Source organism: Pelodiscus sinensis, chromosome 1, assembly GCF_052426305.1.
Source record: "Pelodiscus sinensis isolate ZL-2025 chromosome 1, ASM5242630v1, whole genome shotgun sequence".
In the NCBI taxonomy this organism is placed as follows: Eukaryota; Metazoa; Chordata; order Testudines; family Trionychidae; genus Pelodiscus; species Pelodiscus sinensis.
This window is the reverse complement of record NC_143052.1, coordinates 17,633,405-17,705,493: the sequence shown is the minus strand read 5'-3', so window position 1 is coordinate 17,705,493 and position 72,089 is coordinate 17,633,405. Positions and strand designations below refer to the sequence as shown.

The 72,089-nt window shown below is 44.4% G+C and overlaps 1 long non-coding RNA gene across 1 annotated transcript; it reads right to left on the bottom strand.

Moving 5' to 3' along the window:
* Positions 1-36,790: 36,790 nt before the first annotated feature.
* Positions 36,791-44,745, bottom strand: LOC112544805 (uncharacterized). Its single transcript, XR_016349616.1, has 4 exons — positions 42,406-44,745; positions 41,609-41,770; positions 39,211-39,447; positions 36,791-38,649 (listed from the first exon to the last, which is right to left on the bottom strand). It is a non-coding gene; the product is annotated as an uncharacterized LOC112544805 (long non-coding RNA).
* Positions 44,746-72,089: the final 27,344 nt, after the last annotated feature.

Here is a 72,089-nt window from a genome sequence, read left to right as displayed (position 1 = left end):
ACCGCCCACACATTCTCCTTCCCTCTCTTGGAGACTGAGGGCGGAGGGTCACAAAGAATACGGAGGTAAGCTTTGCAACCCAGCAGTCGCACTGCAGTCCCGCTTCACATGTTGGGAGGAAAGAACACTTTAAAAACCTCTGGCTCTGCAGTTTGTCTTTTTAACAGCACCAACAAACCAAACCACAAAGGAAGAACGGAGGCATCACATTTACCTTTTGCTGCTGATTAAATATTAGCTTATTAGCAGGGAGCATTTATTTTGTGACGGAGTTTGTTGCCCTTTAATAAGCAGAAGGACAGCAGTGTTTTTCCATTAGTGACTTATTCCTTATTTTTAACATTTCCATCTTATATAATTTTCTTGTGAAATGGCATGGATCTCCTAAGGAAATGCAATCTGCATTTAGGCATGAGCCGTGCAATCTCTTTGCAGTATATTGATCCAACAGATGGTAAAAACTAGGGCTAAATTGGGGCTTTAACCCACAGTCTTGGGAATAAAACTGATCATGAATGCTCTTGGGAGCTTTATTGCTTAGACAGAAGCAGTGTGTGCAGAATGGGAAGCATAGCACGGCTATGCCTTTTGCTGCGGACAAACACACAAGTACTAAGTAAAATACCCACAGACAGGGAGCTGGGACTACACCACTAATCCTTCTTTTTACAAACAAACAAACAAACAAACAAACAGATATTTACCACATGAACCAATGGAAAATGCTCGGCCCTAGCCCTAACAGGGTACCCTTTATCTGTACTGTGAGCCATCTTCTAGAGGCAGCAAGGCCAATAGAATTGCCGGGTCCCTGGGCAAAGTTGTTGGGGGGGAAGCTCACTCTGTCCTCCCAAAGGGGCAGGCAGGGCCTTGGGCAGAAGGGGTGGGGCCGAGGGCAGCCAGTCTTTAGCACCGCCCAGAGTGTGCCGCCCAGACTCCAGTGGCAATTTAAAGGGCCAGGAGTCCTGGGCTCTTTTGAATCACAGGACCACAGAGCAACTGTTGCCTTTGCCCCTGCCCCCATTGGCCGGCCTGGCTAGAGGGCTCTGTCAGTCACACATACTTACAAAAAGAAAGTAAGTAGAGCTAACACTGTCCACAGCCAACAGGATTACTGGGCCCCTGGGCAATGTGGGGGGGGGGAGGGAGGAGGGAGTTCCATGCTTCTGAAAAGGGCAGGGCCTTGGGTGCAAGGTGTGGGGTTGGGGCATCAACACCTCCCAGAGCATGCTGCACTGAGCCCCCTGCCCCCAGACTCCCCTCAGAGCTGCCCTGAGTACACTGCCTGGGGCTCCAGCAGTGATTTTAAGGACAGCAGCAGCCAGGAGCACGAGTCCCCTTTGAATTGCTGAGCCGGGGGCAATTGCCTTCTTTGCCCCCTCTATCAGCAGGCCTGTCCATGGCCAGCTTAGCTACAGCCTCTCGTTACTCCCTGGTTTCTCCCAACTGTCATGGAACCTCCTATAATAGTTCAACAGGTTTTGCACACTTTGTGTGCAGGATTCCCACTTCCCACACTTCCCACTTATCTCAGAAATATCAAAACACTATTGGCAGACCAAAAGCTGTTTGCAGTTAAGATTGAGAGGATACATCAGTGATTTAGGGTTAAAAGCAATCCAAAAAATGTAGAGTCTCAATAGTCTATGCCACAGTCAAGATCATTCATGACTAAAGAAGGTAGCTGAAAGCTGCAATTAACTCCCCCCTCCCCCCCCCCGCCACACACACACACTATTCTCTCCGGGTATGTCTACACTACCCCGCTAGTTCGAACTAGCGGGGTAATGTAGGCATACCGCACTTGCAAATGAAGCCCGGGATTTGAATTTCCCGGGCTTCATTTGCATAAGCGGGGCGCCGCCATTTTTAAAACTCCGCTGGTTCGAACCCCGTGCAGCGCGGCTACATGGGGCACGAACTAGGTAGTTCGAACTAGGCTTCCTAGTTCGAACTACCGTTACTCCTCGTGGAATGAGGGCTTCATTTGCAAGTGCGGTATGCCTACATTACCCTCCTAGTTCGAACTAGGAGGGTAGTGTAGACATACCCTCCTTCAGACGAAACAAGGCCAGTTCCCTCAGCTTCTTCTCATATGCTGTATGCTCCAGCCCCTTCATCATTTTCATTGCCCTGCACTGGACTTTCTTCAATTTTTCCACATCCTTTCCACAGTGGGGGGACCAAAACTGGATGCAATACTCCAGATCTGGGCTCACCCACATGGAGGGAAATAATCACTCACCTCAGTCTGCTGGTAATGCTTCTACTAATGCAGCCCAATATGCCATTAGCCTTCTTGGCTACAAGGGCGCACTGTTGACCAGTATCCAGCTTCTCATCTACCATAATCCCTGGGTCCTTTTCTGCAGGACTGCCACTTAGTCAGTTGTTCCCAGCCTTTATCAGTGCTTGGGTTTCTTCCATCCTAACTGTCCTTGTCTGCACTTGTCCTTGTTGAAACTCATCAGATTTCTTTTGGCCCAGTCCTCCAATTTGTCTAGGTTACTCTGGATCTTATCCCTAGCCTCCAGCACATCTACCTCTTCCCCCATCTTAGTGTCATCCATGAACTTGCTGAGCATTCAATCCATCCCATCATGCAGATCATTAATGAAGAATTTGAACAAAACAGGCCCCAGGACCGACCCCTGCAGATCTCTGCTTGATACCAGCTGCTAACTAGACATTGAACCATTGATTGCTACCTGTTGAACCTAACAATCTAGCCAGCTTTCTATCCAATCTTGGGAGGATCCCTTGCATTCTTTTAAATGAATAATTGGGATTTTTTTTCCACATGTGCTTTGCTTTGCATTTATTATATTTAATCTGCCATTTTGTTGTCCACTCACTGACTTTTATGAGATCCCTTTATTACTCTCCACAATCCACTTTGGACTTACCTTTCTTAATTTTGTATTGTCTGCCAGTTTTGTTACTTTATTGTTCATCCCCTTTTTCAGATCATGTCTGAATATGTGAAACAGCAGAGTCCTAAGATCTGTAGTAGGATCAGTGCTATTTACTTCTGTCCATTGTGAGAACTGACCATTTATCCCTACCCTTTGTTTAACTGCCCATGAGAAGATCATGAGCCTGGCCTCATGACTGCTTTTCTCACTGAAACTGGACCTCACCTAAAAAATGTTCTGCTGGTTAAAGGTGCCTATTGTATCTTGCATGACATCAGTCATGCCAAGTGGAAAAGCTGATGTCTGGGTGGATAGCTGAGGTACAATGCTCATATAATGGCAAACCTTGGCTTTGGCCAGCATAGCTTATTGTAGCCCCATCCAAATGAACCAAAGCACAGGATTAGCTGTATCTATATTATGGCCTTTTAACAGCACAAATGTGTTGGTTAAGGATCACATCTCTTCACTCCCCTGACTGGGATAGCTATGCTGGCAGAAACCAGTCATATAGACCTGGCTTATGTGGATTCATGGGGTGCATGAGTAATATTACCATTCAGTGCCAGGGGCAGCAAAGAAAGCCACATAATCTGATCTGTAAGAACCACCACAGGGTTATGTGTAGCGGCAACAGACTGTATTTGTATAATAAAAGGTACATAATTTGGTCCATGTATGTGTTATATGCACCCTCTGAGTCCCATCCACAGATGATAACATTTTACCAGTTGCAGAGGCTGGTAGGAAAAATACAGGAATTTCCTACACTACCTTTGGAAATCTTGTTTAGTTAACTTTAAGTAACTTTATAGTCCATTGTGTTATAAATGCAAACTGTGTGTTTTATGGTGGGATTGTGTGTACCAATGTAAACCCTGGAATACTTTAAGAGCTTCATTGGACTATTTTAAATAATGTGCCAGACAAGAAGGAACTTTTGGGACAAAGCTGAGTGGATTTCCTAAGAAATACTTGGGAGGATGTGAATGCAAATGCCCACTTTTGAACTCAACCATTTGAAGCTATGCGCTGAGGAAAAACCCATTGTCTACTGATTCCCACGTATGCAAGATATGACCTCGCAGTATGTGCAAGGCCATGCTCTTCAGAGGATGGCATTTGGTAGCTACAACATGGAGCCCCCACGTGCATTTGAATGCTGGACGGAATCATCCTGTTGGCACAACCAGTCCTGGGGCATTCAATGCATTCATTTCATATACAGATGTCACAACTCTGTCTCCAGTAAGTTTATTAGCATGAATGGATATTATTTTATTGTTTTTAATATGTTTTCTCTGTAATGCTTTCACCTTAAAAATAAATGTGCTTGCTTAAGAAAGACAGTGTGGTTACTTATGGGCAATTAAGTTCTTTAGAGTCATCTCTTAGAACAAGTACAGCAGTCCAGCTCAGGCAAGCTGATTTACCAGTAACTCACACTGTAGTCAGGGAAGTGTGCATCCTGGAAAACCCCCAGCCAGGAGGGAGAGAAACACAGGTCTCACCTCAAGAAAGGAGACAGCTTAGTAGCCAAGAGCCAAGGTTGTGTGCCCTTGCTGGACCATGAGTGAGAAATACACATGTAGTTGCCCTGAACTGTGACAACTGTCTCTTTAGTTTGTGCTATAGTAGTTCAAGTCTTCAGCTCTGGAGGTTCTTGGTACAATCCCTACTGTTAGACTTTTTAAAAATGCACATAAATGACAATCACCATCTTTTCTATTTCAAATACATGTCCCTCTGTATCAGATGTGCATGCTAATGTCTGCTGATATTTACATGGCTTAGCTGATTGTATATTTGTGCCAATTTGGAGCCACTTTATACATTTGCCTGGAATTTAGAAAATCCTATTTCCTTCGTTGACAAGAGTATCTGACCTTATTTTGTTCCTTGGTGTGTAAAATAGCAGCAGGTTACAAAATAGCTTGCTCCTGGGCATTACTCTTCAAGGAAAAAGGAAAGCAGTTTTTGTGAGTAGGCTGCTAAATGTGAAAGAAAAATTTTCAAGGTTTGAATAATCATTGAAAATCTATCACTTTACAATTGATATTTTGACTGCATTGCTTAATTAAATTCCTTCAAAAACCTACTTTGAAAATAAATTCGAGCCACAAAGGAAATTTCCAAACCAAGCTAATAAATTTTGAGCCACTTTTTCTGATGTCCCTTTTTCAAAAATAAATTCCCACAAGCTGAACAGTGACAAACCTGCCCATTCAGATAAATGAATTTATCATCCCATACCAGCATTATCATCCTGGAGGCTGAACAGAGTTAAATTAAGTGTGAATATTTTTAAATACAAGCTACTAAATAACTGATTTATATCTACAGAATGTAATGTTCTACTCAGAAAATTCTCCTCCCTACCCCAAACCCTACTCTGTTGCCCCCCCCACACCATAAAAATATTTTGCTATTTAGACTGCACTGACAAAGTGTGGTAATACATTTCCATGTTTCTGATAGCAAAAAAAAATGTGCGTTCTGCAAGGGGATTTTAGCATCTGCAGATTTTGTGCACGTATTTCTATAATGAAAATCACTCCAGGTTTTATGGCTCCTATCCAAAATTAAGGGATGGGTTAGAAACTGAGCACAATAATATTTCCATTTACTCCCCTTCTCTGCGCTCTCCCAAACACCACCACTTGATTTGTCAGAAAGAACAGATGGTTAAGTAATCAACTCCGTGTAAAAATATGCAACAACGTTGTTTCACACATCTGATAGCAGTGAAAGCCCTGTTAGAAATATCTCTTGGAAGAAAAGGAAGATGATACTTTTTTTAATTGGATTTATTTTATTGGGAAATATTTGTGGTTTGGATCCATAAGTAATTGGAAATAACCTAATTTATTAATTGTTTCACTGGACTGTCCAAGATAAGTGACCTCATTGTGGTAGGAGCTAGACAAACACATGAAGACATGTGTGCCCTTAAGATTTGATAATTTAAATAGGCAAAGGAAATATTATTATCCTCATTTTGCAGATAAGAAACTGAACCACAGAAATATTAAAGACCACAATTTTTTGGCACTTAGGCCTCTAGTTCCCATAGATTTAGGCACATCAGTACTTTTACAAGTCTGGCTCCCTTATGCCTCATGAAACGAGGTTTACAAGAGCGGTCGACAAAGGCATTCCCTGTCGACCGATCTGCATCTCGACTGCCGCACTGTGCCGATGATCAGCTGAGCCAGCACAGCGCGGCAGCCATTTTTATTTTAATGAAGCCGGGGATATTTAAACCCCGGCTTCATTGACTATGTCGGGTAGTCTAATTTACATGCCTCTGTCAGCAGAGGCATGTAGTCTAGACATACCCTAAAACAAGTAGAAAGATCACTTTGATGCTTAGTAACTTAGGCCAGCTCTACCCTAAAAGGGAAGATCAAATCAATATACGCAACTCCAGCTACCTAATTAATGTAGCTGGAGTTGACGTACTTTGTTTCAAGTTCCCCCATCATACCCACAGCAGGAGGCAGATGGGAACAAAAGCTCCCGGTCAGCTTCCCTTACTCCTTGCAGAAGTAAGAGTACTGGCCACCAGCAGAAGCACACTGTGAGTTTAATTTAGTGAGTCTTAACTAGACTCACTAAATCGAACTCCGAAAGATCGATCTCAGCAGCATCCATTTAGAGAAGACATGGCCTTAGGTGTAAACCCTGCCCCTTAGCTTTGAAAGCCCAGCATATGTTATTGCCCTGGACCTGGTCGTCACTGGGGTTTAAACTGGGTTGCCACCATTCTAATGGCTGGTAACCAGACCCACATCCTGCCCCCTGCTCTACCTCTTTCCCAAATCCCCCCTCCCACTCCACCTCTTCCCCCAAATCCACACCCCTAATCTGTCACTTCCTTCCATATAAAAAAATGGACATCAGGACTTGTCAAATGGCCAATCAGCCACACAAGCCAAAGCTTGGACAATCTAGGTTAAAATCAGATGGGAGGCAGCCTTCATTGCCACAGTTCAGAACGCCACCTTTTGAACTAAAGTAACAGCTGAATGAATGCTTGCATGGTTGGTGAACAAAGTAGGCTGATTTGTCTATGTGGGATAGCTGCTGGAGGGGATGCCATTCACAGTGTCAGCATAGTTACAGATGTATTTGGTTGGCCTGGTAGGGACCTGCAGCTTGAAAGGCTAAGGAATAAATGCCATGAATCTATCCAAAGGGTACATGGTATATAGCTGGGGTGGGCAATAAAACAGTCCTTGGTATATAGCTGGGGTGGGCAATAAAAGCAGTTCACCACGGTTAGCCCCTGGTGGGCCACTGCCACTATATTTACCTGCACCTCCACAGGTAATGTGGAATGGCAAGCCGTGGCCAACAGGAGCTGTGATCCGCCATACTAGTGAAGGCGCAGGTAAATACAGTATTGTGGGGCCCACCAGGGGCTAACCCTGACACACCGGATCCAGTCCACGGGATGGTATTTGTCCTGCCCATCCCTGGTATATACGTAGCTCCACAGAGGCTATTTCTGCACCATTGTGGAGGAGGGATTTTTTGCTGGGGAAGGGTAAACTGGGTGTGTTTCTCTTTTTTCATCCTATCCACGCTGGAGAGTGCAGGCACTACAGTTTTGAGGCTCAGTTAGCAGCCTCAGCTGCCACTCTCATCCAGGAGAGAGGGTGACCTCTCCCTGACCCTAGCTGACTGCTTACATCTTGCAGCCTCCTCCCACCTTCTCTGATATACCAATGGTGCTTAGGGCACCATCTAGCCCACAGTTTTTACTCACTCTGGGTACGTCTACACTAGCTCATTAGTTCGAGCTAGGTAGGGTAATTAGGGTAAGAGGAGTTGCTAATGAGCTAGTGTAGACGTACCCTCTTTCCTCTGACAAAACCACAAGTGATTTGAATAAGGACAGTGAGATGGCCCCTTGTAGCCCGGTGGAGGGGCGGGGGAGCGGGGGGATGGGGGAAAGGATTTGTGTGCCATAAAATAAGATGTATGCTGCATCAGTTCATATAGCCCATGGGAATTAGAGCCGGTATTAATTGTAGACTAGTAGCTGTCTGATACTTTGTAGGAAACCCTTTCCGTTACGAAGAATGCTTTTAGTCCTACACTCCAAGCTCTCATTTCCATCACAGTAAATTTAGTTCCTTGCTATACCCCGCCAGACAACCCATTGAGGAAATTAGGATGGGAGGTTTCCTTTGAGAAACAGAAGGCCAGCCAAGCTTCTTTGTCAAGTAATAACCAGCTAATTGGTAACCCCCAGGTTGTTTTAAAACAGACATGGTTTTTGCGTTCCGACAGAAGTGTTTGTAGGAAGTAGGGAGGAGAAGAAGTGGCTCTGCCATTGGCCAGCCAGGTGTCTGTGGGCAATTTTTGTCACTTCTCTGTGCCTCAGTTTTCCCACCTGTAGAATGAGAATAATTACTTCTTTAGCACAATTTCTATAGAGTCTTAGGGTACGTCTAGACTACATGCCTCTGTCGCCAGAGGCATGTAGATTAGGCTAAGAAGACAATCTGAGGGAAATGGGAGAGGGGTCTGAGAGCCAGCTGCAGGGAAGAACACTGAGATTGGATGATTAGCCAGCAAGAGGGTCAGATTATAAATCAGGCTGGATTTACACTTGAACTGTTAACTTGAGTTAAAAGCTGAGTTGTTGCATCTCACCTGCCATTTTAACATGTTAGCTAATGTGGATTAGCAAATCCAAGCAAGGACCACATCCCTTTCTTCTGAGTAAACGTACCCATATATAATGCTAAGTGCTACACCATGCTAGGTAGGTTGTTGGTATTTTTAATCAGGTCCTCACGTGTTTGGCTACCGAAGTTAGTAAAGTGGTAGAAATGTAGCCGTGTTAATCTGGTGCAGCTGAAACAAAAAATAGGACTGTGTAGCACTTTAAAGACTAACAAGATGGTTTAATAGGTGATGAGCTTTCGTGGGCCAGACCCACTTCCTCAGATCAAATAGTGGAAGAAAATTGTCACAACCATATATACCGAAGGATACAAATAAAAAAAATGAACACATATGAAAAGGACAAATCAATTTCAGAATAGAAGGGGGATGGAAGGGGGGAAAGCGGAGGAGGTAAATGTCTGTGAGCTAATGATATTAGAGGTGATAATTGGGGAACCTACAGGATCTCCTCTCCAGATCCAGGAATGGGGGCATAGATGGCCAGATGGCCAACAGCCTGGCTACAAATGGCCAGACCAGGACCCTGGAGCAGGTCAGCAGTAAAGTTAAGAAGCTGCGGGAGGCCTACACCAAGGTGGGGGTGCAGCCCCTTCCCCATCCCTCGTGGTGGACTCGGGGCTGGAAGGTCTGGGACAATGCACAGTGGCAGGCACAGATGTGGACTGAGCTGCTGCAGCAGGGATACAACATGTGTGTAACTATCTGGAAGATGATGACATAAATGACACCGGTCCCTGCTCCAGCCCCCACTCCCTCTCCCATGACAATCCCTGACCCCCTCCCATGCCTGACCCTGCTCTAGGCTCCCCTCCTGCATATCCCCCTATCTTCCCAGGACCCCTCCACCGCCAAGGTCCCCAAGGTCTATGGACATGAGGCAGATGAAGCACCTGAATCATGCAGCAGTCTCAACCCCAGCTCTGAGCCTCTCCTCCCTCCTCCAAGGTTCTCAGCCCGCCTCCTACCCAGTTACTTCAATCCCAAATAAAAAACCAGTTTTTTCCCCAAACAAAACAGTTGTTTTTATTGTGTCTGTAGTGAAGGGGGGGTGAAGGGTGGGGCTGTTGTGGGAAAGGAAGAGAGGGGCAAGGTACAGGCCCATAATGCAGAGGCCCTGGGGAGAGTTACCGGGGTCCTTCAGAGAAACTCTCCCTCAGGGCCTTTCAGATGCGCACCATCGCTTGATGGGTCTGGTGAATGGCAGCTGTGCATGGATTCTCAAAGTCCTGTCTCTCCCGGACGGTCTCTGCCCCCCACCCCGGAAGGAAGGCCACCCACTATCTCTCCACAGTGTTGTGGAGAACACAACAAGCGGAGATCACCTGAGGGATGCTCTGCTCCCCCACATTGAGCCGGGTCAGGAGGGACCTGAACCACACCTTCAAGTGCCCGAAGGCACATTTGGCCTGGATGAGGGCCCTTCCCAGGTGGCCATTGAAGCAGTCTTTGGGCTGGTCCAGCTGGCCGGTGTATGATTTCATCAGACATGGCATGAATGGGTAAGCTGAGTCCCCCACGATGCACAGTGGCATCTCAACATCCCCAACCCTGATATTGTACTCTGGGAAGAATATGCCAGCCTCCAGCTTCTGGTATAGGCTGGAGTTGCGGCATACGCAGGCGTCATGTGCCTTCCCTGACCAGCCAACGAAAATATCTGGGAACTATCCATGGTGGTCGACCAGGGCCTGCACGACCATAGAAAAGAATTCCTTTCAATTAATATAACTGTGCTGCCTGGTGGTCAGGGTATGGATGGGGATATGGGTTCCATCAATAGCCCCCTGCAATTGGAATAAAAACTTATTCTGAAAGAATCTTGCAGTGTAAACGTACCCTTACTCTTTTCATGCCTCAGCTCCCCACCTGTAAAATGGGGATAATCTCACCCCCCTAGCTTTACAGGGGGGTTGTGAAAATAAATTAATTAATGTTTGTGCAGCACTCAGAAGCTGTAGTTTTGAGATCCACAGACTAGCTAATGAAGACATTAAGAATTCTGTCTTCAGAGCAGGATTTGAATAGTGAACAGTAAATAAGGCCTGAGGCCACACACTGAGCCATGATGAGAAAACAAGCTATTGAATAGCTGCTTATTAATTGAGCACCATCCATTCTGACCACTAACTGTGACAGGGGGCCTGTGAAAAAAAAACAACATGGTATTGAAACTAAAGCTTGTATCATAATGCATACACAAAGGGGGCTGTCATTTTGTAAATTGTGAGGCCTTGACATTGCAGTCTTACTAATATTACTCGAAAGTAGCTTTTCTATTCATAATGCATATTATGATAGAGTCCTCAATATATAGGCATTATCCAAACATACAGGCCATTGTTCAGGTTGAACCTCTCTGGTCTGGGACTCTCTGCTCTGGCAACATCTGTGGTTGCTGAGGGCTGGGAGCAGGACCATGGATATTGCTGGATGAGAGAACTCTGAGCCAGAGAGCCCCAGCTGCTGTTGGCTGGGAATCTGGCAAGAGGCCAGCAGTGGAGCCCAGCTGCCAGTTGCTAGGAGCTGGCAGGCTCCGGGGACTGGGAGCAGAACCTGGCCAGCCACCAGGGGACAGGAGCAGGGTGGCAGCCAGGAGGGTAGCCAGCCGGTGGGGGCCGGGGGGGGAGAGGGGAGTAGCACTCCTGGAAGAGCCCTAACCTCCCCTGGTCTGGCAAACTCCCTTATCCGGGAACCCATCAGGTCCCGAGCGCATAGGACCAGGGAGGTCCAACCTATATTCTATGGAACTGCAATAAAAACCTATTATATTCCTGTAGAACCCTGTAGCTTTCATCTCCACTTCATTTGCTAGGACTTTTCTATTAGGGTTTGAGGTAGTTCCTTCAGATCAGGATTGAGGCACGTTATGAATTGCCGTGTGGGGGAGAGCTTGCTTGGTCATTGCCAGCTTTGCTCTTCTTTGTATAAACAGAGGTTATCTTATCCAGAGCTTTCAATCTACTGTCTGTCAAATGGAAGACAGTAGATTGACTGGCAATATATGACTCTCAGCTTGGATGCAGTATAAAGCTGTGGCGTGGCCACTACATTACTCCTTTTGAATATGACACGTGTTCTCTTTTTCCTTATCTTACTCTGTTGACAGCTTTTCAGTGGATGGTGCTGTCAAGAAAGACGTCACTTGCTTTGCTTGAGAGAAACAATGTCAACCTGATACAGGATAAAGCAGACAGCAGAGGGCAGAATAACAGCTGAGGAAGTTAAACCTCCTTACACACACACACACACACACACACACACACACACACACACACACACACACACACACACACTTGTTGTCTGTCCATGTCTTTATCTTCCCGGGGGACTTCATTTTAAATAGAATATTAGAATATTACAGCTCCAGGAAGGGAATAGGTGCAGTAATACTGACAGCAGGCAGGTAGTCATGGTGAAAGGCAAAGCTCTGCTTTTCCCTAGGAGAGAGAAGTATTTTTATCCTGTCTTTGAAAACAAAGAGGGTATAAGCAGAAGGACAAGTGAGAAAAATGTTTTCTAAGGCAGCGTTCCTCGAAGTGGACTGTGGGCTGGCTTTGGGAAAGCTGCTAGTGAGCCCGCACTGCTTTGTTTACCTAAAGGCTCCATTACCAAGGAGCTTTGTGGCTCCCATTGGCTCTGATTCACCATTTCCAGCCAATGGGAGCCATGAGGCTCCATGACTATGGACCCTTTAGATAAACAAAGCAGCGCAGGCTTGCTAGCCACTTTCCCAAAGCTGGCCTGCAGCCCACTTTGAGAAACACTGTTCTATGTTGGCTGACCTCCTGTATGACACAGGCCAGAGGACTGCCCCAGAATCAGGGCTGGCCTTACCATGAGGCAAACTGAGGTGGTCACCTCAAGTGCCAGACTGTAGGGGGCGCCACTAGGATCCAGAGTATAGAAAATTGTGTCCGCTGCTGGTGCACATGTATTCTCTCTGCTCTAGATGCACAGAGATAGTGGAGTGCTGTGCTGGAGGAAGGAGGGCACAAGACACATAACAGTCAGGCAGGAGAAAAGAGGGCATGGGGGCGTCATTTGAGCTCCCCGCCTCAAGTGCCAAAACATTGTGGGCTAGCCCTGCCCAGAATGATTCTTAGATCAGATCCTATTTTGATTTTAAAATGGGCAGTGATGGAAAATCCATCATAACCTTTGATACAGCGTTTCAATGGTTAAGTACAGTATGTACTCTTTACTTCCAGTCTGAATTTGCTTAGTTTCAATTTCCAGGCATTGGATCGTCTTATATCTTCTGCTAGACTGAAGAGCCCATTATTAAATATTTGTTCCCTCTGTAGATGCTTATAGACTGTAATAAAGTCACCTTTTAAATGCTTTCTTAGTAGAGACATATGAATCAAAAACTAATGTCTCTGAATTGACTTAATGCGTGCCCTTAGGCAAGCCATTTAACTTCTTGCTTGTGAGACATAGTTAATGTTTGCCCAGGTATTTTCAGAGGTAAAGTGCTCTGTAAGCATTAAGCAGTGTTGCCAATTCAGCAGGGATGGCCGCTCACTGACCCTGAGGGGGAAGAACCCCTCTTTAAGCCTGGGTGGGCCCTGAGCTCCCAAGCCAGGAGGGCCCTGCGGACCTTACTCAGGCTGAGGACTGGCCTGGACTGCCGGGCCCCTGCTCCAAAGAGGAGACCTTACCCAAGGGTTCAGACTACGATGACCCCCAAGAACTGGCAGCCAGTGAGGAGTCAGGCAGAGGCCAAGGGGAAGTTAAGCAGTAGCCCAGGGGAAGCTGGCAGTGATCAGGCTGATCTTATAACACGTCAGAGCAGGTCAGTGTGTTGCAGGTTGGATCCCCACGGACCCTAGTTGCAGCCAGGGCTGCCACTGATAGGGCCCTGGGCTAGAACGTGGTAGAATAGGGAGGGCCCATGTTCCCCCTGCCACACTACATACTGGGGTGGCAGTCTCCTCCCCACATCCCCTCTTGCCTGTGGAACTGCATTTGTGTTGCTGCCCCACTTTGAACCAGGGCCTAAGCCTTACTGACTGCGGGACTGTGCTTGTGCTGCTGCCTGCTCTTTAACCCCCTGGGACCTGCAGTAAAGGGAGCTGCTGGACATTTAGTTCCAGGTCTGAGCATAAGTCAGGGACCCAGGACCCAAGTGGCCGGCTTACACCAACTATCACAATTTTCTCACAAACTCGTGATATTTGATGGTTTTTTTTAAAGCTTCAGCTCCTAGAGTCATGTGATTAAGTGAGAATTCAGATTTTATTTTTTCTATAAAATAAATGTCTATTCCTCCTTGTTTGAGAGAAAAGCTTGTAAACTTGACTCCAAAGGCAGAAACCACAAAAAAGAACTTAGGGTAATTAGGGCAAATGGAGTTGCAAATGAAGCCCGGGATTTAAATATCCCGGGCTTCATTTGCATGTTCCCGGGCGCTGCCATTTTTAATTCCCCTTTAGTCTGAACTCTGTGTCCGCGGCTAAGGGGGATTTAAAAATGGTGGCGCACAGGAACATGCAAATGAAGCCTGGGATATTTAAATCCCGGGCTTCATTTGCAACTCCGCTTGCCCTAATTACCCTAACTAGCTCGAACTAGCGAGCTAGTGTAGACGTACCCTTACTTTTTAAACCAGGGTCAGATTGTGGGGGGCCTGGTTCACAATGTGATCTATCTTAATTCATTTGAACAATTTATTTTATTTAAACAAAACTTTATTGCTTTTGAACTTTATAACAAGGCAATACAACTGTCAACCATCTACAGATGAGGGTCGTAATTCAGAATCAGTAATTCTGTGAGAATGTAAGCCCTTTTTCTTCTTGTTCAAAAATTATCCATAAACAAAGTGCAAATCTGTCTGCTTTGTTCAGACAAGTGTCAGGGGACTGCGACCTCTCTCCTTTTCTTATTGTTCTTGGTATTGAATGGGGTGAGAACCTCTACCTTAATGGGTGCGAAAATAACATTCTAGAAATTAGCCAATTCTCTGGTTTAAAATGATTTTGGAATTCAGCTTAGTATGGTTGGCTCTCTACCTCTGTGCTGAATTTAGGAAGATAATAGCCAAGAACATTGTAGTACAGGCAGTCCCCGGGTTACGTACAAAATAGGGACTGTAGGTTTGTTCTTAAGTTGAATTTGTATGTAAGTCGGAACTGGTACATATTGTAGGGGAAACTCTAGCCAAACATTTCTCCAGAGCTCAGTTTTATTCTCCCACACCTCACTTCCCTCAGTCCTTTATTCTCAAGCTGAGGTGTCTGCTGAGAAAAGCCGCTCCGCGTCTCCATGGTCTGCTGGGGGGCGCTAGCTTCGCGTCTCCCTGGTCTGCTGAGGGGAAGCAGCTAGTGCGGGGTTGCCTCACCCCATTTGTAAGTAGGGATCCGATGTAAGTCAGATCCATGTAACCCGGGGACTGCTGCCTGTACATAGGAATAGAATAATATTCCTTTAAATAATTTGTGAGCCCTCTAGTGGCTGTCACTGCATTCTCAGACTTAAAAACAACCAAAACCAGTCAGAGTGGCATTATGCATGCAGCTAAGTTTGATGTGGGTGTCTACAGTTTGTAAACAGTTTGTTTGTGACCCAATTGTGCGCAGGTGGTTTCTTCATACAATGAATAAAGAGCCATCATTGCATGGAACATATTAACTTTAAACCAGCTACACTTTACCAAATGGTTCCTTAAGGTTTCAAGCTGATTTTCCTTTTCTCCCATGCTATTTAGAGAACATGCATATGGCACATCCTTGGAGCAGACACTTTTAATAAGGTATTTTGCACAAAGTGCCACTTCAGCAGGAGAATGGCTTTTGCTCAGTGAGTTCAGGCCAAAATGTTTTTACTTTCCTTTGTTCAGTAAAAACTTTTAAGTTAAAAAAATGTGCAGAGAATTTTCCTGGAAAAAATGCTTCATCAGCGCTGATGTCCTCATGTATCTGCTTGGCCTCATTCAAGGGTTTGGAAGGCAAGCACAGAGATAATAGAATTTTGCCCTCATGCTTGAATGTCAGGCTTCCTCCTTTTCCAAGTATTGGCAGCTGAATTCCAACATTGGATGAGAAACCATCAGCCAGATGCAATTAACAGACATTCACAAGCAAAGGTGTATCTTTGTGTGATATCCTTGCCAGTGTTTCTGTCTATGCTATTATCTAGAGAGGCTGTAGGACAAAGAGCTATAAAGCTGTTCCAAGACCTCATAGATTGTAATTTTGTATCCAACCTGCAGACATTGTCACCTTGCTTTGAAGGATGTCACTCGCAGGTGTTGGGTCCCTTTTTATTCCTTTAAACTAAGACAGTATGCTAATGATTGATGAGGTGGCAGAGGAAGGAGCATGTGAGAAGACCAGATATACAATGCTTCCTGCAGGGGAGGCATGTAATGCTAAGGATAAAACAATGCTTTCTAGCTCAGTCTCTAGCACAGCACACGGCAGCTCTGCATGGGAAACAAATGTCTGGGTGTCTCACACCTAATGGTGTAGAGGGAAGAGTGAGAGCAAGGTATAAATCATCAATGAGCAACTTAGGCAAGAGTGTGGGCCACATGACTGGCCCTCCTTCATCTCAGCGAGCCGCAAGATTGTTGTAACCAAGATGGTCTCCTGGAATAGGATAGTTTTGCTAACTGCACTTCCGTACCTAGAATTTCCAATTGAACTCTAACAGCACTTTGGCTATGTCTAGACTGCAGGCTTCTTTCGAAAGAGGCTCTTTCGAAAGCATCTTTCGAAAGAGCCTCTTTAAAAAGATCACGTCTAGACTGCAGGCGGATCTTTCGAAAGAGAAATCCGCTTTTTCGAAAGAGAGCACCCAGCGAGTCTGGATGCTCTCTTTCGAAGACGGCCTCTTTACATTGAAGAACGCCTTCTTTCGAAAGAGGAACTTTCGAAAGAAGGCGTTCTTCCTCGTGAAACGAGGTTTACCGCCATCGAAAGAAAAGCCGCGTTCTTTCAAAATAATTTCGAAAGAACGCGGCTTGAGTCTGGACGCAGGGGAAGTTTTTTCAGGAAAAGGCTACTTTTCCCGAAAAAACCCCTGAGTCTGGACACGGCCTTTGATTGGATGCAGAGGGAGCACTTGGCTGTCACCCTCAGTGTGGGCAATCAGCGTGCACCCAGGGGCGGCCCGGGAGCCTAGGTGAACTAGGCAGTTGTCTAGAGCACTGCTGGCCCGGGCGCCCGGTGATGACATCTTGGCCACTGATGGCCATGCAGGTGGGGGCGCCGAGGGGGCTCTGATTGCACCACCTGCGTGGGGCGCCAGCTGCTGCAGCCAGCCTCAGGCCGCTCCTGCATGCACCTCACTTCACGTGCCCTTGCTTTACACGCATGTCACTTCCGCAATCCCCGTTGGAAAAAAATGACATGAATGGAAGCCAGTGAAATCGGGCAATCCTACATGTGAGCAATGGTAAACCAAATGTCTCATGGGCCATCCATAGAACCCCGAGGGGCTGCATGTGGCTTTCAGGCCAGAGGTTGCCCACCATGGATATAAATTATTCCCAGAGATGATAGGAAGCTGACTCACCCCTCCCAAGTGGTACTCAACCCTCCATGCTCAAAACTAGTTTAAAATAAAAACACAATACAAATATTTTACTGTCAGCCATTACAATCTGCTCCCCTTCCTTGTCCCCAGCACATGCTGTGGGCCAAATTCAGTCATACTCACATGTAGTACCTTACGCCACCCTTAGCCATGTTTTCTTTAATGGGACTGCTCTGCAAATTTGAGGCTTCTCAACTTGTTAGTTGAATGTAAATGTCTCCCCGGGGTGGAAATGGTTCTGCTCTTAGATTCAGGAGTCACATTTATTTAATGAGGAGAGACTGCACATCTAGTTTCAATATTTGCTGCTTTGCCATTTTCATGCACCAGCATATTTATTAAGTGCTTGATTTGCAGCTCCTTCTCTTACCTCTCACAGAAAACCACTAGGAGATTTTCTGCAGGGGATGAAACCAGTCCTACTTTTTGCTTTCTCTCCATCGTGCAAAGAGATGAGATAAAGGAGAGGTTACTGCTGGTGAGGCCACTTGTGAATAGCCGTCACTGGAACTCATGAAAATAAAGCATTGTGCTGCATACAATGCTCCTCCTTGCCCTGGTGGCTGCACTCCTCTCTCTAGTCAGCTTGGTTACCTTTGAACCCCCACAGCAGGTGGTTCACCCGACCCTTAAAACAAAAGAGCAAAATTCTGCCCTGGTTCAGATTCCCAGGGAGCCCTGGAGGAGCTGGCAGGGCAGAACTCAGCTCAAGATTTACAGGCACAATAAAAACAGAATAAATCTAGCGAGCAATGGCTGGCCTCCGTGGTGGTTTCTGCATGAGCAATCTGTAAAGAAAGAAGTACCGCCATCACTAAACGTAGTGGGAGGGGCTAACTTGATTTCTTGTCATCAGCAATGGGCCACATTGCATTATTAAGTCTATACCAATGTAGTTTCATACACTACCAAGGTAATTCAGATTGGTCCCTGGCCAATGCAGCCATTGTTCATCCCCCAGAAAAGTGCAGTATTGGGGCCACCTTCCTCAAGCTCTGTGAGTGGTTCACCCCTGTCCTCGGGTGACAGGACACCCGTACGAGACCTGCCGCCCCCTTGCAGAAGCAGGTCACCATTGCCCTGTGGAGCTTGCCATGCTGGACAGCCACTACTCCATCAGGAACTAGTTCAGTGTGGAGAAATCCACAGTAGGGACCATACTCCTGCATGTAGCCAAGGCCATCAACCAGATGCTGCTACAGAGGGTCATCACTCTGGGCAACATGGACACCATTGTTGATGGCTTTGCTGCCATGGGCTTCCCTAATTGCAGGGGGGCACAGACAGCACACACCTCTCCTTCCTGGGTCCCCGACCACTGTGCCTCAGACTACATAAACGGAAAGGGATATTTCTTCATGGTACTGCAGGCACTCATGGATCACAAAGGACGCTTCACTAACATCAGCTGCTTGGAGAAGGCGCACGACTCCTGCATCTTCTGGAACTCGTTCCTGTTCTGAAAGATGCTCGCTAGCACTTTTTTCCCCAACTGCACCAACAGAGCTGGAGGTGGACATGCCCTTTGTAATCCTACACCGGCAGCCTGGACCCCAGCAAGGAGCATTTCAACAGGCTCAGCAGGTGCAGCTGAGCATGGGGTAAATGTGAATGAAGGGACCTCTCCGTATGTGGCGATGGGAGGAGGATGCAGGCCAATGGGAGGATGTGTTGTCACCACTGAGCTGATCACCTTAGGGCTGGAGAGTGTTCAGAATCCAGACCTGAATGTTGTGGCTTGATCTCATCTCTATATAGAACAAGGCTGGGCGAAATACGGCCTGGGGGCTGGATCTGGCCCACCAAGATACCGGATGTGGCCTGCAGATTACCCCGCTGGGCCCTTCAGGAATGCAGCTGCCATGGTTTAAAGAGCAGTCTGTGCGGCTCTCTGCTCTGCAGGCAGGGGGAGGCTTTGTGTGATCTCCCTGCCTCCAGCCCACTTTCATGGTACTGTCCCTGCCCCTTGACTCTACAGAGGGTGTCCCGTGGCTGTCACAGAGCTGCAGAGCGAGGGGGCAGTTTTATCTCACCCCAAATGTCCTGTCCTGAGCTTCAACCCAGGATGGTTTTGACTCTCTTTTCATCAATGTAACTGCACTGCATTTCTACTACTTCGGTGCATCATATGGGTGTGTCCTTTTTGCCTGTGCCTTATACCCCGCCAAGTTTATAGTCTCTACTCAGGGGCAGTATCACCCTCATCTCCTCGCTTTTTTTCACCCCTTTGTGCTCTTCCCTATTGTATTCACAAGTCTGACTTTGTACAAAGATGCGCGCAAATTGTGTTGATGACCATGCATAATTTACATTGATAGACAGGTGAATAAACCTCTGGAAGAATTCCCTTTTTGTCAACTCTACTTTCTGCAGACTTTAAAACATATGTTCAGTATATAATATATATGCTTACCTCCCTACATATAATCTGTACATACATTTCACAATGATAGGAATGACCCAAGTGACTGGCTTTTATGGTGAACAAGAATGTACATAGCAGGATCAAGATATTCAAGTAACTCCCTTGCTATTTGGCTCCAAGGTCTTCTTACATCACACACCATTAGAACTTTGTGGTAAGAACTCCAGGACTGGATCCTCAGGAATATTTTTTCTGGGTTTTCCCCCTTCTCCCCTCCCCCCCACCGCATATAGCAGGAGATGATTTGGGTCATTATAAATGCAGTGTAAAGTGAGAAGTCATCCCTGAACTAGAACTTGAATAAGCCACATGTGTTGATGAATCACTGTTGTAGTAGGATTCGGTCAATTCACAAGCCTTGCAGGAGAAACAGCAGCTTGGAGTTCAGCATCAGAATGTGCCTGTTATAATGCAGAAGGCACAATGCATCAGTGAAAATTCAGCACTTTCTAGTTAGTACTCTGTCATGGTGAAAAACATAGCTAATACACTTAGTACCCTCCTTGATGATGTAGAATTTGCCTGCACAGCTATAAGCATAAGCTTTTGAGAATATGAGTGTATTTTAATCACTAAGGGTATGTCTACACTGCAGCCTTATTTCAGAATAACTGACGTTATTTTGAAATAACGTAGTGCACGTCTACACTACAAGCCTTTATTTCGAAATAATGCTGGGCTGGAGGACTTCTTACTCTGACTCATGGTAACCTCATTTCATGACAAACAAGGGAAGTCGAAGGAAGAGTGTTCTTCCTTTGCCTTCCTGCTGTGTAGACAGCTCCAAAAGCTAAGTTAAGCTATTTTGACTTAAACTATACAATTTCAGCTACATCAATTGCGTAGCTTAATTAAACTTTAGCCCTGCTGTGTAGACGTACCCTGAATGAATAATTCACTACTTTTCATACCTTAGCAAAGAGTATTAATATAGTAAAAGGTGAATAATGATGTGCATTAACCTGTCCAAAGTGCTTTGAGACCTATGTAAGAAAAGCTTTGTAAGTTTAGTGTTGATGACAATGCAATAATAATAAAAGAATAAAAAAGGGAGAAGGACATTTTATAAAACATCCAAGTCACACTTTCTTTCTTTTCCTGCCCCAAGTATTATTGCTTTATAGCCAGAGCCAGCAAATCACTTAAGCACATACTCATCAAATTAAGTCTATGCGTGTTCAGCAAGTCACTGAACCATATGCTTAACTTTAAGATGTAGTTTGCTGAAATAAGGCTGTAATACACAGAGAGAAACAGCAGGGACTAGTTGCTGGTGTAAACTGGCACTGCTCCACTGACCTCCCTGAGGCTCTGGATCCATATTCTTTGGCATCCTGGCCAAAGCATTGTTTCAAATTGTTTAAATGTCCTTACATTGTCTTCTGAAAATGACACACTGCTTCTTTTTAGAGTTTCATCACTAAGAACTGCAACCTTATAACTATACAGTTAGCCAATATGTCTAAAAATTAACTTGCATGTTATCATAATATGCTTCTGTCACACTTCATCAGTCCTTATTATATGAAACATCAACTGCTGCCTTAATGGTTTTATAATAGTTCCTCTTGTACAAAGTGTGTCTTTGGCTGGATAGAAATCATTGTAATATGAGTTTTACATAAAAACCCTTTGTTGAGTAGAAAAATACAAAAGGAAGATGCAGGAGTCTTCTCCTATTTACAACAGTTAAAATGAACCTGTTTCATTCAATCATTCACCTCTTTTCTGTTCTTCATTGTTCTACAATAGACATGTGTCACATTCACAAATGTAGGTAGGAATAGTTCTTTGAGCCTGATTCATTTTAATCATTCATAAACCTGGTTCCTTTTCATGTATATATTTAACTCTTCCTCTTCTCAATAGAAATGCCACGTGCTTTTTGAAGCAATAATTAATCTTTAGGGGAGTGTGCAAATTCTTTAAGTGGTACTGCTGCATTATTAGTTGCAATTTCCACAGACTTTTTACAGACTCTGAAGTTTTGGATGTAGAACATGCCGAGAAAACCAGATTGTGTGTTATTTCTGTCCCAGAAATAGAGTTATGAGCCAATATTGCCCAGTCAAAACACAAGTCTAAATACAAATACTAAGATATTTGTGTTTTCCCACTATCTGATATATTCAAGTTGCTACAAAGGAACAAACTAATGTGTTTCCCATTACATTTAACAAATATAGCCAACTTTGTTCTTGGAATTATTTTGGGGAAATTGTGTGGCCCATGTTAGACACAAGGTCAGACTAGATAATCACAGTGGTCTCTTCTGGCCTTGGAACCTCTGAGTGATGCTTCTATAGTGCCTGCTTTAAGGTTCACAATTAGCACTTGCACCACCCTACCAAATGCCACATGTATCTGCTATTTTCCTCCCAAGGTATGCTATTCCCATGATATTTGCAGTATGTGCTGTAATAACTTTTTACCAATGAAGTCTCTCTACTTTGAGCTACCCATAAAGCATTGTTTTCACAAGATGCAGAAGTTACACTAAAACAACAAGGAGTCCTGTGGCACCTTAAAGACAGACAAATTTATTTGGGCGTAAGATTTCATGGGGGGAAAAATCACTTCATCAAATGCATCCCACAAAACCTTATGCCCAAATAAATCTGTTAATTTTTATGGTGCCACAGGACTCCTCATTTTTCGGATACAGACTAAGACAGCTACTCCTCTGACAGAAGTTACACAATTCACTTCTGAGACATTTGGCTGTAGCATTCTGTCACTGAAGAAGGGTAAATTATCATAATAATGAGTCCTTTTCATCAGTATATCTCAAAGTGCTTCATAAGGGAGGGAAGAATCTTTATCCCCATTTTACAGGTGGAGAACTGAGGCATCAGGAGGGGTTGTGACTTGTTCAAGGTCATTCAGCAGGCCAGTGTCCGAGAATAAAAAGTAGGCAGCATAAGTGCCATTCCCAGTCTCTATCTACTAGGCAAGGGCTACTCAACTTTGGAAGCCCTGGGGGCCACAATGATACTCACAGTGCATGCCGAGGGCCGCAACTTAAGTGGGGTGGAATATACATGCAAATAGCTTCTTTCACACTGACTGGCATGAATACAAAGATTAAGCCTTAAGCCACAGCTCCAGACCTAAACATAGCCAGTGTGAGCTAGTCAGAACCTTACAGGCTCTGCAGCCAGCAATTTCCACAATGCCCCAGTGCTCCCAGCATCTCCTCTCTGCGGGCTAGAAATGCTGACATCCTGTACCCATCTGTTCCAGCTACCCCATCCGCTTGTGTCTTTCAGTTCTCACCCCACCTGGGAGACACCTCTTTATTGTGGAGCATGTTGAGCCCCGCATAAACCCAAACTGCACCATGTGCTGCAAACAAACAGGCCGTGGGCCTCATTCGGCCTGCGGGCCATGTGTTGAGTAGCCCTGCACTAGGCCTTACTATCCCATCTTGATTTTACTTCAGCATAGACTTAAGAGAAGAACATTTTGGTTAAGAGATTCAAAGTCACCAAGGAGGTTTAGATACCTGGTTTATATTAATTGTAATAGGAATTAGATGACCAAATCCCTTGGGTAGCTTTCAAATTTTCAACCTTTCCATGTGTGGAACACTTGGGACATAGATCTGAAGATATGTTGTTGCTTCTATCTTAGACTCTTAGTTGGAAGAACTGATCCTGATACTACAGAACTATCAAATATAAACTGTACTTGCATGTGTTCCTATTTCCATAATTATTGTCAGCTGGAACATGCATTTTAAGGCAGTTATGCTGCTTCACCAAACCACAAAACCAATGGTCTTTTCATTATTTTGTCTTCTGCATTATACATTCCTGCTTGGATTAGCTATTTTGGGATACCTTTGGTATCCCGAAATAGCGCTGCAGTGTAGATGTAGACAGAATGTGGATATGCTACTTTGACATAGAGCCTCAGGAAGCGCTGGGGAGTAATTACTTTGAATGACTCTGGGGAGTAGTTATTTCAAAATAGCAGCAGGGGAGTGTCCACACTACTGCTATTTTGAAATAACTATTTCAAAACGAGCCTTATTCCTCGTGGAAATCAGGAGTACAGATTTTGAAATAACCAGTCCCTTATTTTGAAATAACAGTCTTGGTAGTGTGGACACTCCACTTATTATTTCGAAATAAGAGGAGTTATTTTGAAATAACTCCCTAGTGTAGACCAGGGCAAGGTGAGAAAAGTTTGAACTGAAAACAATTATTCCCACCCTGAGCAAAATCTACATAAAGGCATGAAACCAAACAATGGGGGTTACTGCCAGATGCCCGGACACCCCTAGTTACCACCTAAGATGACTGCTGGAAACATCTAAGACTGAAGAGGGTGAAAAATGTAACCCAAGCTAAGAGGCTGCCTACCTTGTGAAAAAAGATGATTAGAACTACTTTTAGGGTAAGAAATTATACGTAACATGTATGCGGAATAGCTATTTTTGGATACTCCAAGATCCCGAAACAGTGTTGCAGTGTAGACATAGCCTAAAAGTGCTATGACAGGGTGCAGTCACAGAAGACCCCTTGGGCATGCTTCCTGGAGTGCTGACAAGACCTCTGCCACTCACCTTCCTACTCTCTGAGGTTTCTCACTACCCTGTCCTGATGAGCCAGCTCCCTGGTCTCCCCCAGCCAAGGCACAGAGCTGAGATCACTGTCTCTTCACTGAAACTCTTCGGGGTGTATTAAACTACATGACTCCATCGACGGAGCCATGTAAAGTAGTTTACTCGAGATAGTCAAAGAGCAGGGATTTACATAATCCCTCCTTCATTAAAATAAAAATGGCCACCGTGCTGTGCCGACAATCAGCTGATCCAGCACAGCGCAGCAGTCTAGACGCGGAGTGGTCGACAAGGGTCGCCTTTGTTGACTGCTCCTGTAAGCCTTGTTTCACGTTTCACGAGGCTTACAGGAGACGTTGACAAAGGTTTCCCTTATTGACCGCGCCACGTCTAGACTGCCACGCTGTGCCAGATCAGCTGATTGTCGGCACCACATGACGGCCATTTTTATTGTAATGAAGTGGGGATTATTTAAATCCCTGCTTCATTGACTATGTCAAGTAAACTACTTTAAATGGCTCCATCGACGGAGCCATGTAGTCTCGACACACCCTTCAGATCCAAGGAAAATGGAGTTTTGGGCCCAGCTTCTTGGGATACCACTCCCCAAATGAATTCTTTAGGTAAGCCCCCTTTAACAATGAAAGGTGAATGTACACACTGATTGCTCTCCCAGGTAACTTACACTGGGTTTGATAGTAAATAAAAGTGATTTTATTAAATACAAGCAGTAGGATTTAAGTGGTTATGAACAGGCAGAGCAAAGTAGGTTACCAATTTAAAACAGAAAATGCTTAGCTAATTCTAAAACTAAAACCTCAGTACAAACTTATTACAAACTCACTCTAAAATTGATTTTATTCCATCTAAGCCTCCAAAACCAGGGAAATCTCCTTTTCCCTGGAGCCTTTAGGTATCCTCCTGAGTGTACCACACCAGATAAAGACAAAAACGCCTAGCTTCCTAGGTATGTCTACACTACAGGGTTTTGTCGACAAAAGTGGACTACAACCCTGCGTCTAAAAGATCGCTGAGTTCTGTCGACATAATGTCAACAGAACTCAGCAGTTTTGTCGATGGTGGATTTAAATAAACATGTCTGCCGCTTTTTTTCCGGCTTGGGGAAAAGCCGGAAAAAAGCGTCTAGACTGGCGCGATCCTCCGGAATAAAGCCCCTTTCCGGAAGATCTCTTATTCCTACCTGAAGGAATAAGGAATAAGAGATCCTCCGGAAAAGGGCTTTATTCCGGAGGATCGCGCCAGTCTAGACGCTTTATTCCGGCTTTTCCCCAAGCCGGAAAAAAAGCGGCGGACATGTTTATTTAAATCCCCCGCGGATTTCCCTATTCCAAAGTGAGAAATTAGCATGCCTCTTCCGGAGAAGGGGCCAGTCTAGACGTAGCCTCTTTGTCCACCGAAGCTTTGTTGACAGTATCTGTCGACAAAGCCTCTGTCAACAAAAGCCTGTAGTCTAGATGTACCCCTACTGTTTTATAGATACCACCTTTCCATGGACAATTACTTGGTCCACCCCTACCAGTTGTGATGGATATGTGACTTCCTTAAACCAGCCACTGCTAAGACTTTACAATCAAACTGTTTACAGGTGATTACCCAGACATTGAGGTGTCCCAGCATTGGAAACAACCTTGGTGGCTCTCATTTGCACATTTGGAACCATAAAGCATTCCATACTCAATATGTCTAATTTTACACACAAGAATTATACGTATGCCAAAATAAGATATACAAACCAAGCAGATGATGACATTAAGATCGATAGGTTACATGAGGCAATTTGTCCCAAATATCTTTGAGTTATTCATATTTGTGTCCGTAAATCCATTTTGTAAAACATGAGGTGGTTCCGTCACAGTGCTGCCCCTCTGCAGATTGAATTATAATTTTTAAAAGGGCAAAAAAGCCAAGATTTCTCAGATGCTTTCAGATCCCTCATTCTCAGAACTGACTCTCAGACTGCAGACTTCTTGTCAGAAAAGCCTCATAAACTGGCAACCTAGCAAAGTGCTCTAAGAAGATTTCATTCTGTCTTCAACACAGAAAGCCAAGCAATACATCTCTGCCTCTCATCCTCCTGATGCCTCCAACACTGCACCCCAAATTATTCTTGACTCTCTTCAACATTGTGGAAAATATTTTATAAGTTGAAAAAACATGACAGATTTTCAAAAGTAACTGTTCAACTTTTTATTTTAACCAAAACCTGATAAAAGTGAGTGTGCATGAAGGAAGCTAAAAACAAATTTCTATATAGAAAAGTTAGCCAATATCTCATACTTTTCTTTATAATGGGGACTCTAAAGACTGACACTGCTATGCTAAACAACCATAGGTTTTGCTAATCTTCACTGGACTAAAATGCTCAGTGCTCTAACCTTCCATGGCAATGGGGCATGTTGACTGCTCCATCTATTCAATTACTGAATGACCTTCCACAGCATTTAGCCAGAATGTTGCTCTGACAGCTTTAACCAAACATAAAATGTTAGACAGAAGATACGCTAAAACTTTCAGATAATTTTGCACAAGCATTTAGTCTTGTCATAAACAATATATATTGTGTTCACAGCTCATTATTCATTCATCTAAAAGTAGCCTTAGTGGTGGGGGAAGCAGGATCTCTCAAATTAAACTGAGCTTCAACAAAGGCTGCTGGAATATGATTAATTAAACCTTTTATCTCAAAACAAAGGGAACTTGTAATACAGAGGGAAAGAACTGGAGAAAAAACATCCTATAACACAAATTAGGTTGGAAAACTATCTCAATGAGAAAAAAAATATGCTCCAGGTGCCAACTGTGCCTACCAGATAGGAACACTTATATACAATACACAGGCACTAGACCAAGACAAGTGCAATCATAATGTTTCTCTTTGCTCTGATAAGGTTTGTCAGCAAGCATGCTTAACTTTATTATTCCTTTCCTCTCTAATATCTCCTCCTCTTTAACCAAGGGAAGGCACTGTCAGGGGGGTTAGATCATTGCTAAAGGACAATGTCAGTTTCTTATAAAATTAGCCTACAGAAATTTGTGCCAGAACTCAAATCTCATGAAAACATGGACTTTAAAGCCAGAAAAAACAATAATGATCTTCTAATCTGACGTCCTGCATATCAAATGTCATAGTTCTACAGGAACATTCTGAAATTGCATTCTGGCACTTTTTTTTTGGAGGGGGGGAGCCAGAATAGTCTGGTGCAGTGTGGTGTCCCAGTTTGCCTTTGTCTTTCCTCATGACAGGAGTACAACAAAAGCAGGTGCACAGGGGGGAAGAACTATTCCAGAAGGACACAGAGGGTACATCTAGACTACAGGCTTTTGTCGACAGAAGTTTTGTCGACAGATACTGTCAACAAAGCTTCTGTCAACAAAGAGCATCTAGACTACATCCAATTCTGTCGACAAAGCAAGCCGCTACAGGACAGTGTAGATGCAATTACACCTTCTGTCAACAGAGCTTTGTCGACAAAAGGCGTTATTCCTCGTAAAATGAGGTTTACAGCCGTCGACAAAACTGCTGAGTTCTGTCGACATTATGCGGCAGTGTAGAAGCAGGTATAGTTTTGTCGACAAAAGTCCACTTTTGTCGACAAAACCCTGTAGTCTAGACACACTCAGACACACCTGGGCTGGGTCTAGGAGCAGAAGAGGTAGAGGAGGCTCTGTGAGGAGATGGTGTCGCTGCCTTACTGGATGCATAACTGGTCCCTCCATGGAAGCTCTGGCCAATGGCTTGTACAGCTAGTCAGTCTGACTGGACATGAATGAATAATTGATATTTGTTTCTGTGGGTGAAGCAGCTATAAGCGACAAAGTACACAGGGATTTTGTCCTATTTTTCTGTTGCTTGCAAGAAAACCAAACTTGATATTCAAAGATAAATTTGGTATTTTAGATGGTTTCTTCCATGACTACTTGGAAACCATCCTTTTGATTTCTGGTTGGGTACCAGTATTTACTATTTTATTTTATGTCAAAGCTGCATACACCATTAGGTTAAAAAAAATTGCAAAAGAGTGGGGAAAGGCCACATAGAAAAACTCCAGAGACTTGAAATGGGGAGAATTTTCAAAGTGGTTCCAGGGGTAGAGGCCATATTACATGGCATTCAATATGTATCATTGAGTGACGTCAATCTACTTAGTTGTAGTTATGAAGTCTTAAAGGGGGGATACAAAAGTAGTTCTGGAGGATGTTACATATCATTTGATTTGTCCCATCAAATTTTGAATGAGCATGTGGTGTATTTAGCATCTTTCATGTATGCAATAAAAAAAAGTTTGTTACAACTATCATTGTGGTTGAAATTGTGACTTCCAGGGCTTATTTTTTTAAGACTTGAGCTTTCTCCCCTGTCTGGGCACAAGGCAAGTCCTATTAACTGAGACCAGCTCCAAAAATCCAATAGGAGTGCTGTTCTTCTGTCCCTTATGGCATGCCATGTGAATCTCTCTGACAATCATTGTATGACACTTGACAGCTTTGGATCTGGTACTCTCATTGTAGAGGCAATCTAACAAAATTCTGCATGTCTCAGGATGTGTTCAAGTTGCTGCAGATGAATTTGCATCCAAGTTAAACAGAAGGGATCATATTCATAAGATTAGAACCTGCCCAGAGGAATAGATTCTTCACAATCTCCTGCCCAGAAGTGTAGAGATTTAGTTTGAAGGTTGCCTGCAATGGAAAAAATAAAACAGGATTTTTATACTTGACATTGCATCTTTATGTGTAAAGAACCTCTGAAAGGATATTTGCTGTTTTTTAAAGTTTTTTTTTCTGTTGAGATGATATTGGAAGTTACGATCTAATATTTTTCCTGGAAGACTCTGTGGATGGTTGCAAAACTTATAGCATTATGACATCAAAAGCACTGTGAAGTGAAAGAGGAAGTGATTTTTAAATAGAGTACAGGCAATCCCCGGGTTACGTACAAGATAGGGACTGTAGGTTTGTTCTTAAGTTGAATTTGTATGTAAGTCGGAACTGGTACATATTGTAGGGGAAACTCTAGCCAAACATTTCTCCAGAGCTCAGTTTTATTCTCCCACACCTCACTTCCCTCTGTCCTTTATTCTCAAGCTGAGGTGTCTGCTGAGAGAAGTCACTCCGCGTCTCCCTGGTCTGCTGGAGGGGGTGCTAGCTTCGCGTCTCCCTGGTCTGCTGGGGGAAAGCAGCTAGTGCGGGATTGCCTCACCCCGTTTGTAAGTAGGGATCCGATGTAAGTCGGATCCATGTAACCCGGGGACTGCCTGTACATGAATCTATAGGGCACAGTTCACCATTCCTGGCCAATGGAAGCTGTGGGAAGTAGCAACCAGCCCACACCACTTTCCACAGTTTTCATTGGCTGGGAACACAGAACTGCAGATATTGGGAGCTTGGTGAGGGCATACCTGCTGGCAGTCAATATAAACAGTGCCTTGCAACCTAGGAGCAGATTACTCTGGTGGGGTGCAGTGTGTAGGTTGCTGACATATGCTCTGTCATTACCTGAATAATTGATGAAGATATTGAAGCGAACCAAACCCAGAACAGATTGCTGTGGGACCACTCTCATTATGGCCTTCCAATATGGCTGTGAACCACCCATATCTACTCTCATGGAATGGTTGTCCAACTAGTTTTGCATCCACTATTAGTAGCTTCATTTAGGTTGCATTTCTCTTGTATGTTTAGGTTATGCAAGACGGTATCAAAATCTTTACTAAAGTCAGGCCCGCCAACAGGGAAGCAATTCAAAGGGGCCTGGGGCCCAACAATTCAAAGGGCACTGGGGTTCCCAGCCACCACTCTTGCTATTGTGGCAGCTGAAGCCCCAAGCCCTTTTAATCGTTGCCTCGATACCATACCGCATACTGTGGGCATCACTGAGGGCGGGGGTTGGGCATGCGCCTGGTGGCATGGAGGGCTGGCACCCTCGCCTTGCCCCTTCTGCCTGAGGCCTCGCACCTTCTGGGAGCACAGAACTGCCTTCCCACCTTGTTCAGAGGCCCACAAATTCTGCCAGCAACCCTGACTAAAGTCAGCATATACCATGTCTACTGCTCCACTCCTCCGTCCCCCATCCACAAGGCTTGTTATCCTGTCAAAGAAAGCTATCAAGCTGGTTTGACATGACTTGTTCTTGACAAATCCATGCTGACTATTTCTTATCGCCTTGTTATTGTTTATATGCTTGCAAATGAATTGCTTAATTGTTTGCTCCATTATGTTTCCAGGTTACAGGAGTTAAGATGATTTGTCTGTAATGCTGCAAGTTAAACTTCTTTCTTTTATTGATTGTTCTATATTTGCCCTTTTCCAGTCTTCTGGAATCTCTTTCGTCTCCCATGACTTTTCAAAGAAAATTGCTAATGGCTCAGATATCTCCTCCGTCAGCTCCTTGACTACCCTACAATGCATTTCAATAGGCCCTTGTGACTTGAAGACATCTAATTGGTCTAAGTAATTTTTAACTTGTTCTTTCTTTACCAGCTAATTAGCCCGTCATAAGACGGGATTTTCAGGTCTCTCCTCCACATCGGTCTTCTCTCCTGAGCCTCTGTCTCTCGCTCTGTCTGTCTGTCTCTCTCTTTCTCTTCTCCACTCCCTCCTGCCTCTCACTCGGGGGACCGCAGAGCTCAAACGGTTGCTTGGGCCATTTGGGCTCCCCACGGCTGCTTGGTTGAGCGTCACAGAAGTCAGCCGAGCGCCACTGCAGGAGGCGAAGGGGGGCGGAGCAGTGATGTTCACAGCCAGGGGCGGGACCTGGAGCCTCTGTCACGCCGCACGTCACAGCCCCGCCCCGCCCCCCTTTGCCTCCCACTGTGGTGCTCGGCTGACTTTTGTGACGCTCAGCCAGGCCACCGCAGGGGAGCAAGCAGAGCAAGCGGCCATTTGGGCTCCCCCACAGCGGCCCGTTTGAGAGGTGCAGAAGTCAGCCGAGCACCACAGTGGGAGGCAAAGGGGGGTGGGGCAGTGCCGTACATGGCCAGGCCCCACCCACTGGCAATGTATGTCACCACACCGCCCCCTTCCCTTCCCGCCGTGGTTTTCGGCTGACTTCTGCACCGCTCAGCTGGGCTGCCGCCGGGGAGCAAGTGGCACGGGGGTGCTGCATAGGGACTGCAGTGCCCAAACGGCCGCTTGTGCTGCTTGCTCCCCCGTGGTGGCCCGGCTGAGCGGCGCAGAAGTCAGCCAAGCGTCACGGTGGGAGTGCCGCCCAGAGGGAACAGCCAGCGTTTCAGCGTTACAGAGTCACAGACATTGGGCTACTATATATATGATTTTATGCTCTGGTCCTACACTGTTTTCACTGGCATTCCCTGTGTTGGATGTCCAATCACAACCAACCTTCTTGATAAAAACTGAAACAAAGATGTCATTAAGCACCTCAGCTATTTTCACATTTTCTATTATTGCCTTCCCCTATTCAGTAGTGGGCCTGCTCTGTCCTTGGTCTTCCTCTTGCTTCTAATGTATTTGTGGAATGTTTTCTTGTTACTCTTTATGTTTCTAGCTCGTTTGAGCTCATTTTCTAGTTTGGCCTTCCTAATTTTGTCCCTACATGCTTGTGCTATTTTTTTGTATTTATTCTTTGTAATTTGATCCAGTTTCTAGTTTTGTAGGACTCTTTTTTATTTTATTATTATTATTATTATTATTTTTAGATCATTGAAGATTTCTTGGTTAAGCCAGGATGGTTTCTTGCCATTCTTCCTATCTTTCCTACACATTGCATATAAAAAGAGTGGGAAATTGTTCATCAACTTTTTGAATTTTTTTTAAATGTTGGCCAGTCTATAAGCTGGTCCAATAAACACACAGACAGGCAGCTACACTTCTGAAAAAAAATTGAAATATTGTTAACATTTTTAAAATATCTTTTATTAATTAGTAAACTGATTACCAGTAGGGTTGCCAGGTATCCGGTATTTTCGCCTCCTGTCTGGTAAAAAAAATCAGAAAATACGGGACACCTAAAATGTCCGGTATTTTCTGATTTTTTCCTGGCCAGGAGGAGAAAATCCCAGGTGCTTACCTGGTTCCTCAGGGGAACTGTGTGACCAGGAGCAGGGACGGAGATGGCCGCCGGCAGCTTGTTAGGGCCAAAAAGCCTCACAAGTGTTTCTTAAAGGGGCCACGCTGTTTTTTTAAATTTTTTAATTTTGCTTAACAACTCTTGGGGGTCCTTTTTTTATCAGCTTTGGTCTCCCCCTTTTTTCTCAACAGAATTTATTCCCTGGTGTGGGTTTTTGGGGGGAGAGGGTCAGTATTTTTGATTAAATCATCTGACAACCCTAATTACCAGGGCTAAGGCCTGATTCAAAGTTCACTGAAGTCAACACGAGTTTTTCCATTGCTGCAATATGTTTTAGATCAGAGCCCAGGAAAGTAACTATATGCAGCAAAGTCTGGAATTGTAAAGACCCCACTATACCAAAAAATATATATTTTTGCTGGAATTAATATTATTGATAGATGAGTAAATCCCATCTATTGTCAAATATGTGTCAGTATCTTGTGTCAGAATGGCTGTAACAGTAATCAGTAGAGTCATTAGACCTTTGAACTCTGAGCCCAGTCAGGTGATCTTGGCCAGGATACTGTGTTCAGTTGTGTTTTCCCAGCACTCCAGTATGTCACACTGTTATCATGTTGGCTTTGAGCATATGCTGCCATTAGCTGCCAGTGCTGCTTGGCAGAAGATCAGACTCACATTATTCTGCTCAAAGAAGTGGCAATGTATCACAACAGTCTACACTGCCACAGCAGAATGTTTCCTACACCAGACACACAAGAGGCAGCACTGCTCCCCCGGCTGCACTGGCTCTCTTCAATCAAGCCAAAATTTAATCCAAAGGCAATACAGAAATATTTCTATGCCCTTGTGTGATGGATTTGGAGTTGACAGTCACTGCTTATGAATGCTACATCTAATATATATCTGTCTGCACATTGTAAATGTGTTTACTGACTACAGTTGTTGAGTTAATTCAGTATAGCACTGTAAGGGAATATGCCCTTATGTAACCTCCCTTTTCCTCCCCGGGTTACTGGGGAGGAGGTCACACTCACAGGTGTGCCTGGGCGCCTGATGTTTTAACCCAAAAGAGATCCTGAGCACCCCAGTAGTGATGGTGTTTAGTTGGGGAAAGCCCTATCCACTCCCTTGCTGGTAATGAATGTAAAATGGCGGTGCCTCCACCTGGCTGGCCTTGTACACACTCACTGATGTGCCTTGAAAGCCTCCAGGAACATACTCATTCCAACATAAATCTGGATCTAATTCCAGAACAACTACAACTCATATACATCTAATAGAATACTTTAAAATAAACAATCTTTACTTAACTTAAATAAACAGGGATAAACAGATTTAGCAATGAATAGCATTAACAAAACACATAACAATAATTGAAGCTTACACAGCTAACATTTGTACTACCAGGGTACGTCTAGACTACAGGCTTCTGTCGACAGAAGTTTTGTCAACAGATACTGTCAACAAAACTTCTGTCGACAAAGAGCGTCTAGACTACATTGAGTTCTGTTGACAAAGCAAGCTGCTTTGTCGACATGGTAGTGTGGACGCAAAGGACAGTTTACATGCAATAACACCTTCTGTCGACAGAACTCTGTCGACAGAAGGTGTTATGCCTCGTAAAATGAGGTTTACCAGCATCAACAAAACTGCTGAGTTCTGTCGACGTTATGTCGACAGAACTCAGCGGTAGTGTGGACGCAGGTATAGTTTTGTTGACAAAAGTCCACTTTTGTCGACAAAACTCTGTAGTCTAGACACACCCCCAGTGACCCCACCCCAGAGTGTGCACGCCCCTGGACTGATAGTCCCAGACTTTTGCTTGCGTTGGCGCGCTGATGTTGCAGCTGTAGTGGAGATTGGGTCCAGGCTAGACAGCACCTCTGTCCCAGGTAGCACTTTCCCAACAAGGCCCAAAACTTACTGCCTCATGCTGTGCCTATCGGAAGCAGCCTGCTAAATCCCAGTTCCAACAAGAACTCTTGTGCAAAACAGTTATTGCTCAAGAAGACTGCAGTGTAGATGTAGCCCTATTGTTTTAAAAAGACAGTTCTTGAAGCAAGAGGTAGACAGGTTTTGTTGTGGCCTCTCAGGAAGGAAAGAAAGCTGAAGAGAATGGAAACTGAGGCTTAGAGTCCAGAACTCTCTGTAGTTTCTGAAGAAGTGGGTCTGCCTAGGTTATCTACATTAGTAGGACATGTCAAATTAGATCAGCCTCTAGGACTTCGGTTGTGTTAATTCTTTTTCTCTGAAATACTTTGTTCCTCTGCAAACAATATGCTAGTTTTAAAAAGATGTGTTTGTTGGTCATGGCAATCCATGAAAATGGCGATTGGGGCTTTTTTGCGGAAAAGCGTGTCTAGATTGGCTGGGACGCTTTTCTGCAAAAAGTGCTTTTGCGGAAAAGCGTCCGTGCCAATTTAGACGCTCTGTTCCAAAAATGCTTTTAACGGAAAACTTTTCTGTTAAAAGCATTTCCGGAAAATCATGCCAGTCTAGACGCAGCCAAGGGCTATTAGAAGAGCCAACTATGGAGCTATAGTTAAATCACCTTAAATCACCATTTTAACAGTCAGACACAGTAGTTTTTTCTGATGCCGTTATGAAGTAGTGTGTCTCATGTGTATGGAGATTAAATGTCATAGATTATTGCCTTCTGCTGTGAATTCTCTGATAGCCAAAATAATGTGCCTCATGCAAATGTGACTTAAATATGGGTTGTTTTTGCCTTCCATTCTGAATTTGGTAATTTTAGGTGTAATCTAATAAAAATACTCTATGTTTTCAAAAATAGAACTTCACTGAGTGCAAATACATGGGCAACAAATGTAAGTAAAAATGGAAGAACAGTGAAAGTAAATAGTAAACATTTATATTTATGTATATATGTCAAACTTACTGCAGTGTAGTAAGTTTTGTTTGATCCTGTGATTGTACAAATATAACAGACTGGTCAACCTTGCTCTTTAACATTGGCAGTAGCTTTGCCCCCTTCACCTCATAGATACTATGTAGTGCTATAATAATGCAGCTATAATAATGATGAGGATGTTTGCCTTCCTGAGACCAGGGAGGAAACTGCTCTAGCAACCCTTCAAACTTCCAAAAGCAAATTGAACAGCAATTCAGCCTCTGCTGAGCTGGGAGTGGCAGCCGGTGCTCTTGAGGTGGCCAGTACAGCTTCATGAGTCAGGAGAGATAGGAGTAGACTAGATTTCCCAAAAATATCACTAATTAAATTGCAACATTGTCAATTATAATGCAAGAGTCAGAGAAGAATGTTCCTGCATGCAACTGTTTCTGAAAGCTGTGAGCATTATGCACCTTCCTACATTGATATTAATGAAGTATTCCCCATAACCCACTAGTGCAGTAATATCAGGTACCTGCAGCCCAGAGGTACGTCTAGACTACAGGCTTTTGTCGACAGAAGTTTTGTCGACAGATACTGTCAACAAAGCTCCTGTCGACAAAGAGCGTCTAGACTACGTCCAGTTCTGTCGACAAATGAAGCCGTTTTGTCGACATGACAGTGTAGACACAAAGGACAGTGTAAATGCAATAACACCTTCTGTCAACAGAACATTGTCGACAAAAGGCGTTATTCCTAGTAGAATGAGGTTTACAGCCATCGACAAAACTGCTGAGTTCTGCTGACGTTATGTCGACAGAACTCAGTAGCAGTGTAGACGCAGGTATAGTTTTGTCAACAAAAGTCCACTTTTGTCAACAAAACCCTGTAGTCTAGATACACCCCAGATGTGATACAACAAGACTTCCTGTGTGGCCCACCAGCTCACCTTAAAACCATGTTTATCGTTAAATTCATGAACAGTGATGTGCTGTCTATCCCTTGCCTATTATTTCCTTAGGCTGAGTCTACACTGCAGCACTATTTCAGGATACAAAGGTATCCTGAAATAGCTATTCCGTGTCCTTTGAGTGCACCGGTTATTTTGAAATATAAATGATATTTCAGCCATCAAGTAACAGTCCCAAGCAGGTCTCTGCAACTGAACCTGTCACAGTTGGTTTCAGAGTTGGACAGCTGGAAAACTACAGCTGTTGGTTGGGAGACACGAGGTGCCAGATCTATGAACCACAAAGCCTGGAGGTGCTAGGGCCCATCCTCAGGAAGCTCTGGCACCAGTCCAGAACTGCTTCCTGAATCTTAATCTCTCATGATAGCATCACTACAACAGAACTAGGTCACCACCTATTTTTCCATTAGTGATAGAAATGGAGCCAAAAATTGAATGCAATTGAAAGAAAATGTTGTAAATTCAGTTGCAAAAACTGAGTTTTAACCCAAACTATATAGCAGATTGGGGTTTTTCTATGACACTTCATTTAAACACAAAGCCTTTGTGTTGAGTGTGCCAAACCGTTGCATACATCTGTAAGGTCATAAACATGAAGTGCCACAATGAGTCAAAGCACGGTAATGGTAACTTGAATGTGACCTATGGTTCTGGCAGTATTTCAAGACCTGACAAAATTGAAAATCTGAAGTCTTAGTATCACATTTCAAATATCATTTGCATCACATCAGTGATTGTACGGGGGGGGGGGGGAAGCAACAGCTGCTTCTCTTTGGATAATGTTGTTGGTACTATCTAAAAAGCCTTTCCTGTATGCTAGATTTGGGAAGGAGTCCATGTTGGAAATGCTGGAAGAGTTTTTTAACAGAGATAAAAACAGAGACATTGGGAACTGTGTGGAGCAAGTTTCCCCGTCACATTCCATAGCAGTGCAAAGATTGGAGGTAATTTCTGAGGATTGTTTGTCACCATTGCTTTCCAGTTTTAAAAAAATATCAAATATGTGTCTCTTACAGGGGCTGTATCACGCAATTTAAATGACACGGCACAAGTATTGCTGTTTGTTTTATGATGATGGTGACATTTTCAAGGATGAATTTTTGGGCTTAATACCATTTAAATCTATACCACAGGAGAGATTATGAAGTCCCTCCATGACAGGGAAAGAGAAGGGCTTTGCTTCACATTTGGCAGTGATACCCTCTTCATTAAATACACTTCACTGCTTCACCAGAATGTCCTGTGAAGTAATTTGTCTGGGGACTTTTAAAAAAACAACCAATGGATATTGAGATTAGTTAACGACCTATGCTCAGATTCTAGCTTGCAGTGTCATCTTTTTAAAGCTTTTACAAGACTTTTCAGGCATATACAATGTACCAGCACAACGTTCACTCATTAAGTAGAGGGCACGTGATAGAGAGGTTTTATGTGCTTCATAAAGAAAGAAAAGTTCTTTTGAACCACAAGACCAATAAGGGTTGTGAGTTTCTGGAATTTATGAATGGTGTCACCTCTAGGTCACAGGACACTTCTGTTTGATATTAGTGCTCAAGGCATGCAAGAACTGTTTGAAAGTGTGTACTTTAGAGGAATTATGAAATCCTTCAGACAGCATGAAAGATGTTGCACTCTCCCATACTGTGTGTAGTTGCTACAGTGAGATCTTGATGAAAACAGTACAAGAATTTCTAACCGATGTGATCCATTTTTTTCAAAGTACAATTTGCGAATTTTAAAATTCCAAAGGAGTTGCTTTTATGTGTTTGTGATCCATTTGTTGCCTCTGCCAACAGATCTTACTTTTCTGAAGCAAAGAACGTTCTTGATTCATTTGATGAAGGTGCCTTTGAATTATAAATTCTAAGGCTCCTGAGCTCAGATGTCTTGAAAGCAAAATTCAAACAAGTGAGACTTTAGGATTTCTGACCTCAATATACTGCCCTGTTTCAGAATAGCCAGCATATAGCAATCTATCTTGTAATGATGCTCAGGTCAACATACCTTTGCAAATCTGGGTTTTCTACAATCAACGTTATAAAAAATATCTCCACGATCACTTGATAGATGAGCATCTTCACCAGTGCCTTAGTCTGAATTCCTCCAAATCACGTTTCACAAAGCTTGCCAGAGATCATCAATGTTAACTTCCCTCATTACAGATTGCCACAATCACAGACAATAATGGTGATCTATAAACTTTGTAAAAAGATAGAAACACTAATATTTATGTTGCAGTCAAGGTCTTTATTTATTAGCAACTGAAGGGTTTTGTATTGTTTTTGATTTTGTCAGCCTTCTATGTAAATAAACCCGCCTCCTGTCATAAAATTCTGAAATCAGCCTACAGGTAGGTCTAGTTGAGTGTCACTGCACTAGTGCTTGTATAAACATGGAAAGTATCTCTTTCTGTTGAGGCATTCACTGGCAACATGGGCTGGTGCCAGAACAAGAAATCCTTCTGTCAGATGGAGCCAGCAGCAGCCACGATCAGGTTCAATATCTAGGGGTACCTCTCCATCCATCCGACACAGAACAGGCTTCAATCTCCACCCAGTAATCTGGGAAATTCACACACCACCCCTGGGCATCTCTGGGAGGCAATGCTTCCCCACTCGCAGGCACAGCGTCTGAGTGTAAAAAAGAAACTTTAAATAGAACAGAGGGACATAATGTGGCATTAACTTGGGAAAACACCACAGAGTTCATAAACAAAATCCACGAGTAACAGTCCCACCCCAAGTAGGTTGAACAGTGTCCTTCTCCTCTCAGGGCATTAATTCCAGCAATCTTAATACCCACTTTGCATCTTTAAACATTCACTGCACCCCACACAGGATACGGCTAGACTGCAGGCAGTTTTCGGGATACCAGAAGTATCCCAAAAAAGCTCCATCGTGTCCGGAGAATGAATTTGCTCTTCCTTTTTTTTTGGGGGGGGGGGGAGTGGAAGAGCAAATGTGCACTTCTGGAAGCCCCTGTATTCCTTGTTCTACAAGGAAGAAGGGGGCTTTTGAAAGAGGTGGGGTTTCCAACATTTGGCCCAGTCTAGATGAGCCAAATGTTGGAAAAGCCTCTTCCAACAAAAGAATCTGAAAAAGATACACAAAATGCAGAGCACACCCAGAGGCACATCCATAGAGTTCACCTCCCATCCTCAGAGAGGGAAGGGAAAGAGGCATCTTACTCACTCCGCTGGTCACTTGCCATCCCCCTGCTCATTTTTCTCTGCTGCCTCCCTATTGGCCATTCATCAGACTTCTCTGGTGCTGCTCTGCTGGCCACTCATTGCATCTCTCCATTGTTGCCCTGTTGGCTGCTTATCACGTCTCTCTGCCACCACCTTGTAGGCTCTCTATCACCATCTGCTGCCATCCACTTCTTGGCTCTGACTTATGCCCATCAGTCTCAAATGATTTCAACTCTTACTAAGTAGGTAAAAGAAACACAAATCCAACATAGTTAACATGATAAAAGAGGCACCTAATGATACCTATATATCTCTGCTCTGTCCTGACCAGAATAGCCTTCCCTCACCCCTTACCTCTCATAGACTCTGAAAGTTGAGCCCTTACATTAGAAAGATTCTTTCTACTAACTTTCATCTGGAGCAATTTAGCACAGTTCTACTTTTCTGTATTCCCACAAAATTACAAACATAGATACCCATATTTTAGCTACCCCTGTATTTAATACAAACATAGCAGGTACTGAGTCACAAATTAAGTTGACTAAAATGAGCAAAATACAACTCTAACTGCTGGATAACTCACAAGCGGAAAGCAAACTGTAATTACGTAAAAGTGGCGAGGAGTCCTGTGGCACCTTAGGGTATGTCTACACTACCACCCTAGTTCGAACTAGGGTGGTAATGTAGGCAACCGGAGTTGCAAATGAAGCCAGGGATTTGAATTTCCCGGGCTTCATTTGCATAAAGCCGGGCGCCGCCATTTTTAAATGTCCGCTAGTGCGGGCTCCGTGCCGTGCGGCTACACGCAGCACGGAATCCGCACTAGCGGACATTTAAAAATGGCGGCGCCCGGCTTTATGCAAATGAAGCCCGGGAAATTCAAATCCCGGGCTTCATTTGCAACTCCGGTTGCCTACATTACCACCCTAGTTCGAACTAGGGTGGTAGTGTAGACATACCCTTATAGACTAACTGAAGTATAGGAGCATAAGCTTTCGTGGGCAAAGACCCACTTCATCAGATGTATGTAGTGGAAATTTCCACTACATGCATCTGACGAAGTGGGTCTTTGCCCACGAAAGCTTATGCTCCTACACTTCAGTTAGTCTATAAGGTGCCACAGGACTCCTCGCCGCTTTTGCAGATTCAGACTAACACGGCTACCCCTCTGATACTTGTAATTATGTAGACACACCTAATGTCTCTCCACACTTCCAGCTAGCTGTAAGAACCACATTCCTTCAGATCCTGCTTACATACTTGCTTTTCATCACTCCATTGCAGTTTGGGAATCCCATTGCTGCAAAGCTATCCACCATTTCCTGAACATTACTGAACTCCCAGTCCTGTGTAGCAGGAGATTCTTAATGGCGTTACATATTTTACAGTCCCCACTGTGACCTTTCCTGCTCCAAATTGATTGTCCATTGGTTAACAGCAATTTAACATTCCAATCTTCTCCATTATCACCGCCATTCTCATTTTGCTGTCTCTGTTCAGGAGGTTTGGGATGAAACTGTGAGTCAGGAATATAGTCTTTCCCATCCATAATTCTGCAGCCATAGATCATCATCCCAAATCCACATTACAGAGTGATCCTATCTCAGACATAGCAATTCACAATATGGAACTGCTCCATTAATGTCTGCAACAAACTGGCTTTTTCCCTCACATCTTCTTCCTTATATTCCTGAGTGTAACAGTGCCCATTCAAGTTCTGCAAATTCAAAAGATTATCAACTCTCTGGATTAGCAACTCCTAGGAGAACTAGCTGAGCTGTACACGGTTCATGCTTCTTCCAGAGACATGGTGGAGTTTGAAAAGCAGCACATGGGACTATGGGAGTTTTTAAAAAGTCACAACAATTATGGAATGGGAAAAAGCATTATGGGATGGAGAAAGTGGTATGGTGTGAACTTGATCCCCATGCCCTAAAAAATCCTGGGAAAATCACTGGTCTCCCACAAAACCCCTGGGGAAATGACCCCAAAATTCACTGAGCCAGACAGCAGTGTGAGAGAGACTGCCCTGCCGCACCACATTTTACAACATTACAACCACTTGTACAGTGTGCACAGCACCAACACAGACATCCAGGGATGCACATGCCCAAGCAATATAAAAAAGACAGTAGCAGTACACCAATGTAACTATAGTGTAGACATGTACAAATGAGCATTGACGAGGTTGTAACACTAAGAAATAAAAAAACAAATCTATTCAGAAAAGCACCCTGGAATAGGTTTTGCAGAACAAGTTTCAAGTTCAGAGTGAAAATGTTTCCAACTCAAGCATGAGGGGAAAAAAATAAAGGAAAAGCAGTCAGTGATAACAATAGCAGCGTTAGTAGTGAGTGAGTGTCACTGGATTTGAACAATACATAATGCGGCAACATTACCTGCCTCAACAGCATCATTTCTGCCACAGGCAATGAATCACTTCACAAAGTCTTGTACTTGAAGGAGGGATTTTTTGAGAGCTTTCACAATGATACTAATGTAGAAGAGCTTGCAACCTCCTTGTTAGCTGCTTGTCTGAGCTTGTCTTCCTCAATTAGTCTCTGCCATTAGAAGAAGGATCATTTGGTGGAGCATAAGACAAAAACTTAGAACAATCTAATAAATGTACTTCAAAATTCACACCAAACAAGCATTTTAATCCAGTGTTATAGATTTGGTGTATGGATAAAGTTATTATTCCACAATGCTACATATTAAATTACAATAGTTACAGCCATTACTAAGATGGGCCAGTCAAACATTTTCTGCGGGAATTTTTTTTTTTTTTACAGAAAATTGGGTTTTCAACTAAATGAAAATTCCCATTAAAAGTGTTCAGGGACTGTGAGAGAGAGATGACAGAAGAGGACGGAGTTGCTGCCTTTGGTTGGCTTGGGAATTTTTTGGGGGGGGGATTGGACTTTTGGAAATGTTTATTAACACTTTTGAGCAAAATTGGAAGTTTTAGAGTTTTTGACAAAATGTCAGTTTATTCCATGAAAGTTTTGAAAAAAACTAAAGAGATTTTTTTCTGTTTTTGTTAAAAAGCCCACATACTTACCAGTTCTCCTTATCAATAATAAGTCATTCTCATGGTCCACTTTCCATTTGTGGATAAATATCATTAGCCTCCTCATTTTGAAGAGGGGAAACTGAAGTATAGACACAAGTTAATAAAACATAATGAATCTTTTACCATGAGCATATCCAATGACTTATGACTGTGGAGAAGTAAGGAGTAAATTCAGAAGACCCATCAAAGGCAAGCAAGCTCCCGGGTTTCTCAACATCGCCATCCACAGCAGGAGTCACAGGAAAGAAAAAGAAACATGGGTATGATCAGGAATAGCTCACTCTAGGAGGTAGCTATATAGCCTGGCAATGCTGTCCCTAGGAATGGTTGATTCCATCACTGACAAAAACCAAGAAACCCAATGAACCAACTGAAACCCAAACTTGGCAGCTAGATATCCACTGAGACCCATGTAAAATTAATAAAATAAATTCATGAGATGAGAAATCCTCACAGCAAGCAGCCATGAGAACTCCAGCTACCTCTCATGTGGCCTCAGCTTAAAAAAATCTCCCAGCCTTAAAAAGGCTTTGATAGAAACCAGATAATACCTCAACACTGAGGCACACGGGGTCTAACAAAAAGGTTCCTAAGCAAAACCCTATCCCCCTGCCCATTGACAATGACTTTAACAGCATATATTAAGAGAAGCATTACAGGGTCAAAACCAACCCGCACAACAATTCCCTCTACACCCACCTCCTCAATGAGGCTAAGCATGGCAACCAGTTCACAACAGTCTTTCTCATAAAGGAGGCACACCTATAAGTGCTGACTTCATGAGTGCTCTAAGGCTAGGGCACCCCTGGGGAAAAATTGGTAGGTACTCAGCAGTGTTCCCTATAAGCTGTGCACTTGTGCAGCCACTCAGAAGAAATTCAAATGCCCCCACACTGATTAGCAGAGTGCCCACTGCTAGGTTTTTTTTTGTTATCGTTTCTACTGGTGGTGCATGTTCACACATAAAACATTATTCCACACATAGATGGAAAAAATAGATGGGTAGCAAAGATTAGAGGGAACATTGGTGCTCCTCACCCAATGGCACCCAAGTTCCCCCTCCCTCCCAATACCTCTCACCTACTGTGAACAGCTGTTTCACAGCATTCAGAATACTCCTGGAGGGAGAGGAAGAAGCAGGGATGGGATGCACTCGGGGAAGGAGAATGGGAAGAGATGGTGTGGAGGCAGGAGCTTGGGGATAGAGGTGGAATGGGGCATGGCTGGGATAGAACAGGGACATAGGAAAGAGGTGGAATGGGGTGGAGGTTTGAGGACAGCGGTTGAGTAGGAGCTGGGCCCAGGGTGGAGGGGGCTTGAGTATCCTCCAGCTAGAGGTGGAAGTCAGCACCTAAGGGCATACCTACCATTTTAAAACCCAGTCACCTTCCCCACAGCTAGAACACACTCTTCCAAAGAGGCAGTTTGGAGGCGAAATCTACATCCTATGGCCATGAGTTTAATCCTCAGAATCCACAACAAATGCAGGTCTCTATCCCCCAGAGATGGCCATACCAGCCCAGAGGGCAGACAAAAGCCCGCTAAAACAAAAGAAATCCTGAAATCAAAGTCACAGGTTCACGTCCACAATCCTCTGAGCGTGAAAAACAGAGACAGGGTTCTCCCAGGTCTCTAGTACCAGAGGAGTCCAAAATATAAGAGGAACAGTGCCTTGAAATAACTGTTCTCAAATTAGTGGACACAATATCTCAACTTAGAGCCCCAGGAAGCATTGGGGAGTAGTTGTTTTTAAATTGCAGCAGTGGAGTGTCCACACTACCGCTATATCAAAATAGCGATTTTGAGATAAGGTTTATTCCTCGTGAAAAGTTGTTGTTTCGAAACAACCAGCCGCTTATTTCAAAGCTTGGTAGTGTGGATGCTCTACTTGTTATTTCGAAATAAGGGGGATTATTTTGAAATAACTCCCTAGTATAATCATATCCTTTATAACATAATTAATTCTACTGTAATTTTAGCAACAATACATCACATGACCTATATTTCAGGTTCAGATATTAAACTACATTGTTTGCGTGCTAGACCATAATGCCATCATACTGAACTGTGGGGGTCCGGTCCCACCCCCTTCTCTTGCCTTTATCTTTTTAACACTCCCTAGCTGCTGATTGGCAGCTGCTCCCAAAGTTTGTTCCGCTGGATGTGCGGGGTGGGGGGTCTGGGCCCACCCTCACTCCCAGACCCCAACCCAGGGCCCTAAAGACAGAGTCTCCCGGACCTGTCTCACCAGAGGGGGTATGTCCCCTTAACCCACCGGTGCGCCGGCTCCTTGCCCTGTCCTGGGCTGCTTCCACCCCGCCTCCTTCGTGCCTCTTTTTATAACTGCCCGCTCCGCCTCCTGCTTCGCTCTCTCCAGCTCCCTTTCCTCCCTCCCCCCTTTCCTCCCTCCTCAGGGCTTTTTATCCCCCTCCCCTCGCCCTTCCTCCTGGGCGTCTGACGTCACTTCCCCCCCCCCCCGCCATCACTTCTGGCCGCCAGTACCCTGCGGCCCGGCGCCCCGCGTTGCTCGGCAACGGTTGCTGGCCCATCGCTCAGCTGACGCGCGGCGGCGCTACACAGCCCGCACGTCAGCAACCCCCGTGGTGTTGCCCCTACTAGCGAGAGGGCAATCGCGGGGTCAGTACGGGGTGGGCCCGTTTTGGGGGGGTAGGTGGGCCTCACCCCGTCACATGAACAAAGAAGGGTTGTGGTATAGGGCTTTGACATTATTTTGTGCTGCCTCGCTGAATTTTCCTATCAAAAATATTTGACAGAGCAGTGTAGGGATTTGTGTGGTAAATTAAAACTTAAATTTCTAAGGAATAATAATACTTCTTTAATCTCCTGACAGGAGCAGGGTTATTTCTCATATTTCTTCTTGCATAGTTCAATAAAACATATCCTCTGGAGACAATATATTCCACTTAAAGCACTGAACCGAATTAATGTGTTAAAATATTGGAAGGACTTTTAATAATGGGGGATAACATAGGGGCATTTTTCACTCCTTTGACAAGTTAAGATAGAGAAACTTTCCTGTAGTAAGGTAAGTCTTTACTGGGCCTCATTTTGATAGGTGCTTACTGCTAAGCAGTTGCTCTGAACCTCACAGGACTGAACCCAAAGTCAGTTCATGTCTGAAAGCAGGAAAAGAGGGGACAGATTTCTTGAGTATATGTGCCATCTATATTTTCATGCCTTACTGACAAAATCCCATTGAGCTGCAACAGGCTCTTATCGTCACCCAGCTGGTGATATGAGTCTTTAATTCTGTATGTTTATAGCCAGGACTCTTATGCAGCACAGAGAGCAACACCAGGTGTAATGACAGGATTTTAATCTGTGGTTGTTTTATGAGGGGGGAGCTTGAGCCTGGAACCTCTGGTGCAAAACACATAATCCTCTTTTCTTATGCTACAACAGCAATGGACAACCTAGGCTAGTGAGTGGGCAGTATGAGATTGGCATTCGCCGTCTACAGTTCCACTGGGATAGGGCAGTTTTGCTAACTGTGCTTGTATACCTAGCAGTTGCCATTTGAGTGTGTAGCTGAGGGTGTGCCGATTGAGCCACAGCAGCACTTTGGTTGAATGCTGTGGGAGTGCACAACTCTTACAGCCAAGGTTGTGTGCAATCAGCATGCACCTCACTTTATGGGCCCTTACTTTACATCTGTGTCTCTTTAGTAACTAGCCAGTTAGCCCATCATGAGATGGGATTTTCGGGTCTCTCCTCCACGTCCTATTTCCTTTCTAGCTTAGTCTTCTCTCCTGAGCCTCCGGTCTCTCGCTCCATCTCTCTCTCTCCCCTCCTCCTACTGCCTCCCCTTCTCTCTCAGCTCTTCTCCGCCTCCTGCCTCTCTCTCCCTCTCTCTCTTTCTCTTCTCCCCCTCCTGCCTCTCACTCTCTCTCCTCTCCTCTCCCTCCTCTCTGTTTCCTCTGTTCTCCTCCACCCTCCTCTCTGTCTCCGTCGGGGATGCACACTTGTCCAGGCCCTGCCTCCTGGCCATGTATGTCACCGCCCCGTCCCCCTTCACCTCCCACCATGGCGCTCAGCTGACTTCTGTGCCATTCAGCTAGGCCACTGCGTGGGAGCAAGAGGCGCAAATGGTCGTTTGGGCTCCGTGGTCTGCATGGGGACTGCAGAACCCAAACAGCCGTTTGCGCCACTTACTCCTGTGCGGTGGCCCGACTGAGCGGCACAGAAGTCAGCCAAGTGCCATGGCAGGAGGCGAAGGACTTTACAGAGGCAACAGCGCCGCCCAGAGGCAACAGACAACATTACACCGTTACAGAGTCACAGACATTTGGCTACTATCACACAGGCACACAGGCACCGTGTATTGTGCGCCTGTTACCCGGGGCACAGGAATAGCTTGAGCCGGCCCTGTTCCCAACCTGCCCGGCCCCTGTGTGTCTCACCGTCTATCTATGAGCTTGATGCAATTCCCACTCATGCCAGTGGAACCCTTCCCATTAATTTCAATCAGGAGCCATGGGTCTATTTCTAGCATCTGTAAAGTCACCTGGAAAGGGACTGACAGTCAGGAGTGTCGACAGCCTCTGCAGGCCCCTGGGCCAGGTAAGGGGGAGGCTGACTTCACATTCCCAGAATGGGTGTGGCCTCGCATTGAAGGGGTGTGGCCTCGCATTGAAGGGACAGAGTTAGGGGCAGCCAGCCCTCCACACTGCTTGAAGTGTGACACTGCCCCCCAGCACCCCTCAGAGCCGATTTAAAGGGCCCAGGACTTCAGCCACCACTGCTGCTGCAGTAGAAGCAGCTGCAGCCAGTAGGTCTAGACCCCTTTGAATTGCCAGGTCATGGGGTAACTGCATCCTTCCCACCCTCCTCCCATGGGTGGGCTTCATGACAGGGTTTTTTCCTGTACTACAGCAAGTACATTGGCAGCACCGAGCACATTAGCAGCACCGAGCAAAGAATAATAATTCATAATAAGCTCATGGCTGAGTCACTATGGGTATGTCTACACTACAAAGTTAGTTCGAACTAATGGATGTTAGTTCGAACTAACTTTCATAGGCACTACACTAGCGCTCCGTTAGTTCGAATTAAATTCGAACTAACGTAGCGCTTAGTTCGATCTAGGAAAACCTCATTTTACAAGGATTATGCCTAGTTCGAACTAGCTAGTTCGAATTAAGGGGTGTGTAGCCCCTTAATTCGAACTAGTGGGAGGCTAGCCCTCCCCAGCTTTCCCTGGTGGCCACTCTGGCCAACACCAGGGAAACTCTATTGCCCCCCTCCCGGCCCTGGACCCCTTAAAGGGGCACGGGCTGGCTACGGTGCCTGTGCCAGGTGCAAGCCTCCATGACTTGATCTCACTTCCCTTTAAACTCTGTTCTAGTTCTAGCCTTCACAGCCTCCTGCAGCAAGGAGTTCCACAGGTTGACTCTTTGCTTTGTGAAGAACAACTTCCTGTTACTAGTTTGAAGCCTGCTACCCATTCCTTTCATTTGGTGTCCTCTAGTCCTTCTTTATGGGAACTAATGAAGACCTTTTCTGTATGCACCCTCTCCACCCCACTCATGCTTTTAGAGACCTCTATCCTGTCCCCCCTCCATCTCCTCTTTTCTAAGCTGAAAAGTCCCAGTCTCTTTAGCCTCTCTTCACATGGGACCTGTTCCCAACCCCTGATCATTTTAGTTGTCCTCCCCTCTCCCAGCCTCTCTCTTCCCCCCTCCCACCTCCTTTTCCCAGTCTCCCCCAGTTTTGTTCAATAAAGACAGATTCCATTTTGGAAGACACGTTATCTTTATTTTGTACATCAGGAAGGGGGGCTAGGGAAGGGTAAGTGGAAGGAGGTGAGGGAGGAATGGGGCACGAGCCCCCGATGGGGAGGACTGGGCTGGCTCTGCGGGCTTCTGGGGGTGGAAGCTCTCCTGCAGCCCCCCAATTGCCCCCTCTCCCCAGATGGCAGCCTGCGGCAAGTGTAGTCGGGCTGATGGCTGAGTGCTGTGATGTGCCCAGTGTGGGTACTCCGGGCACTCCAAGCCAGGACTGCTTTGCAAGCGGGGCACCCCTGAGAACTGTCTGTCCGGGGTGGGGGTCGGGTCCCTTTAAGCACAGCCCTCGGCTAGCCTGAGACAGCATCTCCACGCTCTAAGTCCTCCTCTGATGCCCTGCCGGCACTGCTTCCGGCCATCCTTAAGCCCGGTTCAGGGTCCACTTAATGTGGACATGCTAGTTCAAATTAGCAAAACGCTAATTCGAACTAGTTTTTTAGTCTGGATCCGTTAGTTCGAATTATCTTAGTTCGAATTAACTAATTAGAACTACGTTAGCTCAAATTAACATTGTAGTGTAGACATACCCTGAGGGATTTGCCCCTCCTCACCCCCGTCTTTCCGCCAATGCTCCAATATTCTAAGCAAATGGGCGTCTCAGAAAAACACCCATGCTCAGCAAGCACCATCAGCCTTCTTGTAGTACCAAAGTCTTTGAGGCTCTGTGGCATCTCTAATATTATGCTCAGAACAGACAGCCCAAGTAATTGACACACGTACAGGGACCACTGCATGGGGTAACTGAATGGGAAAGGACATATTTTTCTTAGAGCTATAACAAGCTGCTGACTACAGAATCAAATTCTAGTGAACAAGCCCCTGTAGGCTTCCTCAAAAAAGTTCATAAATTTCAGTGTTATCTGCCTGTTAGCCTCAGCTGGAAAAGGAAAGTTAAAAACTGCCACTCTTTATATACTAGGTTTGTTGTGGAAATCTTATGCAAAAGCAACTAGACAAAGTTCTGCAGGAAATAAAAAACAGTTTTTAAAAGGATTTGAAAACAAGTGTAGCAGCAGTTACAGATGGAAAATGGTATCTCTGGGCAGAAAAATCTTGGAATATTGGATCAGTCCAAAGGCCCAATCTCTAGTACTGACACTGAGTGACAGTGTTGGCCAGGACTTCTTTTCCTTTCTAGTTCCTTATAGCACCTGTTGGAGGCATTTGAGGCAGCCAAGTGACAAGGCTTTGTGGTATGGGGGTTGTTTCCATATCACAAAGGCTGTGTCTAGACTACATGCCTCTGTCATCAGAGGCATGTAGATTAGACACATAGGCAAAGGCAAATGAAGCCGCAATTTAAATGATCGCGGCTTAATTTACATTTACATGGCTGCCGCGCTGAGCCGACAAACAGCTGATCAGCGCGCTAGTCTGGACGCTCCCCTGCCGACTTCAAAGCCTTTTGTCGGCAGCCCCGTTATTCCTCGTGGGATGAGGTTTACCGGGGCTGCCGACGAAGAGCTTTGATGTCAGCAGGGGAGTGTCCAGACTAGCGCGCTGAGCGGACAAACAGCTGATCAGCTGTTTGTCGGCTCAGCGCGGCAGCCATGTAAATGTAAATGAAGCCGCGATCATTTAAATCGCGGCTTCATTTGCCTTTGCCAAAACAACAAATCTACATGGCTCCGTTGACGGAGCCATGTAGTTTAGACGTACCCAAAGTGAAAAGTGATGGCAAGTTACTAAAGCCCAACGCCTGGTCTATGCTTTAGCAGTGCAGTATTTGGAGTGTAGACATACCCTCAGGCTGTCAGTGTGTATTAAAGGGAGAGAACCTGTACGAGACTTGCTGGGCCCCTCTTGTCTCACCCTCCTCCCCAACTTAGGAGAACCCCCTGGACCTCCATGAAATCTGGAATGAAGTCAAGGCATGTTGTGGGTTGGAGTCCATCCACCTATGCCTCCTGGTTTCCCACTACACACAAATTCAAAAGAGCATGGTGCCCCCATACTCCTGATTCCCAATGCCATATCTGACTATCTACCATAGTAGCTATGACAATACCTTTAAGAAATGTAAGTTACTTTCACCTCTGTGGAGAAGCATGACTTGCCTGGCTCCATCCACTAAGGAGTGGAGAGTGGTCACACCCTTTCACTGCACTAATTAACTTCAGTGGGAGTTTTGATTGTACAATGAATGCAGAGTGATTATGTATGTGCAGTGAGTTGCTAGCCTTAGTCTAGGTATTTTCCCTGGTGGCAGGTTATTCTATAACTTTGTACTGCAAGGTTGCTTGCAAATTCATCAGAAGCAGCTAGAAATGGCCACTGTTGGAGACAAGACACTGGATTAAATTGACCACAGATCTGATCCTAGGGGACAGCTGTTAAGATAGGTTGCCCTTCTCACAAGACCATGATCACAGTCTGTAGTGCCTGCTTTCGTATTTCAGGACAAATCAATCTGATGATTCTTTGATGTTTCTCTTTCAAAATTCAAGGAACCAATAGCTGAAGGCCCAATCAAAGAAGTCTAGGGCGGTTGTAAACAATGACACCTGACAAAGCACGTTGGCAGGAAAATGAGGATGTTTTCACTGCTGATGTCCAATCCCCAGCACAATCAATATGGCACCTTTTTTACGTGTAATAGCTCTGACTGTGCAAGCCTGACTTTGGTGAGCACAATCTGACTACGTGAGACGATGCCCGTGACTAAGAGCTCTCCCGTTTGAGCTCTAATTGATCTTTTAAATTAACGCATTGAATATATCAAAAAGCAAAGGCATTGGCAGATAGAACTCAGTTCCATGCACAATGAACTGTGTGGTTTCTGTGCTTCTGGGTTCTTTGACTAGATAAACTGAAGTCATACAGCTGTACTATGTGTGTGTACAGGGCCTCGCGCAGAAGAGTCCCCATCTCAGTGGACATTTGTAAATGCTGCTGTGATACAAATAAATACATTGTTATTGTTAATATCAATCTCTGTTGGGTATTTATATGGCCCTCATTACTCTAGTATCTGAGCACCTCATATATTTTAATGCATAGATCCCCACAATGTTCCTGTAAGGCAGGCAAGTGGTATAATATCCATTGTACAGTTGGGGAACTGAAGCACAATGAGACTAAGAGGCAGGTTTTTAGAGGTATTTAAGGGCATAAAGATATAAATAGGTGCCTTATGGGATGTTCAAACATGGAAATCCCATGATTTCAATCCTACTAGGTGCTTATCTGCATCTTTAGGCACCTAAGTGTCTTTAAAAATCTGGTCCTAAGTGACTCGCTCAAGGTCACACAGGAAATCTGGGGCAGAGCAAGAACCTGAACCTCCCAACTTCTAGCCTAGCAAGCCGATTACTGGACCATCTGAATGCACACGAATCTGCTGTTGCCTAAATAGCTCTGCTCTATACCGAGCCCTTCCTTTTAGTCCTAAACAAAGTTTTAAAAGTTTTCAGAAGAAAATCCATTTGGCAGCAAATTAAAGAAAATAATCTATGTGTTAAAGTGATTAAAAACATCTTTGCCTGCATAAGGGGTATCTGAGACGGCAGCTTCCAGAAGGGGAGGATATGCTTAATTTGAAGTGAACTTCCCTTCTACAAATTATGAGCATAAACACTTTGGCTGGAGCGAGCTTACAGAAAGGTAATTTTGTTTTATACACGCAGCATATCCAGACGCATCCAAGCTTGGCTCCAATTTTTGGCAGCACCTCATCTAATTCCAGTTCAGGACTTTGCTTGTTGTACAGATTTAGCGTGAATAGACACTGCTCACCAGTGGTACGAATAAGATTGAATTCAGGCCATCCATTACACTTTGAATTAATGTGCAAGTACTTCAGTTTCCACTGAGAACTCAACCATAAATTCTCAATTAAGGCCTGGCTAGGGCTCAGTGAAGCATGAGTGGAGATTTTCTTATGTAAATAAGATAGCACTCAACTAATTTAACTAAACATGAACATTAATTGAGCAGCAACTGGTTCATATTGCATCTTTCACCTCATCTTACACTTGATCAGATTGATGTGGGTTGCATTTATTTATTCTACCAAGTTGTTACTTGCCTGGTATCATTTGAAAGATGGTAATTGTTCTTGATACATATCTGTGTCAATCTGTTCCCATAGTTTCATCTATATCTGTGCAGGGCAGCTGCTGCCTCGTAGGGCAGGGTCTTGCATCACTGGCGTGTAGGCGAGTTTTTCCCTTTTGCTTCTATGAGCAGGGATCAGGACTTTTTTTTTCTTCTTCCCTGCATAAAAAGATTTGCATTACTATTTTTAAATTGTTGGTTTAAGGATACTGTGTATTTTCCAGGTTAAAGAATGCATGGGACATTTCTGTTGCAATAATTAGATCTGATTGGACCAGATGCTCAGAAGACGTATAGGACTAGGGTATACAAATCCTACGCTGATCAAAAAGGGGCTAAGGAGCTGCTCTGGTCCTAGTCTGTCACACCTACAAGGGGGGCACAGTTATACCCTGAGATGGAGGTGTTTCTCCCTCTTGCATAGTGACACAGTTTGTGTTAATTTCTCTTGTTTTGTGTATGGACTACCGCGGAAGGAGAAAGACATAGAACTGAGCTACCTGGAGAGCCATTGCCTGACAGGAAGCAGCTTCTGTTCCAAGATGAAGAGTGTTACCATGCCATGCCAAGTCATCAAGAGCTGATCCTTTCATGCTTTCGCTGAGAACAGTGGTCTGAAGCAGCCCAGGAAGGGCAGCCCTAAGGTGCTCTTGAGTATCAGACTCTTTTGCCTCCCTCAAATGGCCCTGGGCTAGAGCCTGGTGCAGTGGGTGGGCTTAGGCTCCCCTACCAAAATCCCTCTGCAGGTTGAAGGGACTAAACCCATAACCACTAGCCTCAAGTGAAGACCATCACAAGAGGTATGGATAACTCTATTGATGTCGGTGGCTCTAAATGCAGATTTACACCAGCAGATGATCTGGCCCATTGAGTTTATAAGGATTCCTAGTACGCTTTTTACAGGGCTTGTGAGTATGTCTGCAAGTGTGTGAATACATATGTTTTCACTGCATACTATTATGCAGATGTAACAAAAGACCCTATTTTCTGCTGAAAAGGTGAAACTTGCAGGCTGGGAGACTATATATAGCATATACTGCTATTCAAATTCAATACAAAAGTAGCAAAGTCTCCAAGGGGTGTCTGTACACTACAACAGTCCAGTCTGGTTTTGATGTTAATGCTTTGCATCGCTGAAGAAAAATGACAGAACTAGAGACAAGGGCTGGTAGAAAAATAAGGAATAAAGGCTTCCCAGTTGAAAGACACCAAACAAAAAGGCTGTGTCTACACTGGGCCACTTATTCCGGAATAGCAGCCGTTTTTCCGGAATCAGCTGCGAGCTGTCTACACTGGCCCCTTGAATTTCGGAAAAGCACTGACGATCTACTGTAAGAAATCAGCTGCTTTTCCGGAAAAACTATGCTGCTCCCGCTCGGGCAAAAGTCCTTTTTCCGGAAAACTGTTCCGGAAAAGGGCCAGTGTAGACAGCACAGTAGTGTTTTCCGCAAAAAAGCCCCGATCGCGAAAATGATGATCGGGGCTTTTTTCCGGAAAAGCGCGTCTACATTGGCCATGGACGCTTTTCCGGGAAAAGGGCTTTTCCAGAAAAGCATCCTGCCAATGTAGACGCTCTTTTTCCAGAAATATTTATAATGGAAAACTGTTCCATTTTAAGCATTTCCAGAAAAAGGTGCCAGTGTAGACGCAGCCAAAAATCATAGTTTGAGCCCAGGAAAATGTATTGTTATTCACTACTCAGCCAATTTTTAAGGTAATAGGGGTTTGTGCTTTCTATAAAACATTCAATTATATAGAGTAATTGGCTTTAACAACTGGACTGAATTATTCAGTTCAAAAGTGTGTGTGTGTGAGAGAGAGAGAGAGAGAGAGAGAGAGAGAGAGAGAGAGAGAGAGGGAGAAATAATGTAGAACTTATTATTTATGTATCCCAGCAAAGGCTCAATGCTTTCACTTACGGTGATAACACAGATAGATTACCCAAACTGATTCAGACCTGTTGAAACAGCCCTCTGCAAAAGAAGTAAATAAATACAGAGATTATTCATACACTGATAGCCAGAAGGGACCACTGTGATCATCTAGTGCGAATGTTCTAGAACTCCCCCAACAAAATTATAATATTTCCTTTTTGCACTCTAGAAAATAGTTCCAACCCTGCAAAAGCTTATGCATGTGCTTACAGTTAACAGTCCTGAGTAATCACATTACAGTCAATAGCAATATTCATGTGCAGAAAGTAAAACCTGTACAAAAGCCTTTACAGGGTTAAGGATTACCTCGAGAGCGAAAAGCTAATGATATGATTACAAGTCTGAAGAGTTCCCCTTCAAAAGAGCACACAAGAACTTCCTGCACTGTAGACTCCAACATGATGGATGCAGAATGTGAACCAGATTAGAATTCCTTCCCTTCAAAAAGTTTTAATACATTTATAATATTTAGTCCTGCCCGGAGTACAGGAGGCTGGCCTAGATGACCTCTCAAGGTCCCTACCAGTCCAATGATTCTATATATTATAGATGAGATTGGTAGCATTGCCTGTTATTAAGGTTGCCTGACACATTCCATTAAAAGACCCTGTTTTCAGTATATAACTGTCAAACTTTAAGTATTTGGGCTGACATTTTCCATGCTAGATGTCCACCTTAGGCTAATTATGATCAAAACAGCCCAGATGTTTCTGAGAATGAGACTAATGAAAACCAAAACTAGATTACTTCATACATGTTAAAATATCCAGGCAACCTTTTATCTGAGAAAGTCTAGAAGCTCCTGACTTTGGAGCAGAGATCTGAAATTTGGCAAAGATATGACTTTTGCCATCTCCATAAAAACACAGGTAAATGTAGCCAATTCCTTTAAAATATCACAATTCTCCTGTGCTCAGTGAAGACTTGCTGAAGCTTCACAGATAAATTCCTCAAATGTTCTATCTGACATGTGTTTGCTACAGCCTAGAGCTGAGAAGGGTTCCCCCTGCAATTGCTGGTTTGAGCTGGTGCTGTGAGTGTTGGACCAGGCACAAGTATCAGGACTGAGAGCAGGGAAACACATTCCTGTGCTTTCAGTGCTCCCCCTGTCCTCCTCCAGCACTCAGCATGTGGAGGAAGCTGTCTGATTTGCATGCAGAAAAGAAAAGAGCTGGACTTGAAGGAGAAAGGAGTCTGGGGAGGAAACTGGGATTGAAGGCAGGGTAAGGAAACCTGGGACTGGGGGTTGAGGTTGCAGAGATTGGGTTTTGGCTGGGTAATAAGACTGGGGCTGGGATCCATGGAGGGAAATGGCAGAGGAAGACTGGGCTGGAGGGAAGGGGAGACCTTCAGATCAGATGAGAAGCTTGGGTGAGGAGAGTGGAGGTTATCTGGGTGAGAAGACTGAGGATCTATGAGTATGGGGAAGGGAGACAAATAATATGAGCCGTGGTGTAAAGAGTGAACTGAGACTGACTGGGCAAAGAGAGAAAGAGCAGCAGGATGGAATGCAGTGATTCAATGAGGGCAGTAATGTAACACTCCCATCCTCGTATATTTGTATAAATCCCTGCCAAACTGGAGCTTCCACTTCATGCTTTTGAAGAAAGATTCTACCCAAATCAATTTGTTAGTTTTTAAGGTTCCATGGGACTCCCTGTTATTTTTATATCATTGAAGATCTCCTGGATAAGCCAGCATGGTCCCTTGACATACTTAGAATCATAGAATAGAATCATAGGGTTGAAAGAGACCTTAGAAGATCGAGTCCAAAGCAGGGCCAACCCTAAATCATCCCATCCAGGGCTTTGTCAAACCGAGATTTAAAAACCGCTAAGATGGAAGCAGGCAACCCAGTCCAGTGCGTCACCACCCTCTTGGTGAAATAGTTTTTCCTAATATCCAACCTAGACCTCCCACACTGCAACTTGAGACCATTGCTCCTCATTCTGCCATCTGTCACCACTGAGAACAGCCTCTCTCCTTCCTTTTTGGAACCTCCCTTCAGGTAGTTCAAGGCTGCTATCAAATCCCCCCTCACTCTTTTCTTCTGTAGACTAATTAAGTCCAAATCCCTCAGTCTCTCCTCTCCAAATCCCTCAGCCTGTGCTCTAGCCCCCTAATAATTTTTGTTGCCCTCTGCTGGACTTTCGCCAATACATCCACATCCTTTCTGTAATGGGTGTCCAAGAAGATGCAGTACTCCAAATGTGGCCTCACCAGTGCCAAATAAAGGGGAATAATCACTTCTCTAGATCTGCTGGCAACACTCCTTCTAATTCACCTAATATACCATTAACCTTCTTAGCTACAAGGGCACTCTGTTGACTCATATCCAGCTTCTCATCCACTCTAATCCCAAGGACCTTTTCTGCCAAACTGCTGCTTAGCCACTCTGTCCCCAGCCTGTAGCAGTGATTGGGAGTCTTCCCTCCCCAGTGCAGGACTCTCCACTTATCCTTGTTGAACCTCAGCAGATTTCTTTTGGCCCAATCCTCCAATTTGTCTAGGTTACTGTGGACTTCATCCCTACCCGCCAATGTATCTACCTCTCCCTCTAGTTTAGTGTCATCTACAACCTTGCTGAGGGTGCAATCTATCCCCTCATCCACGTCATTAATAAAGATGTTGAACAAAACCAGCCCTAGAACTGACCCCTGGGGCACTCCACTTGATACTGACTGCCAACCAGACATTGAGCCATTGATCACTACCCATTGAGCCCGAGAATCTAGCTAGCTGTCTGTCCATCTTACAGTCCATTTATCCAATCATATATCCTTATCTTGCTGGCAAGAATATTATGGGGAGGCTGTATCAAAAGCCTTGCTAAAGTCAAGGTATATCATGTCCACCACCTTCCCCATGGCCACAGAGCCAGTTAGTTACTTTGTCATAGAAGACAATCAGGTTAATCAGATATGACTTGCTCTCGATGAAGCCATGTTGACTATTCCTGATCACTTTCCTCTCTTCCAAGTGCTTCAAAATGGATTCCTGAGGATTCCCTCCATGATTTTTCCAGGGACTGAGGTGAGGCTGACTGGTTTGTAGTTCCATGGATTGTCCTTCTTCCCTTTCTTAAAAATGGGCACTACATTTGCCTTTTTCCAATCCTCCGGAATCTCCCCCGATTGCCACAAGTTTTCAAAGATAATAGCCAATGGCTCTATAACCACATCAGCCAACTCTCTCAGCATCTTTGGATGCAATAGATCCAGACCCATGGATTTGAGTATGTCCAACTTTTCTAAATAGTTCTTAACCTGTTCTTTCTCTACCATGGACTGCCCACCTCCTTCCCATACTGTGTTGCCTAGTGCAGTAGTTTGGGAGCTGACCTTATCTGTGAAGACAAAGGCAAAAAAGCATTGAGTACTTCAGTTTCTCCCACATCAGCTGTCACTAGGTTACCACCCTCATCCAATAAGGGTCCCACACCTTCCCTGACCACCCTCTTATTGCTAACATGCCTATGGAAACCTTTCTAGTTTCCCTTCACATCCCTGCTAGATACAATTCTAATTGTGCTTTGGCCTTCATGATCACACGCCTGCATGCTTGAGCAATATATTTATACTCCTCCCGAGTCATCTGTCTAAGTTTCCACTTCTTGTAAGCTTCCTTTTTTGTTTAAGCTCACCAAGGATTTCACTGTTAAGCCAAGCTGGTTTGTTTTTCTTACTGTGCATTGGGATGGTTTGTTCCTGTGCCTTGAATAAGGCTTCTTTAAAATACTGCCAGCTCTCCTGGATTCCTTCCCTCTTCTTGTTAGCATCCCAGGAGATCCTACCTGAGGAAGTCATTTCTGCTTTTCTGAAGTCCAGGGTATGTATTTTGCTGCTCTCCTTTCTTCCTTTGATCATGATCCTGAAATTGACCATCTCATGATCACTGCTTCCCAGATTCCTCTACTAATTCCTCCCTGTTTGTGAGTAGCAGATTGAGTTGTGCACGGCCCCTGGTTAGTTCCTTTAACACTTGTACCAGGAAGTTGTCCTCAACATTCTCCAAAAACTTCCAGGATTGTTTGTGTACTGCTGTGTTGGTCTCCCAATAGATGTCAGGGTGATTAAAGTCTGCAGTGAGAACCAGAGCCTGTGATCTGAAAGCTTCTTTTAGTTGTCTAAAGAAAGTCTCATCTACCTGATCCACCTGATTTAGTGGTTTATCCTTCTTATGCAGTAGCATGGTTTGCTCTTGAATGTCTCTTCGTAAAACTGCCAACTCTCTTGAACAGATTTTTCCCTTTAGATTCCCATGGAGTCTTATCTACCAACTCTCTCAGGCTATGTGTACACCACAGAATTTTTTTAGAAAAATGGCCATTTTTCCAAAAAACTCGCAGAGCGTCCACACCACAAGCGTGTTTTTGCTCAAAAAAGTGAAAAAAACAAAGGGGTTTGTCCGGTGTAGGTATTCCTTATTCTATGAGGAAGAACACGTTTTTGCGCAAGAGCTCTTTCACAAAAAGCACAGGTGCCCTGGTGGCCATTCTAGGCATAACAATCAGAGCTTACTTTCGAGAGAGTGTCCATGCAGTCTGGATACTCTCTCGCAAAAGCGCATCACGTTTTCGATGCGCTTTCGCAGTGTGGATGCGCTCTTGCTCAAGAAGTTTTTGCAGAAGATCTCTTCTGATAAAAGCTTCTCGTGCAAAACCTAGACATAGCCTCGGTTTGCTAAAGTCTGCCATCTTGAAATCCATTTCCTGCTGCTTTCCCTGAGCCAGCCAGAGCCTTAGCCCGCCTGCCCCCAGTGGCTGGAAAAGCCCCCAGCTGGCCAGAGCCTTGAAACCCTCTTCTACCTGCCTATGGCTGGAGGAGCCCTTGGCCAGCCTGACACACCCTGGCCATGCCACACTTTTCCTCCCAAGCATCTGAGCTGCCCCATGGGGAAAGTTCTTGTCTTTTCCTGATGAACTTGAGCTTTTTATATGCACCATGCAAGATCCAGGACATCTGAGGAGGTGATGTCTGCTGCTCAGCTTGCTGGGTTCGTGGGTTCAAGAGTCCAGGGAGATTATTGATGAGCCCAGGAAGCTGAATAACAAACACTGCCTCCTCAGCCACCCTAGAACCTACCTGGGGCATAATAATAAGCAAAAACTATTCCCCAATGCAAACCATCAAACCTGCATTCAGGTGTCCCCTGATGGAAGTTGTGCCAGGGGAGCCTTTGCCTCTCTGCCTATTACACCCACCTCCTATGACAATGGTCCCGTCTGACCTGGGAATTTATAAATCTATGAACTGAAGTCTCCCAAGTGCCACTCAGCCCAGTGCCTTACCTGCAGAACCTTTCTTCCTGGATGCATTTCACTTAATTATATGGAGATTAGAAACAAAAAGAACAAAGCTCTCCACGCAGTGATGGTGCTCATGACATTTCTTTATAAACAGAGAGCAAATGTAGCGCTGCGTATCAGCAACTGATGTATTTATACTGGGAAGTCTAAGGTCATTACTGGCCCTTGACTTAGATAAGAAGTGTTTTACAATATTACTGTAATAGTCATCCATATGTGATGGGCTAAGCACCACTTTTGAAAGACTGGCTGAGTCTTAAAGCAGAGTTCAAGATAGAGCAAACTGAAACTAAACTGAGAGACACTTGGATAAAAAGGAACACGGTATTATTAATGCTTATCACTCTTTAGGCCCACACAGTTCAGTGACAGTTTCAAAAGGACGTACAGATAAAGGATTTCCTCAAAGTCTGACACAGTATGTGGTAGTTCCAGTAAGCCTCTTGCTTAACAAAGAACACTGAGAAACTTCTGAAGTTTGAATGGATGAATGACAGTGTAGAGCCTGAGAGGCAAGCATTTTATCCAGTCTTTTGTCATTTGTTAACCAACTGCATTAATACTTGAGCTCCCATCTCAGTAATTGCCTCATAGGCAAGAGCATGAAGCTAATTCCTAAAAGCATGCAGAAGCTGTGATGCTTACCAGCTTGATTTTTTGGGACTGCTATAAACCAAAGAAAGAGAACCATGGGTCAGACAATTAACCAAAGCAAGACAAGCATCTGCTTGGGAGGAAGGAGACCTTTGCCATTTATGTGATGAACTAGTGTAATGGATAGGAGAAGTGCTGGCCAGCATTAACCTGACTAAAGGGTTAAACTCAGGTAGCTAGGGGGTGTTGGCAGGGAACCAAGAGAGCCAATGGGAAAAGGTGTTGAGATATGAATTAGAAGATATATGTGTCTTCTGGGTTTTTTTGTGACAGTTTTAAACCAGGAGTTGAGAGAACAAAGATGAATTGAACCAGACAGAATTACCATGCCTACAAAGAATACTGGGCTTGGAAATGGACTGGACATTGAAGCACCTGGCAGGATCATGAGTAGAGAAGAAATGTTTTGTAGTTAGATGCGATCTGGTAATTTTCTTTGTTTTGTTTGGTCAAAGTTCTCTATGCTAAGTCCATTTGCACCCCCTATACACTGTAATTAAGCTGAATCCCAGAGATACAATTTCTCTGTGTTTTACTCTGTTCTTTTCTGAGCCCCTCTGTAACATCTAGCAACCAAGTATGCTTGACCAAGTATATCTTTTTGTTTTGTTAATAAAATCACTTTTTAAGGCCATGATTTGATTCTTGTTTCCTGGATTGCAGATTCTTTGGTGCAGTGCCTGTTTCAAACAGTGGATGCACTGGGGGGTGCAGATGTACAGGGCCTAGCAAAATGGAGCCCTGATTTTAGGAATAGGAGCAATTTTGGGTGGAGCAATGGGAAAAATTAGTTACAGGATTGTGAAAATGCCCCCTCCAAGGGATTTTAGAACTTCCACTGAAACTATAAGGCTATGTCTACACAGCAACATTATTTTGGAATAACTGACATTATTTTGAAATAACAAAATGTGTGTCTACACAGTAAGCCATTATTTCAAAATAATGATGAACTGGAGGACTTCTTACTCCGATTCCCGTAACCCTCATTTCATGAGGACTAAGGAAAGTTGAAGAAACAGTGTTGACAGTGCCAAAAGCCAAATTAAGCTGTTTTAACTTCATCTATGCAATGACATAGCTGAAGTTGTGTAGCTTAATTCAGCTTTTGCCCTGCAGCATAGACATGCCCTAAGACCATGGTTTTCAGCAAGTACTGGTTTGAAGCATTTATAGTAGTCCGTCATCAAAGCAGCTTTTGGTTTGGCCTAGAAATGCACCCTAAGTCTGAACAGTTGAAAACTTCAGTGGGACAGAGAATACAAAAGCAGCTCCACATTTTACAACTGGTTCTTTATCACTACATTGAGACAGACTAAAATCCTGAACTCTCTCCAGTGTTCAGTGCACTTGGAACCTGGATGTGAGTTTTGCTATGGGAAAATCTGTGGCTTTTCACATTTGAGATAAAGTAGCCCATTCCCCTGACGATTTTACCTGCATTTGTATCTTACTTCTCCTGAAGCTGGGGCTTTCTCATAGAAAGAATCCTCACATTCTGCAAAATGCTGATTTATTGCAATTTAGGGGACAAGCTGATAACTTGAGGTGAAGCATTTCTTATTGCCTCAGGGGAATACACAAGAGGTAGAGAAATTCTCATAGTCTGAGGTCTGGACATCTTTGTCATGAGAAAGGGAAATAATAAGAGGATAATTAAAATGAAGATTCATTGAATCATGACAATTCTGAACCAGAGTCATCACAGGAAGAACAAAGAGATTTACTGGATCAAGGCTCTGCTTATGAAGATGAAACAAATGAAGAAAATGTACCACAAGGATTAACACTGAAAGCAAAGCTTAACACCAACCCAGTTGAAGGACAGAAAGTAGAATGTAAAAAATAGAATGGAATAGAAAATAGAATGACTATGTCAGGACGAGATTCTGCCCTCTTACTTTCTGACTGCTTAGTCACTACTTCTGGAGTTAAGCACTACTCAGAGTAAGTAAGTGTTGTATCATGCATGCAAGGTAGTAACAAACTTCAACAGGCCTTTATTTACCAAAGGTGAAACCTCTTTACAAAGCTGCTGCTGCTCCCCTCTGTAGCTCTCACTCAGGCCTGGCCCATCTCCTCCCCACTCCTTCCTGTTTCCTGTGTTTCCAGATTCCCAGCAGCCTGTGCTCCCTGTTCTAATAATTACAAGCAGCATCTAAAACACCACAGTAAGCTGGACAGAAACTTATCAGAGAAGCCCGCAGCCATCCCTGGTACCTGGGTGGGGGGGCTTCATGCTCGTGGAAGAGGCAGGGCATCAGGCAGAAGGGGCAGAGCTGGGGGCTGCTAGCCATCAGGACCTCTGGGAACGTGCCACACTACCTCCGCCTGTCCTTAGAGCTGCTCAAATCATGTGGTGTGGCACCCTGGCAGTGATTTAAAAGGATCAGGGCTCTGGGTGCCACCACTGCTTAGAATCATTAGGCTTTCCCCCACTCCTGCCCACCAGCGGGCCTGAATCTTAGCTACTAAGAGATGCGAGAGGACTGTGTACATTGTCTTTTGCTCTTTCCACAACACACATAACAGGAAATAACCATGTGGGCAAAATGAGACCCAAGTAATCCTGTTAGCTAACTGCATACAGCGTGAAAGGCCCAGTTACACCCATGACTGCCTCTGTGGTGAGTTTTGCATTGGCTTCCAAAATACGAAACACAGTGAGGGCCCCTGCAGACTCTCAAACTATTTAAAAGGATGCTATTCAATACCGATGTATCCTTTCTCTTTCATATAGAAAGACATACTTCTAAAAAAACAAAATAGTTTATAATAGTAGACCACAAGCTAAATATGAGTCAACAGTGTGACACTGCTGCAAAAAAAAAAGCGAACATGATTATGGGGTGCATTAACAGGAGTGTTGTGAGCAAAACATGAGAAGTCATTCTTCCGCTCTACTCTGCACTGAATAGGCCTCAGCTGGAATATTGTGTCCAACTCTGGGCACCACATTTCAAGAGAAATCTGGAGAAACTGGAGAGGAACCAGAGAACAGCAACAAAAATGATTAAAGGTCTAGAAAACATGACCTCTGAGGGAAGACTGAAAGAACTGGGTTTGTTTAGTTTGGAAAAGAGAAGTCTGAGAGGGGACAGGATAGCAGTTTTCAAGTACCTGAAAGGGTGTTACAAGAAGGAGGGAGAAAAATTGTTTTCCTTGACCTCTGATGATAGGATAAGAAGCACTGGATTTAAATTGCAGCAAGGGAGGTTTAGGTTGGACATTAGGAAAAGCCTCCCAACTGTCAGGGGGTATGTCTACACTACCCCGCTAGTTCGAACTAGCGGGGTAATGTATGCATACCGCACTTGCTAATGAAGCCGGGATTTGAATTTCCCAGGCTTCATTAGCATAAGCGGGGAGCCGCCATTTTTAAATCCCCGCTGCTTCGAACCCCGTGTAGCGCGGCTACACGGGGCTCGAACTAGGTAGTTCGGACTAGGTTCCTATTCCGAACTACTGTTACTCCTCGTGAAACGAGGTGTACCGGTAGTTCGGAATAGGCACCCTAGTCCGAACTACCTAGTTCGAGCCCCGTGTAGCCGCGCTACACGGGGTTCGAAGCAGCGGGGATTTAAAAATGGCGGCTCCCCGCTTATGCTAATGAAGCCTGGGAAATTCAAATCCCGGGCTTCATTAGCAAGTGCGGTATGCATACATTACCCTCCTAGTTCGAACTAGGAGGGTAGTGTAGACATACCCAGGGTGATTAAACACTAGAATAAATGGCCTAGGGAAATTGTGGAATCCCCATTATTGGTGATATTTAAAAGATTAGCTAAGCATCTGTCAGAGGATGATCTAGATGGTGCTTGGTCCTGCTGTGATGGAAAAGGACTGGATTTGATGACTTCTTGAGGTCCCTTCCAGTTCTGGTATTCTATGATTCAATACACTGCATCCAAACTGGCTATCATTAAATAAATAACATTTAGCAAATCAAGACTGTGAGGTGATTTGCGTTCTCGAGTTAACATATCATAGGCACCACAATTGGTGTGGCCACAATTCATAACTGAATCTTTGAAGAATTCGTATTTGTCTTTGTTTGCACTAAGAGCATGCTCAGACCACATCCCTGGAGCCATTCGGAGGTTCTTGGGTGCTTCATCCCTAGCTCCTGTGATCAGCGTACCATCCAAATAACAGGGAATACCAGCAAACTCTGTAATAGCTGGCCCACTGTTAACCTCTATTCCACAGACAAGCCTTTTGTGCTGAAATGAGCCCTACAAAGTGTTATGGGTAGGGTACTCCTTGTCACTGTCTTCCAATCTCCATTTGTAGGGAGGAGAAAAGAGGCAAGCACATTCTCTAGTCTAGGTAAAAGATGTGGAATCATATTCAATGCTGGGTTAAATAGTCACCTCAAAATCACTACACATATAGACAATTCCATTCTTTTTTTATCACTGGCATGATAAGAGTGTGTGATAGCATGTATACCTTACACTAACTCTTTTAGAGTCAGTGTAAGGTATACATGCTGGCTGTGTCTAGACTGGAAAAACTTGCCAGCTGTCTACACTGGCCGCTTGAATTTCCGGAAAAGCACGGACGATCTCATGTAAAATCATCAGTGCTTTTCCGGAAATACTATACTGCTCCCGTTCGGGCAAAAGTCTTTTTCCGAAAGACTTTTGCGCAAAAGGGCCAGTGTAGACAGCATAGTACTGTTTTCCGCAAAAAAGCCCCAATCGCGAAAATGGTGATCGGGGCTTTTTTGCGGAAAACCACGTCTAGATTGGCCGCGGATGCTTTTCCACAAAAAGTGCTTTTGTGGAAAAGCATCCTGCCAATCTAGACGTGCTTTTTCCGAAAATGCTTTTAACGGAAAACTTTTTCCGTTAAAAGCATTTCCGGAAAATCATGCCAGTGTAGACGTAGCCACTAAGTGGAGCTGGAGAACTCTATTTGGGTGACTGGCTGCACCTGGAGGGTGGGCAAGGCCCTATTAATAATGAGTCCCAGCTGGTTGCAATAAAGAAAGGAAGCCCAGGATGGGTAGGTATATAAAATAACTCTTCAGTACTACTCTAGGTAGTAGAAGGACTCTTAGAGCAAGAGGGGATAAGTAGGTGTTGGGTTCCTCTTCTGAGTAGAGGGGGCTTTGCTAAGAAACTGAAAAAGACATGGAGAAGTCTGGGGAAGCTCTGGTGGAACTTCTGGAACTATAGACTGAGAGTCCTTAGATGTGTTCAGTGGGACATCAGAACATAAGGCCTGAAAATCTGAGCCTGCAGGGGAGACAGCCCTGAGAGATGTTCCAGTGAGCATCAGAGCAGGGGGAAGTGTCAGGGGGATGGAAGCTCAAGCCTGAGGAATGCAGAAGTGGCTTGTTCATATTTTGATTTAGGACTTGATGGGGAACACCAAGGGGGAAAGCTATTTGAGTTCTTTCTCTCCGTGGAAGAAGAGAGAACCTAAAACGGCCCTGGGACCTGGGAAGACAGATCAGTTGTGAAGCCTCAGAAGAATGCAGATATACAGTAAGCTCAAGAATGAACCATGGAAAATATCTGAACATAGGCAGAAGTAGGAAGAAGTCCAGGAAGGTAGCAGGGTGTGGATCTGAGTGGGCAGATCTTGCCTGCTCACTGCTGGATCCCTGCTCTGAAACCAAGAGGAAAGGGGGAGCCTGGTGTGAAGCCCCTTGATTTGAGATAATGACTTTGAAAATCCCTGATACTAGAGTGTAAAGACCATGGATCCCAGGAACAAGAGCTGAAGACCTGACGTAAGAAAATGGTCTTTAGTGGTACCTTGGCTCTATGCTTTTCTGCACCCTGGTGTGTTTTACTCCGAATAAATAGCAAAGGTGCTTTGAACAAATCAACCAGCTCTCCGACTCATCCTCCTCCCACAGAAGGAACTCTAAAGTGATGCCAACCATCTGCAAGCACAGAGAAATTAGAGAATAAATGAAAAACAACGAAACAGACTCCTCTACTTCCTCAAATGTACAGATGAAAATGAGAATAAAGGTCATGGACTGAGCCGTACATAAAAATTAAAGCACATAGCCACTCTGGTTTGATCCTACATGTAAATGATTAAGCTAGAAAGGAAAAAAGGAGGAAAAGGAAGACAGCAAAACCAGTTACAGCATGAAAAAGCATCTCTGTGCAGCCACTAAATTACTGCTCAGTAGTAGGAGCAGGGGCTAGGTGGAAAAGCACATCCAGGCACTATAAGGCTGTGTCTAGACTGGCAAGTTTTTCCTCAAAATCATCTGCTTTTATGGAAAAACTTGCTGGCTGTCTACACTGGCCGCTTGAATTTCCGGAATAGCACTGACGATCTCATGTAAGATCGTCAGTGCTTTTCCAGAAATACTATGCTGCTCCTGTTCGGGAAAAAGTCTTTTTCCGAAAGACGTTTGCACAAAAGGGCCAGTGTAGACAGCACAGTAGTGTTTTCTGCAAAAAAGCCCTGATCGCAAAAATGGGGATTGGGGCTTTTTTGCGGAAAAGCGCATCTAGATTGGCCACAGACGCTTTTCCGCAAAAAGTGCTTTTGCGGAAAAGCATCCTGCCAATCTAGACATGCTTTTCCAAAAATGCTTTTAACGGAAAACTTTTCTGTTAAAAGCATTTTCGGAAAATCATGCCAGTGTAGACGTAGCCTGATAGTTTTATCAGGACTAAGGATTAACTTGTATCTCTTCAGAAACACCCATTCTCAATCCCCATCTGGCCCAATTTTAACTCTGCACTCTTACTAGTAAGGGAGCTGAGGCACCGTTGAAGTTTGCTACTGCTCAGAGCTGTGTTCTGTGCTTCATCTCTCTGCCCAGGTACAATCTCCTCTGTAGAGCTGGTAAAATATTTTCCATCACAACCCAAGTTGTTGTAAAGTGGCCTTTTCTCCTCTAAACAAACATTTTTGGCTCGTGCTCAATTCTGTGTGTGGCTTTCTTTATTCTTGTTTACAAACATTTGTTCACTTACCTGTGAGGGATGAGGCTGGGCAGGAGGGGGGTTGATTTTTATTTGTAGGTTTGGTTAGGCTTTCTGCAAACTGACTACTTTTTACAGAAAATGTGCCGGGTGATATTTATTTATTTATTTATTTATTTATTTTTATTTTTTGGTGCATCATCAAAACACAACAAATGTTCATGGTTCTATTTATAGTTTGAAAAAAATTGGTGAAAATACTGGCAATTTTTCTGAGCAGCCCTCCTCCCCTTGAACCTACTTGAGTGTGCAGCAGCCTTTCCCTTTCTAATCTCTGTACAAGGACTTGTATGGCTGAGGCATCATTCCTGGAAGTTACGTCTAGACTGCGGGGGTTTTCTGGGATACCAGAAGGAAAAAACTCTGCCGCGTCCAGGGAACGCGTTTGCTCGTCCGCATAAAGCCGGCATCGTCAATTGTGAAGATACTATGTGAACTGTGCATCTCAAGCAAACAGGAAGAGGAAATTCAAAATGTCCTAGACCTCTAATTGAGAGAGGGGCACATACCTGTGTACCTTCAGGGGAGCGGAGGTTCAAACTGCCAACCAGAGCAATGACAGGCATTGTGGGATGCCTCCTGGAGACCAGTTAGGGCGACATAACTGAGTAGAGTGTCTACATTGGTGCTGCATTGCTCTATGTCACAAAAAGTATAATGCGGCTCGTTGAAGTGGTTTTATTATGTTGGCACAGCAGGGGAGTCACAGCAGCAGAAGGGGCATTGCAGTGTACACCTCCACTGTTTTGTTGATGAAAGCCAACTGTGTAGTGAAGGCAGGGCCTACGAGTTTGATATAAGGAACTATTTAAGAAGGGAATGTGAACCCTTACCTCCCTCCAGTGAGCAGCTAATTCTATAAGAGCAGTCTCATTTGCTCCAGTGGGTATACTGTACTCAACTGTAGCCACTCACCACAGGGAGTAAAGGACTCACAAGGAAGCTATGACAGAAAGGATAGTCTTCTGAGCCAGCCCGTGTGGAGCCTTCTATAACCTTTATGCTGAAATATTCCCAATTCATTTTAAGCTGTTAAAGACCAGGGTGCAATAACCCCCAATTTAGTTCCCAGGTTGGAACCTCTAGGTTGGATACAGAAAATGAATTTAGTAGAGGAACATTTGGCAACGTCTGGATTGATACAACCAAAATTTATTAAACAGAAAAAATGATTAGTTAAGCAAACAGGCCTGCAATTACCACTTACATAATCGCTACTATTAAACTCCCACTCCAAGATTAAATGGGTGATCAGTCCAATGACAATAGTGTTCCTCATAGTCCTAGAACCCAATAGTATTCTTTGGATGTTAATTGGAGATCTCTTGCAATTCAGCAAAGCTGCACTTTTTATACTCCATTATTTACTAATTAACATTAAACTGCCCTTTACCATACTCCTATTTCTGCCACCTTCTTATTGGCATTTTACATCACCCATTATTTAAATTAACATCTGCACCAATGTCCTTCCCGTACTCCCAATATATATAACATTTTAATAAAACATTCACAATTCTCAAAAGCACTCATTAAAAACCTTTCTTAAACTAGCTATAGCCAAATTATAATGGTAACATAATCCTGGGTCATGTCCTTGCTAACTCTTACTTTCCCATAACACTCTGTCTTCAGCTTATCTGTAACTTTCTTGCACTAGCAACTTCCATTTCCCATACTCCTCTACACTTAGGCTAACGTATACCAACACCTAATTTCTACTTCTTTCTTCATCCAAACCATCCTATAATACACATGAGCTGAGCCTTGGGAAATCTATATTCACACCCTCGCTCTGCCACAGGTTTCCTGTGTGATCTAATGTATAAGATTGTAGATTCTGAAACTACATATAGATGCACAGTGCCTAGCACAAATGATACCCTGATCTCGGCTGGAACTTGGTACTACTGTATTATAAATAGCCATGATTTATAGATGCTAGCTACACTATTGAGATATTTACAATCTCTTTATCTTGGAATAGAGCAGGTATTGTGAAGTGTACATGGGCAGTTAATATCATAGGCACAGCAAGTTCTGCCTTCCCAAACTGCCTGATGAGTCTCCACCCATGTTCCACCTCTAGGCTCCCTCCTGCCTGCTGTTCCTTGCCAGAAGCTAAGGCAGGCAGGATGGGAGCTGTGCCACCCTGCTGTCTGTTCTCCTGGTGCTGGGGCTGCTCTGGCCATGCCACCTACCCAGGGCTGAGACTAGTGTTGCATAAATTGCTGGTTTCGTCCCCTTGGAGGCTAGTCTGATTTACCCCAAGAAGAGAGTCACACTTTCAGGCTGGGTCCAACTCAAGTTTATTGGTTGCAACCAAGGTACCGCTAAGGAACTCAATGTTCAAAGCAGAGCCGACCCCCAACATCTCATAGGCAGGGGTTTTTATAGGGTTCACATCTTTCCTGGTTTAGGTGCCTTAACATGATAGGTTACTTCATCTTTGACATTTAGCATTCCTATAGGTCAGGTTAATTTTCCAAATGAGGTTAAATACAGTGCCTACTTGCTGACTTTGCAGTTACAGCTGTGTTACATTCATTCACTTTTGCTGAACAATGGGCAAGCCATACTTCCCTTTTCCCTTTCCTGCTTGAGCCGGTCACAAGTTTAAAGGATGTGGAATCTATCCATATCTCTACTTAACAGAAGACTGGTTTCACTTCCCCTCGTCTCCTTATTATAAGTTATTACCTGTGACAGGCCTTGACCTTTGTCATGTCTTACTCCTATACAAATAGCAAATATATCTAAGCATTAGCAATGTATGTATATTGTACGTGCCCCTCATAGGGGAATCAATGGCTCCGGGGGATTTGACTTCCCTTTTACACATCACTAGTGGGAGCCATACCGGGACAGGTGGCATGGCCATGCTGCCTAACTCTCTGTGGCTGTGAGACACTGGAGCCTAGCTGTCTGGTACTCTAGGGCTGCAGGGGAGAGGGAGGGTGGGGCCACACTAGTGTGCGTCAGGAGCCTTTGGCCACAGTGGGGGTTGGCCTCTGTGGGCATAGAAGGGGTGGGGCCTCATGTGGCCTCATGTGGAAGGAGCAAGGTTGGGGGCTAGCCCCCTACCACCACCACCACATCAGTCCCACTGCCCATGACAATGTAATAATAACCTGTTAAGACATCAGACTGTAAGCTCTTTCTATAGCACAGAACATCTGGCTGTTTCTTTTAACATGATCAGCAGTAAGAGTTCCTAATGCTGGCACTCAAATGAAGCCTAAATATGACAGTAACAAAGTCTATGCCTTCTTGGGGTTTTGTCTTCATTTGCAAACCAGTTTATGTTGCGTTAGCAGCACAATGCTAAATGTGTACCTGTGGTCACCTGTGTGTCAGCTGGTCATGGGTAAACTAATTATGGATTATGTGGTCTTTGTACTGGCCTTCTGCACAGGAGTGAGTTTCACTCTTATTGAGCAATGCAGAGGGACCTATAATTTTTAAAAATCTCCAGAATTGTCCCATTTACTAGCAGCCTCTATGAGGCACCTCAGGATAAAATTGGCTGGAAGAAGAAATTATGCTTGAGAGAGACAGTACGGACCCGGTAATGGCATTCAGTTAGGGCTCTAGGAAACTAGGCTCTATTCCTAGAACTACTGTCAAGTGACTTTGGAGAAGTCATTTCACCTCCTTATGCCTCAGTTTCTCCCTCTTCAATGATTGCTCTGAACTCCAGTATAAAGAGGGAGAAAAACTTTTTGAGAGTCTATGAGTTAAGTTTAAAGGAGCAAACAACAGCAGTGATGTTGTGGTTGGTGACTGCTACAGGTCACCGAATCAGGTGGATGAGGTAGATGAGGCTTTCTTAGGACAACTGAGAGAAGCTTCCAGATCACAGGCCCTGGTTTTTGTGGGGGACTTTAATCACCCTGACATCTGTTGGGAAACCAATACGGCAGTACACAGGCAATCCAGGAAGTTTTTGGAGAATGTTGGGGATAACTTTGTGACACAAATGCTGAAGGATCCGACCAGGGGCCATGCACAGCTTGACCTTCTGCTCACAATCAGGGAGGAACTAATTGGGAAAGTGGAGGTGGGTGACAACCTGGGAAGCAGTGATCATGAGATGGTAGATTTCAGGATCCTGACCAAAGGAAGAAAAGAGAGTAGTAAAATACACACCTTGGACTTCAAAAAAGCAGATTTTGACTCCCTTAGAGACCTGATGGGCAGAATCCCCTGGGATGCTAACATGAAGGGGAAAGGAGTCCAGGACAGCTGGCAGTATTTTAAAGAAGCCTTATTGAAGGCACAGAAAGAAACCATCCCGACGCGTAGCAAGAGAGGCAAACATGGTAGGAGACCAGATTGGCTTACAGGGGAAATCCTTGGTGAACTTAAGCACAAAAAGGAAGCTTACAAAAAGTGGAAACTTGGACAAATGACCAGGGATGGGTTTAAATGTATAGCTCAAGAATGCCGGAGGGTTATCAGGAAGGCAAAAGCACAAATGGAATTGCGACTGGCTAAGGATGTGAAGGATAACAAGAAAGGTTTCTACAGGCATGTTAACAAGAAGAAGGTGATCAGAGAGGGTGTGCGGCCCCTACTGGATGAAGGAGGTAACCTAGTGACAGATGATGTGGGGAAAGCTGAAGTACTCAATGCTTTCTTTGCCTCTGTATTCACGAACAAGGTGGGCTCCCGGACTAATGAACTAAGTGACGCAAAATGGGATGAAGATGGACAGCCCTTGGTGGGTAAAGAACAGGTTAGGAATTATTTATAAAAGATAAACGTACACAAATCCATGGGTCCGGACTTAATGCATCCGAGAGTACTGAGGGAGTTGGCAAATGTCATTGAGAAGCCTTTGGCCATTATCTTTGAAAAGTCGTGGGGATTGGGAGAAATCCAGGATGATTGGAAAAAGGCAAATGTAGTTCCCATCTTCCAAAAAGGGAAGAAGGACGATCCAGGGAACTATAGGCCAGTCAGTCTTACCTCGGTTCCTGGAAAAATCATGGAAGGGATCCTTAAGGAATCCATTTTGAGGCACTCGGAAGAGAGGAAAGTGATTAGGAACAGTCAGCATGGATTCACAAAGGGCAAGTCGTGC